Source organism: Centroberyx gerrardi, chromosome 20 (assembly GCF_048128805.1).
Source record: "Centroberyx gerrardi isolate f3 chromosome 20, fCenGer3.hap1.cur.20231027, whole genome shotgun sequence".
NCBI classification, from domain to species: Eukaryota; Metazoa; Chordata; class Actinopteri; order Beryciformes; family Berycidae; genus Centroberyx; species Centroberyx gerrardi.
In genome coordinates this window covers 7,903,262-7,975,350 of record NC_136016.1, presented here as the reverse complement: position 1 = coordinate 7,975,350, position 72,089 = coordinate 7,903,262, and the positions used below count along the sequence as shown (strand labels likewise).

At 41.1% G+C, this 72,089-nt stretch overlaps 1 protein-coding gene across 1 annotated transcript; it reads left to right on the top strand.

Moving 5' to 3' along the window:
* Positions 1–34,132: 34,132 nt before the first annotated feature.
* pax2b (paired box 2b) lies at positions 34,133–59,092 on the top strand. Its single transcript, XM_071907696.2, is given in 14 exon segments — positions 34,133–34,181; positions 34,841–34,843; positions 36,032–36,197; positions 37,095–37,292; positions 40,955–41,034; positions 41,173–41,292; positions 47,737–47,912; positions 50,098–50,212; positions 50,392–50,394; positions 55,291–55,427; positions 55,429–55,546; positions 56,811–56,912; positions 58,581–58,667; positions 58,971–59,092. Coding segments are annotated over 14 exon segments (1,470 nt in total). The 5' UTR covers positions 34,133–34,138.
* Positions 59,093–72,089: the final 12,997 nt, after the last annotated feature.

The window sequence follows — 72,089 nt, the reverse complement described above, 5'->3', positions numbered from 1 at the left end:
ACGTGCGTCTGTTGAGTGTAATTAGCACACCAGCCAACTGCACTCTGGGTGTGCTGCCCTCTGCCACTTCTGTCTCCACTACAATGCCGACCTGATGTGAAGGAATTTTAGACTGAAGACCTAAATAATTCCCTCAGTCTGATCTTTGTACGACGTGCTCTAGTGTGGAGTGAATAAACTGCATCATCAGACATATTTGCTGGTTGGTTAGCCAAATAGAGGCTTGTTTTGTCCACAATTTTCCCTGTCAAGCCTGTCATTGTTTGTGTCATTTCTGTTTCAGGTCACAGAACAAGTAAGGGGGGAAAAATTCAGACATGACAGGTAGGTCCTTTCTGACTTGAGCCAGCCTCAAAATTAGCTAATATTCATATCAAATGGCTATTAGATGAGGGTATCAGTTAGGCTCTCCATTCCTCCAACAGTTAAGGCAATCTTAATCTTTATGTCGATAATGAAGATGTGTGTGATATCAACTAGTCAGGGTAATTAATAGGAATGTCAGTGACATTGTATTAATAGCATCATGCATAGCATCAATTTAGCGTAAATTGCCGTTTTGACAAGCCATTTTAATTAAAACTATCACACAAGCATTAAAGGACCGTGGTCGTCATTTTGGGAGACTATCAAATAATGTTACCATCTGGTATTTTTTGCATGTCTTCTCCCCGCTAATTATAAGTGATACTCAAAAGGTTAGAGGCACTTTGGCAGATGCAGTGATCACCACCACACTGTCCCTGCAATAACCCACAGGTCATTACACTACGCACAGTGCAGGTATGAAACAGTAGCCTGCTGCTGTATTATAACACACGATAAGCCACGACTGACCAGAACTTTGAACGTCCTAACAACGGCATTTAAATTCATCCGTCTTCATATTATCTTTTACCTCACCAAACCTACAAGGTCATGTGATGCATGGGCTCCAACCAGCATGCATTTCAATCTTCAGTGAGCTGTGATCTAGCCATGGAATCAATCTTCCTGACCACTCTCAGAGCCCAGGAGTGAGCTATATGGGCTCAATTCCTGTGGGCTGCTCCAGGGATGAATTGAAATAGCACTCCTGTACAGTAGTCCCGCAGACAAAGTCTTTACAGGAAATGCTGCTTTTCACTCATCCGCATGCTTCGACTCTGCTTCTCCAGAGAGCACAAGAGCTCTCTGCATATCAATGGGTTGCACAATTCTGCAGAGGCCACCTACATCACTGAAGAAGATAACCCTGCTCGTCAATAATGTTTTAGGTGTGCTATTTTAGTAGTCCACAAAGGTGTATTCATGTAATGACTTCCTTCAGTGGGTTATACAAATATGCTGGTCTGTTTAAATTTGACTCTGTATTTTGTACACCTGTCCTGATGAGTGAGGGAGTGACTAAGAGATTGAATCAGTGGCCACGTTACATGCAAATCAAAATTGTGATTATTTTGTGATAATGCAAGTAAGGCAGAACCCATGTAAACACCTAATTCTGAATATATATAACTGTAATGTGATTATGCTCTTATTTGTAGTAAGCATGTAACATATGTGAAGTATTCCAGTTTTATTTGCATTATGGTGATACACACCAGTTAGCATGTTTGCATTTTAGACTGTGGCACAAGGTTGTGCATGTGCACAGCTCATTGCTTTTTTTGCAGAGGCTGAAGGGAAGTGTAGTCTTTACAAGCCTAGACAAAGATAGCGGGCAGCAGGAGTCAACATTTTTGGAGTTTGGAAGAGACAGTTTATGTTATGTGTGTTGCAAGACATGGATATCACGTGGTTTTTAGACAGGCATAAGGTGACATTTTAGTGTGAAAACTTATGGACGGTGGATCTTTCAGAACAACTAAACAAGTTTGTATCCATTGCATACTACAGAGCTAAACAGCAAAACTTCCTTCAAGAAATTAATTTTAATTTTTTAGCAATAAAAACTCAATTCCCACAATTTTCTTTGGATTATCAAAATACAAAAAGTACTTCACTCCTAAACTGTATTATTATGGGGAGATGTCAAATTATGGAATCATATGAACAGCTTACTGAGTGAAAGAGGGATTGAATCTGTGAGTGAGTAAGTGAATGAGTGAGTGAGCAAGCGATAGATCAGTCAAGTGAGTGAGTGAGGGAATGATTGAGCGAATGAATGAGTGCAGTAAGTGATTGCAGCGAGTGAGAGAGTGAACAGGCTGACCTCTTTGCTGACTTGTGTTTGCAGTCACTCTCCCTGGTTACTATGCGTCATGCTTTGTTTCATCTGACGTGCAATTATTTTTTCCATTAAACACACAACATGTATTTCACTTAGTTTTTCTGAATGAAATTTCAATCAGAGGCCATTACACCTCTTCAGACAGGGAAAGTTTAGAAAAATAACAAGATGCAATGGAAAAGAAAATAATGCTCTGTCAACGGAGATGGAAAACACAAAAATAATCATTTGCGAGAAGCAGGTGATGCATATGTTAAAGTGTCAAGAAGCAGAGGAGAAATTAATAGCTTTCTGCCATAAGCATTCTCTGATAAATATGATTACATTTGCATACTTCATTTTACTCTTGATCTGCTGTCTCTGTGATTTCTATGATTCTCATACGCCAGTTCTAAAAGGAAAAGTAATTTCCATTACTGCTCAAACACGGAACAAGTATTTCAGGTCTCATTAGGGATTTCCCGGCTGGTCGTCCATTGACAAAATCAAAAGACAAAATACAGAAAGCATGTCACACAAAACCATGTTGGATAATTGTAGATCAAGAGCAACGGAAATGGTGAAGTCACTTGTTAACGTAGATGCGACATTTAATTACCTAGACTATTTCTGCAATGTAAACACTGCATTGTGAATAATGTGTAAATCAATGATTTGGGAGATGGTTGTGGGGTGGGTGGTGGATGGGTCTTCTAGGGAGTGTTTTGTGCCTCATTAACTTGTCAATAAGGCCATCTGACATTGTCTTCTCTTTGCCCTGATGAGGAAGGCAGTCCATTCCACTGTAATAGCCCTCTGTTTGTCCCATAGCCTGACATGCAGCTAAAGTACCAAGAGTTCCCTTTGACAACATGGGAACATACTTACCTTCACATTTAAGTGGAGTTGGTAAAACTTCAGTGTAATTTTGTTTGCGTTAAACTCTTTTAAACTGTGTAAAATATTGTGCCTGTCATGTTTATGCCTTAGGTCACTGAACATATGGGTTTCCCCGGGTCTGAGTATACACTTTTTATCTGTCCGGAGACATGCTGTGATTGAGTTACCTTTTTTCCAATCTAATAATGCTCCTGAATATGTTGCAGCAGGGAAAGTAAGGTCTACAAGCAGCCCAATAGAAGTTATTGCTTTCATATTGAATGAGACCCATATTAAACACTTTATCTCCGTGAACTCTTATCTTTTATGGCTCAAAATTGTACATAACTTTGAACTCAATGATGTTGAATGGTTTCTAATAAATGTTGAGATGGCTGTGATTGCTTCTGAGGTCTTGTTATCACCTCATGTGCTGTCAATTAATGGCTCTTTAGCTAACAGTTATTAAAGCTATGGGAAATAGCACTTGCTCCTGATAATATATTTCCAAGGAATCATTATTACCCAGTTGTAGAAACTGTATTTCAACATTGTTAACATTTCATGTCTGCGCCACAGATTGGAATCGACACATAGATACATGGTCTTCGTATGGTGATTCTCTGGGCGACGATATTTGCACTTTTCCCCTGCCGTTTTCCAGTTCAGGATTCCAATTAACCTGTGCAAAGCGTGACGCCAATCACAGGACGCTGTATCGACAACGGGCATGAAAAGAATAATGCTGTTAGGATGATGTAGCTTACTGTGGGGGGCTCCTCCCTCACTGGTGACAGAGAAGTTTGCTCCAGTCATTTATCAAGTCCTCTCTGGCCACCGAGGGGCTGGCGAGTCCCAGGGCCGCCTGCTGCTCGGGGGGCCAGCATGCAATATGTGCATTTTAGGCCTCTGGTGGGCTGGCGAAAACTGCTGATGTGCTCACTGCTGCTAAGTTTGATGGATTTGTTGTTGTCATTTGCTTTGGTTCCGTTCCCCGCAACAAAACAAAGGGAATCATTAACTCTTTTGTGCTGCATGGGACTTTTATGGGTTAGGGATAATGCAAAACGAGATGGGGTACAGATGGGGTCAGCTGGAGCGTTCTGTTGCTGGAGCCTTCCAGAATGGGGCGTTGAACATGCATGGATGAGTCTGCATAGAGAGCTGATTACAGAATGATTTAGTGACCACTGATATCCCTTTTCTTTCTCAAGCCCCCATCATCGGCCTCATTTCAGCTGTAAGAGTGCAACTGGCAGTGCTCACCACTTATATTTATAGCCAGTCGCTGTTTAGCACCTCATGCAATGTTCTGGCCAGGCTCAAGACCAAGCCATTACAGTGCATCACCGTTAGAGGCTTGCAGTGTTTACTGATGCAAGCTTGGCAGAAGACTGCTCTACCATTTAGGGCTGCTGCCATGATTTCAGTACACTGTAAACCCAGCTAAGCACAGACAACTTAAAAAGTCAACACTAATTCAACTCAACTAATAGCACTGGCTCGCTGGTTCACTGGTTGACTTAACTTTTGATTTCTTTTACCATGCATAGTACTGTATGTATTCTTATGTTTTGCTTAATCAGTATGAAATTTTGATTATGCAGACATTGTTAGTGAGTACCTGGGAAGACTACTTTGAAGGTGCGCAGATGTCAGATTGCAGTATGCCTCAGCAGGACGCTGTATCAACGACTAGAGCTACCATTGATCCATTTTGAGAAAGGATGATGATAGGATGTAATTGTAAGGAACACAAAAAATAAGCACAAAAGGTGTATTTCCCACAGCTTAATGAAAATTAGTACAATTTCCACTCCAACAGTAGAGTTTACTTAACCATATTAGGAAAGATATCATCCAAGATAATTTAAGAAACGTACTTAAAACTTAAACTTACGTACTTAAAACTGAACATTTTTAATGCATTATATTTAAACCTATTGAAAAAAATAATGGTATTCATCCACTCTAAATCCACATTTTGCACTGAAAGTACAAAGGAGTTTTAGCAGAAGAGGGAGGTACTTGTTTGGTTGAGAGCAGACGGCCGTGCAGTTGCTAAACTTCAAGGTGAAGACCTACTTCCTCAAAGGAGAGATGAAGATCAAGACAAATCCTCTTATTTCTCTCTGACAAGTCATCACAGTCAGAGACAAAATACAAATTGAGATTGTAGCGAAGGGCTACGACAGTCTGCTGTTGACTGCAAGGGTTACAGGGGTGATTGAGTATGTGTTTGACTGCCCGAGGCCGAGGGCTAACAGTACTGTTACACAGACAAGGTCGTCTCAGAGAGAGAGTAGCCTCAGCACATAATCCCAATGTTCCTGACTACTTTGAGCACAGGGCCTCCACAAAATTGATTATGGTGGAAGAACAATACTTGGGGAATAAGATCATCAAGACAGATGGAAGTGTATGGTTTTGGCCAAGAAATGATCTACACTGCAAGAGCATTTCAGTCACTTCTTAGGTTCAAATGGTATGGGTTCACACTTCACATAATCCTGCCTCCCACAAAGGGGAGATTGTCACAGAAATTCAGCTTAATACTTTGACCGGTGTTGAATCATATTGCCTACTGAGGGGTCAGCAGTCATGACAATAATTCGATTCGCTTAATGTCACATGAGCATCCAAGAAAAATGGCCATACTATACAGTAGCAATATTTTATCAATATTGACCAGAGGCTCAAGCCAACCTTGATATGTCCCCCTTACGCTCATCAATAACGCAAAAGAGGAAAGTTATTTCCCATATAAAACTAATCTTTCCGTTTTATTGTATTTTAATGAAACAGAGTTGGTTCTAAGGCAGTAATTCATTCCATTTGTTATGTTTGGACAACTCATTAACATTATCATCTATTATCATTAGACTGAAATTTTAAGCTTCTTCTCCCTCGAGATGCAATGCGTTTCTTCTCTTCAGTTTGCATTAAAACAAATGTGGACCTGCTGATGCATTAGATTAATGTGCTCACTCAATGCCTGCTACAAAGCGCCAGTCCTGCTTGAAAACTAGACCAAGTTTCTCTATTGTGAGCCCCATCCACAAACTAATGTTTTTTGCTCGGAAAGATCCTTAATATCATTTATTATGCCTTATGAAAAGATGATTGATCGTTTACTTTATCTGCTCAAATAGAAGGTAGCAAGTGACTGCCAATACATGTTCATCTTTGCATTTAATTTAATGTCACCATAAAAGACAGCGAACTGTAATGCCATGAATGCAACTAAAGCTCCATGTTGTGACATACAGTAAACTGACCCTGATCTGCAGTTGGCATATTAACAATGACAAAACATTATGTTACATTCCTGGAAAAAAAGAGACCACAGAAGCCTGTGTTCATAGACACCAGACTATAAAATTATTTGCCCAGAAATTAATCTGTGTGTTAATTCGCTCACTAATATAATCATCCAGACATCAAGCCTTGGCAACACTGTTCTTGCCTGAGTTCACATAACATTTACTAAATCTTAATGCTAATGAGTCATTTAGACTTCCAGATCAAATTGGAAGTTCCTAATTCTTGCTGAGTCTGCTGCAATAGATAAAGCAATTTGCTAATTACAAAGTTTGCTTTTTTTTCCTGAATAAATAATGTTGATTAATTAGCAAGTCAAAATAAGTGAAGATGATCTATGTAGTATATATCACTGTCATGGAAACTTGCTGAAACGTTTCATTTACATTGCCTGATTTCTTAATTACACACATCCAAACTTTCCAGATTTGATGGAAAATTAATAATGTGTAAGGTGAGAGGTTTCATGGAAAACCTGCCAACTAAAAATAATCAAGATGTTGTGGTAACAGAAGGGTTTACGAATAGATCTGTTGGCCTCATGCTACTTCATACTTTATTTATAAGAAATGATAGAAAGTGGGGACTACAGTTGAAAGAATTGTTCGAATTAATTATTTCTTCAGATTAATCTAAAGCCTGACATTCTGTAGATATATAAATCATTTTTGAACAAATCTCAGACCATTAAGAGTACCAGTACTGTTTAACATAGGAACCTGTATGTCTCATGTTGTTTATATGTTATGTTATGTTATGTCATGTCATGTTATGTTATGTTATGTTATGTTATGTTATGTTATGTTATGTTATGTTATGTTATCAGATGACTGTAGTCGTTACTCCCCAACCCTACATGTTGACTGACTGTTTTATTACACTTTCATTAGCACGTTGCTGGGAGTTCCCCAATAGAAAATATGCATTCAGCTGGATGGTAACAGTAGAAATGGGATGTATTCCTGATCAAATGAACATTTAAGGCAGCAGATTACAGAGGACAGCTGTGGCAAAAGGCCTACCAAACAGATTAGGAGCAAATGCTCCAGGTAATCACTATTACACCCATGTCAGACATCAATCACCTCAAACTGAGCCTCCAATTACAGCCATTCATATTACAATGCATTCATGGAAATGAATACAATGTAATGGTACATCTTTCATTTTGTTCATTATGAGCATTACGATGATATTAGAATACTCTAAAAAGCCAATTTGGTCAGTCAACCTTTGAGTGTTTTGGGTCTGTTAGCTCTTCAAATGGGGAAGAGGTGGAGCTTGCACTATAGGCAACAGCTATTCACAAAAGACCTGCAGATCTCTGCCTGAAAATTGCTTGTAATTGACATCGCCTCTATTAGAGGAATGTCACAATATATACACATTATATGGCATAAATGAGCCGAGATCACCCTTGATTGTAATGTTTCCATGCTTGCATTCTCTGATGCCACATTAGCTGGGGCTTTATGGACAGACACAAATGGATTCCCAAAAGTAAAAATAAGTTTCTGTTCAACCAGAATTGTCCATCAAAGATTTGGCTCTAACAGAGCCAAATTCATAACAGATCCTATTTTTTCATTTCATGTAGCTACTCCTTTAAAATTCCAAATACAGAAAAGGTGTGAACGATAATGAGAAATGTCGGGTTGCAGAAGAAAGATCCAGCTAATTATGATAATAAAAATGTCAGTCTCCCTAGTGACTAAATCATGGTCACTCCATGATACCTCCTCCAAGACACCTTCTTCCCATTCAACTTGATTACACTGCAATTGATATTTAGGTAATTGATAATGCCTTTGTGAGTAATGTTGTCAATTTGGCACCTAAATCCTATTTTGGTGGCCATCTGGGCTCACTAAATTGCTCCCTTGGGAGCAGAGGTTATAGATAGTAATTATTCAGAAGTCATTTACTTTTAGAGGTGTTTAGTGCTTATCTGCTTTGCAGTTAAAATGGTGACAAGCTGCCCACACACTTTTTCCAAAATAGTAGTTTGGCTTGAGACACATACCACATACTGTCAGCACGCATTTATGCGTTGATTTCTCAGGTACATTTGAATGGGATAAGTATAAGTCATGTTTACCACATTGACCCCTGGACAGTAAAATACATAAGGTAACGGCAGAAAATTTCTAAATTCTAAATAAGAAAGGGAAAAGGGTTAGCATAAAATAATACTAGTGTAGGGGATACGGTCTCCCACATTTCAGTTTCCAGAACCTCATCTATGCACTGTCAATGTTGTTTAAAAACTATACCTACCTAATATTTGGATGTGGATGTGCATGTGGATTTGAATCTGTGCGATTGGTGTGATCTGTGTGATAAATGTTAGACTTACAAAGGCTTATCTGACATGCACTGTCTATGCATTTCACCCATTTTTTGCTGAGGCACTCTGTCAAATTGATTATCCAGTCAACTAATTCCCAGTCTATGTTTAGCTAAAGTATGATAGAATCATTGCGTCCCATGGGTGCAATTCTCATTTGTGTGTCTGTCTGTGTGAGTGAGTATTTATGTGAGAGGGGGTAACTAATCAACAAACTGGGCCAGAAGCTGAGTATTGAGCAACCTGGGACAGTTTTGGGTATGCCTTAGGGCTCATCAGAGCCAAATCTAGGGATGTAGTGTTTGATAGGCAATAGCTATATAAAAGACAATAATCATAGGGAGGTAGTTAGGCTCCTTCATCTAAAGACAATCACAATATAAAGCAGCATATTTTCACCACATGAATGTATGCACTGCTGAATAAAGGAGAATATCCAAACAAAGGTTTGTGATGCAAAAACTGACCAAGTTGATGGTGATGCAAATTGAAACATTTGTTATCATACTTTTTTGTTTTTGCACTTTGTATTATTTTATGTATCAAATGTTGTCCTTTTTTTTGCATCTTAAGCCTCTGGAATTTCCTCTTCTGATATTTTGATTGTTAGACCTGACCTACCTGAGGATGATAATGGACTTGGCTTTGAGAAGCACTGAGGCACTTCCATTATTTCAATATGAGCACCTCATACCCGAACATCTTGCTCTACTGTACCCTGAACCACAGCCTTGGGCTTCCGCTCAGCAGGTTAGCACAGGTCCATAGGAGAGCACGGTTCAATACCAGTCGGTCACACAAGGACACTTACTTTATTTCCTATTGGAGCAGAAATATCTCTATTACATTATCTGGTGTGTCTGGCCAAGCACAGTCCATGGAGAGGAGAGCAGGGGGTGAAAGAGGTCATGTAGAACCAGAAAGAGACACTGGCATGACACTGTGACATGTTAAGATCCCCTCCACTGAGCTGTGCCTTGCACAACAACATGAAACAAGGAAATGAGCCACAAACGTTTTGCTGACCCCCTAGCTACTCAAACGTGTACATACACACACAAACACACACACACACACACATGCACACACACTGAAAGACAAGGATGGAAACAATAATTGCATTACAGTAAAAATGAATTTATGTTCTTACTCTTATCACATAATAAAATCCTATGATAGATTTTGATCGCACCCATGCTTACAAGATGATTTAAATATATTGACAAGAGCTCAGGTATGGCAATACAATCCCATCCCTTCTGCATGGGTAGGATTGCTCAACTAGACAGCAGCACTATGGCTATGTGTTCATCTTGTTTAGTGCAGTGAGCTGACAAGGCTCCACTGAAAGGGAATTATATGTCCTCCGCTGGGTCTTCCCTCTAAATGAGAGCCATTGCCCCTATTAGATAAAGGTTAATAGTCATTTGGTGAAAAAAACACCACATTTTATGTCTGATCTGGAACAAAAATACAGCCAACCAAGGGTTGGATTTGTTGTCCGCAGCATAAGACCCTTCCTGGTTTGGAAAACCCTAAACATTTTAATTTTGACCAAGTGAAAAGATTTTATGTTCATTTGTCTGTACCCTGCAGGCAGGAATCAATGACATTTGAAATAATTGTTGTTACAGGGGTAATCTCTGGAGGGAGAATGGGGCAAAACTGTAGAGAAGATTTGAGTAAATTACTGTGTCAGCTTCTATTTATTTGCGACAGGATTGCCAGAGGCAGCACTTCAAGATAGCCATTAGGAGTCGGGGCAATAAAGACAGAGCGTGTAGCCATTGTCGAAAAGTTAGCGTGTAATGCAGCAAGTTATCATCAAAGTGCTCCCTGTGGAGAGAGGAGGGCGCACACTGAGGAGCATACATGTGAGGAGAACCAATTATAGCTTCTCAAATCCCTCTTTCACAGAGGGAGAGGTCATAAATAGGTTGCTATAGATGTGTACACTTGCAGTAGCTCAGTCCATATGGAGATGCTGTCTGTCTATATCAACATAAGAGGTAACATCCACTCTAAAAGTGAATCCACATGCTGCTCTCCTGATCTTTGAGAGTTCAGTCAAAAGCTATGAACACATAAAAAGTCTCTACAAAAGTTAAAAACAAGAGAGCAAAGAGTCTAATTTACGGTGTCACCAAGCAAAACTTTCTCATGTATTAACAATGAGTAAGAGGCTGACTTGTGGCCACAGTGGCAGTACAGATGGTGATTTGCCTGGGATGTGGGGACATTCTGAGATTAGTCATGACAACTGTAAAATGAAGCTCATTTGGATGTAAAAGCTCAAACAAACATTATTACACAGCGCCAGGATTGCCAATGGAACAGTTCCAGACTGTGTCTCTTGATGACATCACAGATTAGTCTTGCTTCTCTAGATTCAATCAATTCAAATATCATATGGATGACATTTGTGAATTGTCTTTGAGTTGTGAGTCAACACGGATGTTTTCAGAATCTTGGTGTCTTCACTCTAAATGTATCATTATATAACAAATACCTGCTCTGTTTTAGGCGTAGGCGCAGAATATAGCCATGCCTCTTGGGATATCCTGATTAAAATGCTAATTTCATGAACAATGTGAAAGTACACAATTAGCTCCAAATTAAATCACATGAAACTGCTTCAAATAGCATGCAAACATAAGCTGGCTAATCCTTTTATACTGTTTAAAAGAATCCTGACCGCTTTAACTGAATTTCTGAGGATATTAAGAGAAGTAATGGTAAAACAATGAATATGTAAGGAAGTCATAATCCAGAGAAAAGCACCTTTTTAACCCCCAGCCACTCAAATATGGTATGATAACAAGTGGAGGCAGTGACTTTTAAATCCTGGACTTAAAGAGGGGGGGAGAGGATCAAACAATGAACAGGAAGTGGAGATGAAAAGGGAGGCTGCATTAATTAGATGACTGCGATAGGCTACAGCGGCGAAGACAAGGCAGGGAGAAAAGGGATTGAAACTGTTTGTAGGGTCTGCCAAACAAATGGCGCAGGGTCCCTGCGGGAAAGAGATTATTATGGGCTCTGTGTCTGTCAAACATGTGAACACAATACAGAGACGGAGGGAAGGGGGGCCCGAGGCGGTGCTGCTGCCTCTGAGGGCCACGAGGGCCCGCGCTCTCCGCAGCAACACCGGCCCTGCCAAAGAATGTCTGTAATCCGCGGGCCGACTGAGGTGATCCCGTGGCTCTCCCCGGCAATGCAGCAGGCTTCCCCATTGTCAGTAATGCTCAAAGAAGAGAGGGAGGAAGCCAGAGGAGGGAGAGGAGGGGGGGTTGAGGGGGGGCCGGGGAGGTGGTGTCCCTTTCTCAGCCCGGCCTTATGAGAGCTCCCTGCCATTGTCCGAAAATTACAATTGCACTTTTCTGATCTTTTGTGCGCTCCTGTTGACAGTGGTTATTGACTAAGCGGTTGGACATGGAAAGGATATGACCCCCACCCTCCACCCTCGCCACCCCCCCCCCCAGCACCCCCAAGCCCTCCCTCCCCCCCTTTTCTTCTTCTTTGGGGGGCCTCCACGAACAAGAGAGGAAGCAGGCCCAAGGTTTACATGTAGCATTAGACTTAAAAAGGGTTTGAGGAGGCTTATGCGAAAAAGGAAGACAGAGAGGGGCGGAGGCTGCGGCTCTGACAAAGACGGCGGGAGACACAATGACCAAGAGAGAAAGTTGGAAGGAGAAGAAGAAGAAGAAGAAGAAGGAGAAGAGAGGGAAAAAAAAGAAAAGAAAGCACAGACTTTTTCCTCAATGTGAAGATTTTTTCCCCGCTTCTCCCCTCAAACAGATGCTAAGGCAGATGGCGGCGAATTAGCAGAAAATGGGCAAAGAAGAAATGAGACAGTATATTAGAGGTCCGGGGAGGACGGACATAACGAAATAAAGATTAAAGTGCCACTGCAGAGGGGAGGAAATCTCACCCAGGGGTTGTGGGAGGTCTGAGGTGTCATCTTAGAAACATAATGTACAATGGCTTTGGTGATGAGCGATATGCTCTGGGCCTTGCGTAGCGAGGGACAGCGAGACCCACCATACATCAGCAATGCACAGTGTTTCTTATATAGGACTAACCGGGGGAAAAACATCTTATTAATATAATAAAGGGGTGAAAATTTGATCGGGTGAACAATGGAGACACAGACACAGTAAACGGATGCTAATGCAAATTATATGCTGAAGTGACAAAACAATGACTTACACATAGTGACCATGAATACTAAGCCTTGTTAAAAAGGAAAGCCCCAGTTTGGATTAGCCCATTCCATTATTGAAACTGGAAAAAGAACCAAGTGAGTGTTGTCAGCAAATGGATCAGTATACATTGGGAATTGTCTTCAAGTACAATGTATATACTCAAGCACCCTTAAAGTGCAAAAACCATCAATTTATCACTCAGTTAGTTGAGGGACTTTAATTAGATACAAATTACAAGGTAATATATGTATACCGCATGCTCATATAAAGACATACTGGAAGGATTTTCACACTTTAAAAAAAATCCTATTGCTCTATAACCTTTTTAGCCTTATACTAAATTCTATACATCTATAAATAGAAAACATTCCCCAGCTATTTATGCTGAGTGTCCATTAGTTTGAGAGATTGACAGAAATAAAAATAGTGAAAGAAGCGACTAGGTTAAGACTACACAACATTACAACCAGTAATTCTGGCTGCCTATTAGATTTATCTGGTGCAGGCTGGGGGAAAGCATGCACTTTGTCTTCAGACATGAAAACAGCATCTCAAGTGTTACAATTCCAGAGGGGGTAAAGTGGAATTGCTGTTTTTACATTTCTGTATCATTTTTGCCCATAAGGAATATGGATAACAAATGAAATATTCAGCCCCATTGTCTGATTTATTTCTTTTATTATCTGCAAATATCACCCCGGCAATTTAAAGGATAGCTCGCTTCATTCTGGGCCTTTTCGCTGGGGGCCTGACAGCCTATCAACTTTATACCGCATAAACAGGTCAGGATTGTCTGAGCGTTCCAATATGTTATACTTTAAGGTTTTGAGCACACAGAATTTCTAAATAGAAATTGAAAAAAGGAAAAAAAAAAAAAAAAAAGAAGCGTCCTTAAGGGGATGCCATAGAGCCCCTTGCCCAAGAAATGATAAATTTGCACTGTGTCCATTTTTGAAACGGGGGAACAAAATGTTATTAATTTCAAACCAACTGGAGACCTCCGTATCACAATTTCTCAGACTGTAAGTAATATTACTCTCCTGGAGAAGATGATTGACTGACAGGCGCTCTAGCTTGGCTTTTTGTGCGGGCTGAGTGTTTTGGAGCATCCCTACGCTCCAGTTTGTCTTGAAGCAGTCAAACGATATAATAAGCCCCAGTTCTTGTCCTCTGCTGGCGCTTTGACTTCACAGTAACTCCTATTTGTGTTTGGTAATTGACCATAGATATACCACAGAGAGCCCCCTTCCCCCCTCCAGGCTGGGAAATAAGTATGGATGCAGAAATAAAGAAATAGAGGATTTCATTAGAAGACTTGGGCAAACCAAAGCCGTTCCAACCTATCTGATGGAACTGTATTAAATAATGTTGGTTAAATACAAGCTAAAGTCTTCACCGCTGTGTATTCCAGTGTCATTCATGACATTTATGAGAGGTTTTTAATAGTCTGGTTCAATTGGCTGCACAGTGAAAAACAAAATGTGGAATTTGCAAACTAACAAATTCAAAATAATGTGTTTCTCTATGAACATAGTATAAAGATACTAATTGAATGTAATTTTACACAGTTGACTTCTATCCCTGGTGCTAAATATTGCCCAATGTGGTTTGTCAATAATGCATGTGATAATGTGTAATTACCCTTTAACATTGTTATTTTGGAGGTCATAAATTTCTCATTTCTATCCTATTCCATATAAAAGACAATAATACTGTACATACCACTCATTAATCCACAGTGTTTTTCACAGTGATGAAAGAATTATGGTGAATTTCACATAAAGCAAATCTGCAGCGACACAAAAATGTAATACTTTGCCTCTGAAAGCCAAATAAAACCTGTTCCATCGTTGATGACCAATAACTGAGACAAATTTATAAGAAGGTGGCCTGCCTCATAATAACTACAAAGCATTCAGTAAAAAATGTATCATAAACCTGGGTGAGAGGAATAGGCTTGCCCTATGACCTTGGGAGAAATACTGGCCGCCTGCTGCAAGTTGCTTTGCCTTTCTGTTCCTTCCAGGTTCTCTGTCCCTTTTCTTTTTTTTTTCACTCTGCATTTCCAAACACGCAGGCTAAAGATAGTTATTCCACCTTGAACCGATCTACAGCACCTCCCCGGAGAGCGCAGGTCCCCCTTGTGAAACCTCATACAGTATAGCATTTCTCACTTACTAAAAGGGGAATCGAATGGCAGGGGGGAGAATATTCAGCAAGCCTCACTTTAAATCAAGATAAAAGACTGAAATGGAAAATAATAGGTGGAACAAACCCCTGGACGGCCCAGGCCCCTAATGGAAACACATGGCTGAAGGCTGAGGTGTTGTCAGCAGCCAACACTGTGACATTCCTTTTTGATAATCTGGCCTGCCATAAAATTAGAATAGCAAATACCTCCTGACAAAGATGCATGTTCCTCCTCTATTGTGCCATCATAAAAAAAAAAACTCCACTGGTGACTCTGAACGCCACAAACTTCAATTTAAATTTACAGCGCTGCGAAAGGAGAAGTGATATGCACTCAAAAATTTTAATAACCTATTAAGTTACGACTTCAATTTCATTTTATGAATATTTTCCTTGGGGAGCACAGCCATCACCAGCGAAAGATAGAAATTTAAAAAAGATAAATAGTGCCATTAATCTACAACATTTCTCTTCCATTATCCCTGAAAATGAGGAGTTATTTTTGCTCAGATCCTCACGTAATTAGCTCCTTACACTTGATTCACTAGCCAGAAAATGACCATGTTCAGAAAATTAAAAATTTGTCATTAAGTGGAATTTAACATAATATCATTTATCTTTATATATTCCTCAGCTGACAAGCGGCAGCCTTGGATGTTGATCAGGCTTTTGTGTCAAAGGCAGTGTGTGAGGACTGAGCATTAGGAACGTAGCAGCAGTGTTAACGTGTGCTGCTGGGTAACCAGGTGAATATCGGTGGTTTTAGCTCCGAATATTTATCCTACTAATGGTGCTGTCATTTGAAATAGGGACTTGCCATTTGTGTTGAAATGGGAATAGGACTGAAACATCATGTTATTCTGTTGACTTCTTGCACTCTATTATGAAGATAGATGTAAACATACTGTTTACTTTATGTGTCCACTTTGGTTTGAAAAGGAAAACTCGGCAGTAAGTAGCCTACACTCAACAGAGTACACTCAATTTCCTCACTGCCATAATTTACACTCATACATAGTTTCATGTTGAAAAAAATTGAATAACCAAAGTTTAATATTTTTATCTCAAATAGTAAAATGCCAAAATACCAATTATACCAATATTTTTAGGTACAAATCCCAAATATGAGCATTGAATAAAATTGGTAAAGAAATAAGTCTAATCTGTTCTATTGACATGTGTAAGACAGTGACACTACAAACTATATAGGCTCTATTGGTGTTGTAGAAACTTTCATTAACACTCTATAAGTTTACTTTAAGTTTACTCGCTAATAGCAGAAATAGATGATTCCCAAATACCAAAACAAATTCAGTAATAACACATTTTGAATTTTGTAATCAATGATTAAAACGTGGTTTAGACATTGGGAAAGATTTGAATAGGACGTTCAGCTCTGTGCTGCTGGCTGCTGTGTACGGTTTTGTCATTTACTTAGTGCAAGACAAAAAAAAATGTTGGGTATGGTCATCATCACACAGCACAGCAGGCTATCCATTAAGATCTAATTGATCATCAGAAGGAATGGAAGAAAGAAATGGAGTTGATAATGGTGAGAGAAACCATTTTGTCTGACTCCCATTACAGGGTAACAACATTCTTGTTTAGTTATTATTCTCCTGTGACTAAGAAAACAGGAAGTGAAAGGCCACATGCTGCACTTTTCTAATACTGCCTGTGAAACACATTCTGCTATATGACTGCATTAAAAACTTTTCCCATTTATAATAGGCTTATGAAAACCGTGTAGGCCTTTGGGTGCCTGTAAACAGTCCCTGCAAAAATGATTCCCCCGAAAAAAAAAAGACAAAAATGTTTTACAACAAAAGGATTACATGAAAACACCTGACATTATGACAGGAAACAGATTCATAATCATTCACTATTGCAACTCATACAGTCATGTACAACAGCTGAATTGTTTTGCAATGTGCATGATGTCACGGTATTGAACCAAATTAGGGATACATGTAGTACAATAGAGCCTTCACGTCAAGTGGTTAATGCAGGCTCTCGTCACCCATGCCTGCTCCCCTAAAGCAAAAGCACATTACTGCTAGGTTTAAAACTAATAAACTCATTTCATAATAATATGTGCAGCTGGGCTGGTAATAAATCATTATGGGAGTTCTTGTTCCCTTGATACAGTATTGAGGCATTGACCCCAATCAAGCTCTTGCGACAAATATTTGGAATTACAGTGTGGAGTTGATTAATTTCGCCAGATCCTAAGATTCTTTGAGCAGATGCACATACTCCACATCCCTTTGCTTGTAGAAGAGAAAGTGTGCAAAAAGATAGCTAACAGAACACATTGTTGTACAGCTGGAAAGAGCACTATGGTCTTTTCACACTCATGATGACAAACTGCTGGCCTTTACGACGCAAGTTATCTTCTGTTAGATTGACATGATTATGTTTTGGTGGTAGGAATGTGGGGAAACTGTGAGTATCCTTTAAAAAGCAGGATATTAAAGATGACATCTTAAGTATGGGAGCAGGGAGAACGGGTGACACACATTCATAGAGATCAACTTGGGGAAGCGTGAACATGGTAGTCAATCACTTGTAATAGCAAAGGAACAAAAGTGCATCCTGAGGACGCGCCAAACTCCGCCACACACATTTTTCACCACCCCCTCCCTCTAAACAAAACCAAGCAACCTTACATGCAACTCACATCGATTCAGTTCCCTGGGGTTCAAACCAATCTCTCTTGTCTCCAGCCAGTCTTTCTGCCTCAACCTGCAACAGCCATCAAACCCATTAATCCATCCGCCGAAGATGACTATGACTGATTTGGCCGCCAAACAATCAATTTGTATCTCTCTCACTCTCTCTTCTTGTGCGGATGTACAAAATATCATGAAAAAGTGTCAGTGGTAATAGTTCCACCAGAGTGAAATAATAGAGTAATAAGGCAATCAGCGTTTGACCTTGGAGGACAACTAATTCATCTGCCCATCTATCTTAATTATTTCCTCTGAAATGGCTACAAAAGACAAACTGAACAATTCATTCATTCTCCTATGACAATTCCATTTTTTATCTCCTGGTAATGCCTCTATTTTTTTTACATGATGCAGCAATTCCATGCCCAGAATTTTGGATCTCTGTCAACACACACTATAGAAATAGATTGAGAGCAGTTTGGTGAAGCCAGTGGTCAAGTATTTTGAGACCAGGCCCAGTGAAAAATAGCTCCTGCTTAAACTTGTCTGCTTATAAGCAATGATCAGAAGGAACAAAGAGATCACAATGATGGAAGGTGGTTGTGCACTGCGTATAAAAATGTATGATATAATGTATAATGTAATCGAAATGTGTTAATCGCCTTGTCCCTATAGGAAGTACAAGGTGAAACCCTTTTCATTTAACTACACTTTTTGCTTAGTTCTCCCTAGTGTCCTTTAAACACAAGACAACTGTACAAAATATTAGCAACATCTTCCTGATATTGAGTTGCAGCCCTATTTGCACAATCCACACCTAAATCCTTCTCTAACTTGTCTGCTTCTCTTTCTCTAGATCTCCTCCTTTGTGATTGGTATAGATTCAGTAAGGGAAATCAATAAGGGAAAATGGCTTTTTCCTGGATTCACCTCATCATTGTACCTCATGAAAAGATCAAGTGTCCATAATATTTTGTATATTCAGTATAAAATAAAAAATAATACAATAAATAGAAATGATAACCTTAAAAAGTTGAGAGCTGTCAGTCTTGTAAAGGTATTAATTTTGGAGCAAGCCCTTGTTACGATTGATTTTCTATAATTTCTGTCTGTGTTTTGGATGTAAAGATTTCAGTGACCAAGATGCCAAGCTTTTAACTTTATGGGTACAAATAACTGTGGCTCTGTCTTATCCTGCGACACTGAAACACCCTCAAGGCTCAGATTCGTTTGCCTGCCAGTCAGCTACAAAGTGCTGGTGAGCAGCAGTTGGAAGCACTTTTAGCTTGTCAGTCTCAGTTGGTCTCCATCAGTGGGAGTTTTTGAGCCTGACAGACGATTCAACATGTAGATTCAGTGCTGGCTGTCGGTCAGCTAAGGACAGAGCCAGCCAGCCAATGTTCTGACATCTCTAAAAGATGTCATATATCTACCAAAGCCAAATCTTTTCTATGAAACAAATGTAGGGCATCCCCGTGACAGTTCCCCTTTATATGTACCCTCACATTCCCTTATTTACCCACTTTCCTTAAGGTCCATGATTTTCCTCATACAAGTGCATACCTCTGGATAATGAAATTGAATTTGTTTTTTTGTTTGTTTGTTTTTAATGTTGATGCTTTTTACTATCCTTTTTACTGTTGTCAAAAAATGTTATGCTATGCTTTGGACTTGTTGTTGGAGAGAAAATTGTGCCTATATACCTTAATTTATCACACATCAGAATAATTCTAAATTACTAAAATAAGTTATCATCTCTTAATCCATCTTTCTGAGGGTGAAACTTTAATGGAAAAGAGTTGCAAATAAGACTGGCAATCCCCAGTCCAGCTCAACTACAAGAGGTCCAGCGAAAAGTTTTGAGCAGGACTGCACCACCGAACTAGAGTAGGACTTAGAGGGCTACTTTAAATTCTAGTCTTACTAGAATTACTAAATTCCTAGAGACAACCTTATCAAATGACCCACATCAGAGGTGCATGCAAGTGGATGGTAAACCAACCTAAACTCAGTCTACCCACCTTATTATATGTAAAATAGAGTTTCCCCACCTTTTTAGGCTGACACATTTTTTATGTCATTTTAAGTCATAGTGTACATCATTGTAAAGAGTATCAAACCAATGGAAGTCATATCAAAATAGGGTATATTAGGGGGGAAAAAATAGCTTTTCTGACAGTATAACTGATTTTTGTTCATAGTTGTGGTTGTTTGCCATATGATGATTATTGACTGAAGGTCATACTCTACTCACCTTTTTATTTACAACTACATCACTGCATATAATGTAAAGAAAAACATGTACTTTCCAGTCAGAGAATAGTCATAGATTGAATAACAGTGGCCTAATGGCAAAATATCACTCAGGGTTTGCATAATAGACCCAGTTCAAAGCCACTGAGGGAAAATGCATTCAGCATTTGGGATACAGACCGTAATTGCGAGTGTGATATAACCCTATCAAATGCTGGGCTTAGTGCAGACTGGGGACCATGGAGATAAAGCAGATCATGCTGCCAAACATGCTAGAATGCAAAGCAGGCCATCTGATAGCAGAGAGCAGAAGGTAGGAAGGAGGCATGTGTCTGGGAGAGGCAGCGGAGGAGCATTTGTCAGGAGACAGTGACAAAAGGGGGTTGAAGGGGCCTTGCTCAACGCTATTCAGAGACAATTTGTAAGCCCGGCTGTTGAAGCCAGGCCAAAGACTTGTGAACAGCTGGAGCCCCGCCGTGATTGATAAATGCGGGCCTCCAAGAACTTCATTTTGATATGAATGAAGACAAAAGCGCGACAACATTCTGTGAGTGTTTAATATTACCGTCATTAAGTGGCAACAGTGGACAAACGCCCTGTCCTCAGCTGGGGATACACAACGCCAAAAGGGAGGTCAGCACCCCCTGGTAATTAACATTTTTATGACAAAATACCCTTTTTGTAACAGATTTGTAATTAATTCACATTTCAAGCTGAGTGATTAAAAGCACATTTAATCTGGATTTGAAGGCTTGGATTACACTGAGGGGAAATTAATGGAAAACCCCCGTTTAGCCATTTAATGACAGAACAGGCATTTTGCATCATTGTTGGAGATGCTATGTTTTCTTCCCTTTATATAAGCCCACCACTGTAAATCATAGTGTAACACATTGCCTCATTTGTCATTTCTTATGCCAAGCCAAAAATGCTATACATTCTTTGCCTATCTGACTACAGAGAGCATAACATTTCCATAATCTAGAGTGAATTTTGGGATTTTCTCTCTCTGTTGAACAAGGGCTGCATCCTTAAAAAGCGTAGTAATCCTCGGATGGTTCCAGGCCCAGAACCTGAGAGGAAGGACTCTCTTTTATCACAGTGATATGTATGGGCGCTAATCTAATTACACTGCGAGCAGTTTGTCATGCTAATCATGCAATAACCAAATTTCAGCAGATATTGACAGGAGCGCATGAAAGAGTTTCACTGCTTCTCTTTCACAGGCTTTTGCAGATGTTGTGACCCATGTGAGCATGGGTCACTGGGAGCGAGGCTGACCAGTTCAGCCAGGGGTGATATTATCTATTCACTTACTGGGTTCACTGACTTTTAAACCCGCCAGAAACATCTTGATTAACAGCTGCTTTTGTTTCATCGAATTGTTGATCCCGCATTTCACATTCATTCAGGTTTGATTCAAGTTTCTAATTAAAGGAAGCAAAATAAAAATACAAGCTGGTGAATTCAATGTGGTAATCATTTCATTTGTTACTGATTGCGATTTTGGGAAATCAAAATAAGCTGTTTTATCAATACAATGCAGAATTTCCCATCGCCTCCATAGAGTTGAGAGTAAACTAAGCACATTCATCCCTGACCTATTTAATGGCTGGGTAGTGCCAAAGACCTACACAGAAAATTGAAAAGTTTTCCATCATTAAGTGATATATATGGCTGTGACCGGAGTCCATAAAAATTGGGAATTGTTCTATTCTAATTTAAAATTCCATTTCAGACATTCCTCGCAGTGACAAAGGAGAACATCCATCCAGTAATACAGTCGAGAATCTGCTGCCAGGATTCACGATGAATGAGTGAATATTGATGAAGTTGAAAACTCCGCTGGGTCCCTTTTCTACATCACTCCAGTGGAGGATGGGATGGGGGGAAGGGTGGGCTTCCTGGGTTTCCATGGAGAGAGGCACCTTTCTCAATATTCAGAATCCCAGTGTTCTGTATGGAGTCTCAAAAGGAGATCAATCTCACTTTGAAGCACTGGGGGCTTCATTTGTTTGTGAAGGATGTGAGGTGCTGCCTAAATGACTATGCCAATTCTTCAAAACCCACTTGCAGTTGACACACCAGTGCCTCTGCATTCATTGTTTTTTGGGCTCAAGTTCGCAGACCCATGATTGAATTTGGCCCACTTTCCAAAGTCTTGCTCACAATGAAGATCTAGGCACCTGGCAGTCACATTTGTTACTCAGCTGAACCCCAATATTGCGATGATGACAAAACTGAACTATAAAAGACATTGAGCAAAGGGTAAAAGGCAAGCTGACCATATGAAATAAGGTATCTGCAGTGCAGTATCTGCAATACAGTTTGATATTCATCAAAGGTACGCATATTGACAAGTCTTCCTCATATACTGTATATTTTTTTCCATTGGCAGTTCCTCATACAACAATGGAAGTACATTTTCTTTATCCCAACCTTTTGGGAGTGTTGCAATGATGTGTCTGCCCATGGATCCCAACATAAATAAGTACTCTCTCACTTGCCAGTGCTAAAGTAGCAGCGCGTCAAGCCATTCTTCTCCCAGTTTTAGCAGTGCAATGGGCCATGCGGTTCCCTCACAGTGTGTTTAGAAGAGGGCCCTCCATGTCTGCTCAGTTGTGCCTGGTTTACCAACACTATTGATTGCAGGTGATGTTCTGGACAGAGTCCATCTGACCTCTGGAGGGGCTTAAATACATCATTGTCCGAGAGAGACCTCCTGAGACTCCGGTTATACTGTGTGTGCAACCCTGCGCCTCACTCCCAGACACACTGATAAAGTGGCAACAAAAAAAGTCAACAGGACACATGGATAAGCACTTCTTACTCTTTTTCAGCACACTGCAGAATCTAAAAATACTACTTGAGGAGAGATAATTATGTTGATATTCTAGCCTCATTGGTTAATGAATCTTAAGGTTTGTTGTCCTCTTTCAACCTTTCGAAATTGAAGACGCATTATAATTATGAGGAATGATATGGACAAGCGGCTTTATGTTAAGATCCTGGACCTACAGTATGTTACGATTCTTCAAACAGTACAGTTTACAGTTTCCTTGCTCTTGTCATAATCATACTGATCTGCTCTTCTTGTTGCCTTGCTGTGAATTCTAATTGGCGTTATTAATAAGCAATCATGTTAACACTCGCTCTAATCTGTGTGGCAAGCTTTTGTTCCATACACACCTCAGAGCCATTGATGGAAATCCAATGAGACATAGGCTTACCTGCCATGAAAGTACCTCAGTAGCAGTCATCAACACATTGTGGGGAGTGAGGGGGGAAGTACACTTTAAATTAATTAACATCAGACCTCTTGTAGCACTTCATTTCTGTAAACAAACATTCTAATATGCAGTAATTAATTAAATATGCCAAGCTTCCATTCTGTTCCTCCCATTGATCTTTCCCCTCAGTCCACTTTTTTTGTTGTCATTTTTAAGGGTTTATCACTGGCTAGGAAGAGATTCTGGATCTCCTTATTTTCATTTTAAGATCAACTAAAAGAGAATAACAATTATCTGACAAAATGCCAAGAGCTCCTCCTCAGATATTATACATCACTTTGGCAAGATTATGTAAAATACAATATATCTTATAGATATGTGGGAATAAAGGAGCTGTACCTTGGCACATAAGAGGAGGTATCAGCATTCTGCATAAAAGGAGTGGAATTTGGAAATGCATAACAAAATTATTAAAAGCTGGAATTTTCAAAATATTAACTTGGGAGCATCACTTAATTTTTATGGGATAACATTTATTTGTGAGTGTATTCCTCAGAGGCGCTGGGTCTAGAAATGGGGGCCCACTTTCTGTTTTCCTGATTTCCATTTTATATCTGCAACACTCACGCGCCCAGCTCTGCATGAGAGCTGCTCATGGGTGATGATTTTAGAATCGATTTGCCATTCTCACAAACGAAGGGCACAAAAGGCTGAGCAATCAGTCCAAGGCTGGCTGCATTTGGCCCAGAGAGAGGAGAGATACTCGGCAAGTGGAGGGCAAGCATGGCTGATCTGAATCATGAAGAATAATGTTTAGCCTGGCAGATGATTAGGGATGTTAATTTTGGGGGGGGGGGGGGGGGGGGGCAAAGGGGGCTGGCGCTCGGTGATGTCACTTTGGCTATCTGAACAATCTGGCAGGGCCGATCCTGGCGAAATGCTGCTCAATTTGCTGGGGCTCCTGCTCCATTTGCCTGTTAATGAGCACTGTTGTTGGAGGTACCCATGTGTACCATGTCATGAGGCTAGCAGGCAGCACCTTCACCTGACGCTCTGACCACAGAGGAAAATGGCAGCCACCGTGACAGATGTTTTCACGGTCCTGGGGAGAAAGCCATGGGAGACCTGTACAGTCAGAGGGCCCGGCTATATCGCAGGCAACAACTGCTACAACATGTGTCTGCCTCCGCGTACATCCAGCCAGCACAGAAAACAAGGAGTCAGCTCTTTTCTTTGAAACAATATCGAAGTGACAGGAGTGCGTCCCACGGTGTGACTAAATAAAGACAATTCAACAACTAACTACACTGGAAATCTTCATAGGGGTTCGGAAAACTCGTGTTTCAGGTTGTAACTGCAGGGTTTCTGAAAGTTGTTCCCAGAAAGGTTTAAAGATGTAATGAAAGTATTTGTCTGAATGCCGTTGCCTGGTGACAGCTTGGTGTGTTTCGGTGATTTACTGGGAGGAGCTCTCTCCAGAGTGATTCCAGTGTCACAGGATGGATGGCCGGGGTAAACTCATTACGTCACAGCATGACAACAGCACTTAATTACTAATGAAAGGGTGAGCTCTCCGTAGTCCGCTTCTTCTGGGGCCTGAGCATGCAGGACCCCGCCTGGCCACTGTCATGGCAAAAGGTTGTCCACATATTGAAGGCAAACACACTCTCAGCAGACATCGTCACATATTCCAAGAGTGGGGAAACGCCGAGGATTGTGGGAGAGGAGAGGGCTCTGAGTTCACGTGAGAGTTGAAGGTTGCTGTGGTTATTTATTGATGTCGCTGAGTGAAATGTGCCAATAGCTCAGCTATACATTGTAACACCATTACACAGTGCATCATTAAACAGATCCATAAAACAGACAGGCAACCAGACCAAATTTTAATGACAAAAGCACTGATCTGAGATAAGTATAAATATGGTGTAATTCAGCAAGGTTTCATGCCTGGTTAAGCATGTACATCTTTTGGCGGCCCACTAACTGATATTACTTCAGTGCAATATTTCAGAGCACATCAACACCCCAGTGAAATTAACTCTGATGCGTGAACAGACCCAGGTCCGGCGCTCCAAACTGTCTCGTGATTATATCGAGATAGATCGAGCAAGTCGTGCACAAAACTCCCCACAATCTACAGTACAAGCTGTCCTGGCAAATTTAAATAAGCCTTGGAAAAATGGGAGAATCATTCTCTAATGTTTGCGCTGGTGGAAAATAGGTAATGGATGCAATGCCCCGAGAGTGTTTTTGGAGGCAGTTGGTTTTTCCTCTCTCTGATTACCAAATCCGGGGTTGATATACAGATGTAAATATGCTGCTTAGAAGTCCCCCCCCACACACACCCCACCCCCGGCCTCTCCCTCCCCCTCCTCTCCCATCTGGCAGACAATAGTTTAAAATTCTTAATCCATGAGCAACCATTGAACATTAGTGAATTGCAAATTACAGATGTTTTACTGTCTCTCTCTTCTTTTTTTCTGTTTTGATCTGTGCATCCCACTGTCACTCAGTGTCGCGTATGCATCCCTCGCTCCTCTGCATTCATTAGACGCCCTGTGCCATCATGGCACCATATGACACTGTCATCATTTGGTAATTAAACCTTTGCTCGTTTAAATATGAAAAGCTGGCAAGGGTGTGATCATAAACAATGTTGCGCAAACCAGATTTTCCAGACTAAATGAGATTTCAAGCAATATCATGGCAGAGTTCTTTTTTTTTTTCTTTTTTTTTTTTTCTTACTTGGAGCAGAACAACAGTCTCAAAATGAAAAACAAACATTGGAAAAGTTTCCCTTGTGCCAAACACATCTAAGCCTGTCACACATTGCAATTCATGTACGCTGATTTATTTAAAACACGTATGCAGTGAAACAACAGTGCAAACTTTTATTTGGAGTTCACAGCAATTTACAGCATATTGTATTACTGTTGTGTGTAATATAACTGACAACATCAAAGTATGTAATATTTATATGGTCATAGCCGCAGATTACACTTCTCCTCTTTGCAATGATATTTCCAGCAACAGCAGTATAGCCGCAGAAAGAGAGAAGTAAACAATACTTATAACCAATAGATGACAACTTCCAGCTTCCAATACCAATATGGACACAACACCATCAGTATGGCAGAGGGATTTTTAAGTCCCGATCTTAAATGATAAGCACAGCACATAATAACAATGTTGCACTGTCCTATTCCCTAAACACAGTTATGTGCTCGATCATGTCGGGCGACCAGACAATAAAATCTACCCAGTGCCTAAGGACAATTGTCAACATCTCCCAGATTCTCATCTACATCCACACAGGCTTCTCTCACTGAAGATTTAGCCAAATGGGTTTGAGAGGAGGAATGCCCGGACCATTACAGGCCGAACTACTGGCTTTTTATTACCACTAAACAATCTTCCTCTGAGCCGTCCTTTAGCGCACCTCCATGCTCGGAGCCAGTGAAAAGTATGTGGGAGGAGGCCATTCAGTCACATTATGGCTTTCCATAGATCAAGGTCACAATTTTCATGATCATTACACCACTGAAGGTGACAGGAAGCATTTACAGAAGTGATCAGGAGCTTATGTGGAAACTGCTCATCCGTAGATTTCTGGGGAGAGCAATATATGTGTATACACAGTCCCACACACACACACACACAGACTAATCAGCAAATCATACTGTGCAACTGACACTCCACGATGACATTATATAGCATCATCATGACAATGAAGATAACTAGCAAGAAAAAAAAAACAACTTCTCGATTAATACAAAAAACAAAAAATCAACATTTGTGAGTTCAGCTCCTGCCACCAGGAGGTGAACGCTACATTATGCATTCACATGCCATAGGCTAACACATGTCACCGGCCCACCGGACAGAAGCTCTGTTTCCCATATTGCTGACATGTGATTGGAAGCTGTTGGCTGTCTGGTTGGGACAGAGGCAGCTGGCAGGCCACCTCCGAGCCGCCTCGGGCTGATCTCTGCTAGACACACACACACACACACACACACTGATCCACGGAAGGATCCAGACGTGGGATCAGCTTCTCCCACTGCGCTGAAGCGGGGCCTTATGGGAGGACTGACTGGTGTGCACCGCCTTTATCCACTGGAAGAGGGATGTGACTGCTGCTCTGCTTGTTGTTGTTGTAGTAGGAGGTGGTGGCTTTGGAGGTGGAGGTGTGGCTGCTTTAGTTATTCGCTCATATGAAATGATAAAAGACAGAAAAGAGGGAAATAGTGATGCTGCCGCTGTTGTTGTGATATTGACGATAGTGATTATGATGAAGTTTTGTTGTCAAAACAGTTAAATAACAAATGATACTGGACCAAATCTCTCTCTCTTTATTTACATATGCAAAAAAAGACATTTAACATCGCTGACATTCGTTTCAGAAGCCCTTCTGATTTTACTGTAAAGCCTCTCCAGTCTTTGTTAAGTTCCAACCAGAGGGGCACACATTTAACTATTCATGTGGAAAGTTTGATGGGGAAGAGGGGGGATTTAGCCCTTGTTCCCAGTACAATGCAACATAGAGAATAGTTTTGAAATGACAGGATACAGTCCTATTTTTAATCCAGGACTGCAGGGCATATTTAACAATTACTCGCAAATCTGCATATTGTATGAGGTGCAAGAGTGTATTTTAAGTCTGTAGTGACATTGTTTCCTTCCTTAGTGTGTTAATTCATGGGAGATGAAAAGACAACGTGTCTGAAATATTCAAATGCTTTATGGCAGTTGAGAGGGTTTTTTTTTAAGCAAAGTACTTGGAAATTTTTGAAGTAAAATATGAAAAAATATGAAATTTAATCAGTTTTTTTAATCAGAGTTTTCACTCAGAGTTGGATACAGCAGATTTAAAAGTAAATAATAATATTATTATTATTAATAATAATAATAATAATAATAATATAAAAAGTAGTGTAATATTGTTTATAATGTCACTGGATTCTGCTACATATAATGTATTCTTTTATGTTTAAAATGCAAATGAGATGTTAATTTTGCTTAATGATTTGCTGTACCTGAGGCATGGAAAGCTCAGAAACTCAACTGTCTGACTGCTTTTGTGCTCAGGGTATGAAAAGTAATTTAACAAAGTGTTTTCTAATCAAAGTACTGTAACCTGATTTCACTTGCATTTGGATCTCTAATACAGCACACACACCCAGTGTCACCGAATCACTGAAATCACTGTGCGTGTGTGTGTGTGTGTGTGTGTGTGTGTGTGTGTGTGTGTGTGTGTGTGTGTGTGTGTGTGTGTTGGGGGAGGGGGGTGAGGAGTGATGACAGGACAGATCAGGGGCATCAGCAAAACAGCCAACCTGAAAATATTGCAGATATAATAACACCTTGAGTATTGAATTAATACCAAATGTGATGTACAGTTTTAAGGGTGCTGGCTCTACAGTCCAGTCTGATAATATAATACTTGGTTGGGACAGTCAAAGACTCATAGCCATATAGCAAGTCCATCCTGTGTGGGTTTTATCATCTGAAATACGGCCCTAACAGTTGTAAACTTTCGCATTGACTTTTACGCCTATTCTTAATTTTTCATGATTTCCCATCAAAGACAGTAAGGTTAAACTGGCTGTGGTCATGCATATGCAGCACTGAATTGACATATTTAGTTTTAAGTAGTTTCTGTAGTAGTTCCAAAGTAGTGCTATAGCAGTGATGTAGTTTTAAATACAGAGGTGGGTAAAGGATGAAGGATGACATCACAACCACCAATATAAACAAAATTCAATTGTATTGTCAGAGAATAGTGAATTTGTGTTTGTATCCTTAAAAGACCCTATCCTTATAACTTACAGCAGTTTGACACTACTTACTGTGATGTATACTATGAATTTATCATGTAAAGAATTATGTCAGCCTGAAAAGGTGCAAATAAAAAGGTGATTTCAACTGAATTTAGGTGGGTTTACCCATCATTCAAGGTAAAAAGGGACTACAAATAATTTATTAGTAGCCTATATTATTGAGCACCATGCAGGTAGCCGACCACCTCAATGGAGGATTGTACACCACCCAACATGTCACCTGTATCATTTCAAACTTGGATACAGTAGGTTAGTATCCTGTGTAGCTTTTGCAGTAGGAGTAATAGACAATATATTTACTAAATGTGAAATACAATTAACTTCTTTGCTTTTTTTTATGACATACAGCCATGGGTGCTATAACAGGAGATGCAGCCTGTACATGACATTTAGAAAGATAACTTACTATGTCGAATGTAGTCTACTCTTGACGAAAAACAGCTATCCTAGTACATTTCAGAAAGATACTATACAAATATCACTGGAAAACCCTCTCTATATGAATATTACAGGAATATTATAGGGATACCATAGGAGATATAAAATACCTTTAAGTACAATAAGGTCACTATAAAATAACGATTAAATACCGCAGACATTAAGTCCCTATAGGAATATTAAGGAATATTATAGTGATTTTTCGTTAAGGGATGCTCAAGAGGGCCAGCGCGCGCGCGCGCGTGTGTGTGTGTGTGCGTGTGTGTGTGTGTGTGTGTGTTTGTGTGTGTGTGTACGGGGAGGGAGGGTGTGCGCGTGCGAAGGTGCGTGATGTTCACTTTCAGTACAAATCAATAGGCCACATTCTAAGGTTAGAATGAGTTCATCATAGCATTCCTACCTCTATTATTCAGCTGCAATAACATTACTAATTATTATACCGGTGGATTAGTTAAGGAAATAAACCTTTAAATAACAATGGCGGTAAACGATTTAAATTTTAGAAAGAGTAATAGGGCAAAGGATTTTTGGTTGTTCTACCACAGGGGGAAGAAAAAAACATAGATCACATTCTAATTCACCTTTAATTTTGCATTTAAATGGGAAGATCAATGGAAAACAGTTGTAATGATCCAATTAATTATGGGCAAAATTAAAAGCAAGTGCAAAATCAATCTCTCATGGTGTCGAGGATGGAATCAAATTGATGCTCCATCTGTTCACGCCAGCAAGATTTGTAGCCTGGAGTAGCCTCGCTGCTGGAGCACAGGACACAGTGTGAAAATCCAATAATGTCAAATAATATTTTGGTTAGGATATTACAGTGGGCATGTGTTGCTGGAGAGCTGTGGGGAGGCTTGTGCTGTCGAGGAGGACTGGACTTGAACTTGTCAAGACTCACATGAATTCAGATGGGGCTTGATTCTGAAATCTCATATTGCTCTTAATTCATGTTCAAGAATTTCTAAAATGATAATAATAGTCAATGGGTGCGATATGGATATATGTTAACATTGTGAATATTTTAAGAATAAAAAGTGGACGTTTGGAATAGATTTTTGACTTTTTTTTTTGTCTGAGAAATCAAATCCATCTCTAATTTAATCCAATAAATATCTTGAACAGACAATATGGCCTATTAAATACATTTCATGGATAGACCACATATTTTGTGTATTGATAAGGTACTACTTCTATTTTACAAACTGTGATAGAGAAAAAATCGTTTGACTTTATTCAAAACTTCTCAATTTAAATACGAAAATGCCAATAATCCTAAATCACCCGTGATATCGACAAATATTTAAGAAACACTGCTAAATCACTAGAAAAACCTAAAGAAACCCCTCCCTGAAATCCAAAAGGATTAATATTCAACTTACAACCAGTGGTGTCAGCTCCCCTCTGCAGGGAAAGTCAGATCGATTGGTGACGTTGGAATAACGGAGGCAAACGAGAGAAGCAGCAGGGACCAGCAGCGTCTGACAGAGGAGGACAAAAAAAACAAAAAAAAACAAGACATTTCCCTCCTAGAAATAAAAGTTCTTTACCAGCCAGACGGCCCGATCCTCCCCACGCACCGCTGCCTGGAAGCGTGTGAGGTGTTCGGCGTGTGGAGCTGCTGGACCCTCGGTGCTCCTGCCTCTCCTCCTCCTGCCTCCCCATGCCACTTCCACTCTGCACAGGCCATTAGGAAGCGGGGCAAAAGATAAATTGCTCTCTGTCAATATATCACACCTCTCTTAATGGGTGCACGCGGGCTCCAAAAACATTTTCCAAACTCTTGACATCAACGTATTGTCTTAAATACTTCAGTTGTATGTCAAGAGTGATAATGACACAGTAATTACGTATTGCAAAAATCTGTTTTTCTAAAGCATCTTCACATAAATCTGCCTAATTCAACTTTTGACTGCTTTCTGCCTTCAATGATCAGCTGATAAGAAGTATCATTTTTATTGGTATAGGTAAAAGCTGAAAAAAAAAAAAAAAAAAATGGAGCGGTAATTCATTCAGCCGTCGTATTGTTTAATTTTTCTGAATGGCTTTTTAAGGAGGCTCTGACCCTGCATGTGTCGCTGCTGAATAGAGCGGCCCCCTTCCTAAAGGAGAGGGGTTATAAGGCCCAGCGTCTGAACACAGTCAAACACGCTACACACGTGCTATTCGCACACAAGGCAAACAAAATAAACAAGTGAGAGTCGTGTATTCATTTGGATATATGTGTTCCAAAACAATTTCAGCATTTTAGTCCCCCCACCCACCCCACCCCACCCCACCCCCTGCCTTGCAAAAAGCCTTAATGCTTAATTTTTGCAGTGGGAGACCAAATTGTGGAGAGCACAAGGGCATGGGGGAAAGAATTGAGGGGGGGTCTAACAGAAAAAAAAAAAAAAAAAAAAGAATGTAGCTTTAAGGGAAATGTGCAGCCGGGTGTGAAATTACAGCCTATAGTGCTACATATTGTACCAGAAGCTCACTCCAAAAACAGTAACAAAAAGAGAAATCATCCCCTAACCTGACCAGGAGGCAGAGCACTAGATGTGGCCGTCTGCCCCTAAGAGATGCCCCCCCCCTCCCCCAAAACACCCCCCACACCTCCCAAAATGGCCAAATATCAGGCGAGCTTTCTCCGGCTATAATGCAGCCTCCACCGTGCATAAAAAATAATAAAAACAAACAAGAGCCATCCTAAAATAAACCTTTTTATTGTAGTATAATATTAATAATATTATGAATAATAATAATAATACTAATGATAATAATAATAGCCTAATAATAAGGATTTGATTACATATTTTTTTTAGGCCTAATACAGAAATGTCAAAGGACTGCCTGTCTCAGCTTATAAGGCTTGATTTATCGAATTACCTACAGTAGAATCGTGTAGTAAAATAAAAAAAAAAAAACAGGAAATTTTCAGTCATTATTTCAAACATCAGAATTGCAACCAGCTAGGTTACACTTTTTTTAGTTGGGCTACTAAAAGTAATACTTTATTTTTTATTTGTATTTTTGTATTTTTTTTCGGAAAATGTATCCTAAATCATAGATGCACCAACTGACTTGCATGATGCTCCACAATATATTTCACAATGCTGTTAGTTTAGTTTCCCATTCAGACGAATTAGAGCTCTTAGTTTATACTGTTTCTTTGCAATAGCCTACATGGTTCTATCAAGAATTTAACATGAAGAACATCAACACTTATCAGTTTCATCATTAGGCGCTGAAGTGCACCTTAACTTTTACTTTTTTTCAGGCTTCACCCTGTTCCACAGCCCCTTTACATTTATGAAACTATGCAGCGCCATCTACAGAAGCTCTGGGGCATCGCTCCGTGTTGACGCACCTGCTGACCGCAGACCAGTTTCACCTCCAACCTCAACCACCGCTCCCAGTCTGGACCACGAGGAAGCCTGTCATGATCACACTATCAGTATAATATAGAAAAAATAATGTCAGTGCGTCTGCGACCAGTTGCCAAGTCTAACATGTTCTCTATCGAAGCCTACTGTGAGGAAAGTTATAAATAAATGATTTAGAGGCCTACTTGCATTCCACTGCGGGCATAAAGATAAATTACAAAAAAATATAAAAAATGCAAAGTGTCGCTCATGCTAAATCCAGGCTGTGAAGAGACCTAAACACATTTCCTGCATATCCCGAAATAAAGGCTATTAGTCCGTATAACAACAAAAATGAGATCAGAAGAGAACAAATATTTTTTAAATCCCTATTTCTATTATTCAAAACTCCCGGTATAAACCACCATGTAATTAGCCCTTGTTATAATGTCTAGTAAACTCTGATCTTTATAACTCCGAATCCATTCCTTATTTATTTATTTCCCTCCCCCCCTTTTTCGGTGTGTCAGACCCAAGGACCTCCTCATTTGGACCCCCAGTTTTTTTTTCTTTCTTTTTTTTTTTTTTGGCGTTGGCGAATCACAAAGTGTTGGCATCTATTGCCTTTGTCTGACAAGTCATCCATATAAGCAAAAGGGGGGTCTGCGGAGGGGAGGGGAGGGGAGGAGGGGAGGGAGGGTTGCAGCTTTTAGAAACACAGACAGAGAGAGAGGCTTCATTCCCAACCCAAAGATCCAGCCTCACGCATCCTATTGTAGAGCAAAAGGGAAACCCGATGTGTGTCCATGTTCCTCCGCCGTGTTGATGCGTAAATCAAGGCCACCGGGATTGAGGAGATACCCAGCCGTGCAAACTGGACGTGAACGTTTCATTTCTTAAGCGTGGTCTGTTTCGCTGACATGCTCTGAGAATTACCTCTCATCACCCCGGGCTTTGAAAAATACCGATAAACACAGGTCGTATTACTGAAACAATCCCTCGGTCATGTTGCGCACCTGCCAAACCTCCGTTCCCGGACCGGACTGTTAAAGAAAAGAAAAGGCAACTTTTGGGAAGAAGTTGCCATCCGATCGGCTGTTCAAGTGGGGGGGCAAACTGAGTCCCTCCATCGAGTAGAATTACCCTTTTTTCTTCACATTTTTATCCTTGATAGGAAGGCGAAACGGCGACTTCAGTTGATTATCTGTCTTTCCTTTGCTATCCAATGGATATTCACTGCAAAGCAGACCCCTTTTCAGCGATGCACCGTAAGTAGCATAACCTGAGTTTGTGAGATGGTGCAGCTTGCATGTAAGCGGATAATAATGTGAGCTTTTTTGCACAGTTATTACAAAGGCCTATAGCCTATAGCGGATAGCACAGCAATGCTTTCACTCCCAACGTGCATCTTTGCGCATTAAAACAGACAAAGTTACAGGCTACTAAACAGACATATAGGCTAGCAGGGAAAAACATGAAAGAGCAGGGCCGATAATGAAATATTTCCCTCATATTTCACACTTCACGCCTTATGTCTGCATGTTTCAGCTAACCTGCTAGTAATAATGTTCTCAATAATATCATAAATGACTACACTACTCTAATGCACACAGCTGAGATTAGCAGAATTTAAACTTGTGAAAGTAAACAAAGAACATGCGTTGGCAGGTACTCAGTAATTTACAGTAGTCCATCTAGCTCACCACTATTTACCGTGGAGCCTCCGCACAACGGGTAATAAGCAGTCAGGACTCATTAATAACACATTTATAATTCAAATAATTCAAATAACAGCCAGCTTGGTAGTCTGTTTATATCGCAGATCCAACTCGAGGCCAAATTTTGTTTACTTGTAATTTAGTGAATGTATCTGAATAATTGATGGCCTCTTCATTTACTACATAATATGTAATATGAGTAATCAAAGCTCGTTCAATTATTTACAATTACCGTGCAAGGAAAATGAAAGAGCTTGCAACTTAATAGCCAACCTGAGCCGTGGACTTGCTAAGAAAATGTAACCCTTGTGTTTTGACTGAGGGTGTGAGGCTGTAAGAAACTTTTCACTATTAGAGTCTCAGTAAAACTAACAAATGATTAAAAATACATTTCTCCCATGATGTAGGCCGATCTACTCTTAGTTTTGTGTATAAGCTGAATTTATAGGCTATTGTAGCACAAAATGCAGATATAGTCTGAAATTAAAATATAGGCATGCTGCATAATTCACAGTGTTCTACCCCAGAATATTTCCTTTCTTTTTATTTTAATTTTGACATTATTTTAATAATGTTTTTATCAATAAAAACGTTGAGGTTGGAGATAAATCACCTAGTCTTAAACATAAGGGCAGAAAAAAAACAGACCAACAACCTACACAGGCACTCAGACAAATAGGCCCATTCATAGTCCAACAGCTGTCAAAATGCCCTTTTATGCTTTATCATAAAAAAACTAGGAAACATGCATTTGTCAGGCCAAGTCTCCAGTGTTGTGATAAGCCTGGTGTCTGGAATTCACTAATATAATTTGCCACCAAAACTCCCATATCCACTAATTTTCTGGGGGCAAAGTGGAGCAATGAAAGATGATTGGCAAGAAATTATTATTTGGTCAATGGGGTAAATTATGAGACGGAGGTCAACAAACTCAAACAGAAGAAGTAGTCTCTTTGGTTAGTGTAGTGGTAAACAACCCAATTATTTGTTAAAATTAAATTTTAAAAAAATACAAATAAAAAAACTGGAAAATCAGAATTAAGAAACCAGTGTCCTTGTAAAGAAAAACAAGGAAAAAAATGATAATAGGCTACTGTTGATTTGCAACATTTTCTGCATTCTAAAGGGTTCTTCATAGCACCATAATTGCATGTATAAAGCCATTGGTGCCATAGAGAACCTTTCTATAAGGGTTCTTTGCAGCACCAAAAATGGTTCTGCTCTGCCACAGTACGGATTTTATCGCGTGATATTTTCTCTCCATTAGAATGAAAAACCACCAGACTCGCCTAAACTAAAATACACCCACACCTCTCCGTACACATGACGCCCGCATGTTAACAGACTGTATGTAATGTTATGGGTCTGTGTGTGTGGTGGTGCTGTTGTATCCCACGTAGGGCACGGAGGTGTGAACCAGCTCGGCGGGGTGTTTGTGAACGGCAGACCCCTCCCGGACGTGGTGAGACAGCGGATCGTGGAGCTGGCCCACCAGGGCGTCCGGCCCTGCGACATCTCCAGGCAGCTGCGGGTCAGCCACGGCTGCGTCAGCAAGATCCTGGGCAGGTAGGCACCCTCCGAGGAAAAATATAGTGCCTCTGGAAGTGGTCATATATGGGGTAAACAGTGGTGGGAAGAGGTGGGGTGAACTGTGACCTCCAGGCGGTGATCTGGTCATCAACAAAAATCAGTTCTACTTTCAGAGAAGCATTGATTTATGCTTCTTTTTTTTTATCCTTTAAGGACTCTGTCTTCATATAAATTAAATTAGCTTGATAGGAGTTGCTATGATGTTTACTATGAATTTATCTCATATTATACTCGTGTCAGCCTGAAAATGTGTCTAAACGCTATTTAAAAGTAGGCTATAGGCTATGTATTAAAAATGGGCTATGAGTAAAATGGGTTTTGGTGGGTTTATCTTCCATCACATGAATGGAAATCAAAGTTTGCCTCTAAAAGGATTCAGGAGCTATTTATTGAATTACGACTGAGTTGTATATGTCAGACTCCCGCATTCATGCCAGCACAATATTTATGAAATATTTTTTCCTCCAGTATGAATATGTGTGTTGGGATTTTAGCTGCTGTCAGTCAAAAGTGGACATATCACAAGTTATGCCCAATGTGATTTGGACATAAGCATTAAAGTTTGATGTTTTTGGAGAAGAAAATAAAGTTTGACACCGTCTTAATGGATATTTTCCCGTGGAAATAGCTCACTGTTTAAATATGGGAAGACTACTGGACACATGATTTGCTTAGAAATAATAATAATAGGCTAATAATAATAATCCAGTGTATGAGAGTGCCATTTGGACATCAAATAATACAATAAATGTATTTCTGAACGGTGCCCACCGGCAGCATCAGTCTCAAATAGGCTATTGCACTTTATCCATCACTTCACTGAGGATATTATTTTCGATAAACAGGCATGTATTTTATTCATATTTTTTCCAGATACTACGAGACTGGCAGTATAAAACCAGGGGTGATTGGTGGGTCTAAACCAAAAGTGGCCACTCCGAAGGTTGTGGATAAAATAGCAGACTACAAGAGACAAAACCCAACCATGTTCGCCTGGGAGATCAGAGACAGACTGCTGGCAGAGGGCATCTGCGACAACGACACTGTTCCCAGCGTCTCGTCAATTAACAGGTAAGACACAGTTCACTCAAATTCACCCGTGAAACATCTGGAATGCACTAACTCATACAGCAAAATTAAATTGAAAAAGCGCACTAATTGAAATCCATTGCCGTGCAGTCTAAAAGCCGACGTTTGAATATTCAGATTTTTTTTTTTCGGGTGAAATTTGGTTGATTCAACAAACGGCCGCAGCCTCCATGCAGACCCTTTAATGAAGGGGTCGGAGGGAGCAGATTGGAAATCATTTATCACAGCGGGCTTATCTCTGCTAAGTGCAGCACCCACAGCAGAATATTGTTTGACCAACTTTTTGTTGCCCAGGCCGAGGGTGGTCTCAGAGGTGCAATTCAATCTTTCACAGCCAACTCCCTCAACAATCAGCAGTACATCCAGGACTGAGTGAATCTGTCGAGATGAAAACCGATCAATATTCGGTGACCAGATCCCGTGGCGCTATAAAGCAGGCCAATTTTCTTTAGCACATCTAATGTGTGGGGCTGAGCAGCCTATATAGAAGAACATGCTGCTTCTCTGGGAGATTTTTAAAAGACGTGCCTTGTGTGTGTTGGAGAATAGCTTGACTATAGTTGGTAAAGGATTGACCTAAAAACTGTAAAAATAAATAAATAAAATAAAGATAATAATAATGATATGAAAGGGCTGTGGTGCGACCAAAAACGCTTCTTTTCAATCGGCGATGGCGGCTTTAATTCACTGTTTTTTGCGTGTGTGTATGTGTGTGTGAAGTTAGATCGGGAAAAAAATCACCTTCTATTTATCCATGATATTATTCCTGATTTGAATACTTAAATTCGAGGTGATATATTGTTTTAAATAAATGTTAATAATTTAAAATAATGACGATGGTAAATAACAGTGTAATAATCAGTGGCTAGATTATTGTTTTTTAAAAACGCACTAAAATAGCCACGCACAGGCCAATATACTCTACAGTGGAGCTCATGTTTAATGCTCACACACTGATAATTTATCTACATTTAAAATTCCAAGCACTCAGGTTGGGTGCAACACATCCTTCATTTCCTACAGAAATAAGTAAACAGCAGCACTTTGAGAATGGCAGCCATGCAGGAGCAAGGCTAAAGGAGGGAGCAGGACCCCCTCATCACCCCCCCACCCCCCCCCACCCCCCCTCCCCCACCCCAACCCCCCCCTGCCAGAGATCCCCGGTGATGAACTTTGGTTAAGAGGCACTGTTCCATAGAGCCAGCATCAGCATTACATTTTAATGAGCTGATGGGAGAGCATGGACAGCTTCACACAAGACATCTTTTAAATAGAGAAAGGCTGAAGAAAATTCATTTCATGGTTCGTGGTTGCTTAAAAAGCCCCATTTAAGGAGGCTCAGACACATGTATGTGATAAATTCAAAATGTACATTAATATCATTAAAAGACCCCTATAAAGTTTTTCAATTCTAATTAAAGCGCCCTATTTTGGACTGGGGCAGCCTTATGTGTCTTTGTTTATGTAGGAAATTAAATTACAAAATACAAAGAAGTGTAATTCTATTAGCCAAATATGAGAGCTACTTTGAATTCCTATTATTGCATAATGCTGAATATTTTCCTCCGTGAAGCAACCTTTTTAGCAAAAGAAATGTAAGATTTCAATGTGGTACTTTGTCATTCTCACCCCATTGCCACACACACACACACACACACAAACACACAGGCATTCACATGAGCACACAAAATAGAGCATACACAAAACGATGCAGACGACACAAACGTATTCATTTTGATTTAGCTCAAGCTGAATATTTCAATACATGCTTGAATTTCTAAGGCAGTAGTCCACAAAAATCAATGGAAACGTCCTTAGTGCTTAATTCACTAGCGGGGCCTGGCTCTAGATCAGTTGATAGCACCTCAAGTTGTATTTGTTTAAAGAAACATTAGAGTCAGCGAGGTTGTTTCAGTTCACAGCAGCAAAATAATCGGCTGGGTAATGAGCACGGAGAAGTTTTCACTCCAGATGCTTAAATGGGGCTCGTCTCTCACAGGAGGGGTGTTTCCCAGTAAAAGACGAGTCAGAAAAAGGTAAGGACCGGAGCCAAAGCCTTTTCCAGATGGATGGCTCTGACCGGGGCCAGCAGTGGGTTTCTGTGGCAGACAGTCTGACCTCAGGACTGTTGACAAAAGAGGATGCTCTATTTAAACACCTTTCCCCTGCATGCATTATTAAATGCTACAGAGATAGTGTTGTACCGTGTGTCTGGGCCACCACAAGGTATTACCATCAAGTAACGCTACCCCCCGCTACTAGACATACAAAAAAAAGGTCCTCAATGGCGCTCAATACTATTGATTCAGAAGTAAAGCAATTTTAATATTTCTTCAGGGGATTTTCAGCAACAGCCAAGTCATTAATTCATTCTCCCAAATTGCTTATTCAATATCAAGAACATGGATACCAAATAAAGTCTTTGAATTTATGTAGCACACACAAGTCAAGGGGTCGAATAACTGTTGTGGAGAGAGAGTGAAAAAAAAAATTAAAACATCAATATGTGCTCTCTGGAAACCTTGTTGTTAGGTAGCTTTGCCCCCCAGGAGAGCTTTGACAGTGTTAGATATATTCCTCCAAACCCCTCCGGCACCCACAATAATATCAATATCCAGATCATCTGATGTATCTCTGGGTGATATGGTAATTCCGAGGACAAAAACAACAAGAGGAAAGTATTATTGGTTTAAAATCCTAATCCGGGTGGCAGGATCTTTGAAACCAGAGCGGAGCAAGTGCGCATTTTCCATCTAAGGAAATAAAAGAAGCGAGGAAATAATAGCAAAAGAATCAAAGCTGCGATGTGCTCCGAAATAAACCAAACCACAACCGAGGTCTAAGCTCCAGTCCTTACCCGACCTCTCCTGCCCGTGCTCTAAAATAGCCCCTGTGTCATACATGATGAATAGTTTTAAAGTTTACAAATTATTGTGACAGCTCCCTTTCTCCCCAAGTGCCATTCAGATTAAAGGAATCTAATGCTGGCGTAAGCTTGTGCAAGGCAATAAGGAACTATTGCTTTCCTGTCACATATAATTTATAGCTTTCTATTTGCATCTGTTTGCCCGTGTGACTAATCCCCAACTTTTTCTCCCCAAGCCCCGATCAATACAACCTCATCCGCATTGGCACTTGGGGCTGCTGGTTCTACAGAGATGTTTGATCTGGGAAGCAAAGGGCCAGCAGTCGCAGATCGCCCTACGAAACCGCTCCATAGTGGGAGAGAGGGAGGGAGGGAGGGAGGGAGAGAGGGAGGGAGAGAGAGAGAGAGCTGATTAGTGTGGGCCAGGTAGAGTCAGTGAAGCTGATCATTGAGGTGAATTGATGTGATTTCATGCTTTGTTTGCAAGATCACTCAGACCAAAAGTGCAATGAAGACTTTTCTCTATATCTCACCTTAAAAGGTAGAGCCCACCGAACCGCCGGCTAGATCCCTTCTTATGAATGAGTTGTGTTTGATATCTTAATCATACATACTGTTCTGAATGCGCAGCACGACACTGGTAATCTCTCCATCATGGGGAACAAATTGCTGTGACCCAACAACAGTACATTCAAATTGGAGCCGTCTGGAAATCTTCCAGTGGAGGAAGTCGGTCAAACAAAAGCACCGGTAACATCTGCTTTTCCTTGTTCTGCAGGATCATCCGAACAAAAGTCCAGCAGCCTTTCCATCCATCTCCTGACGGGACGTCCCTGTCGACGCCAGGACACACCATAGGTAATACTGCAGCTCTCTGCATCATCATAACTACTACACAGCCTTCTGACATAATTGTATTAGCTTTGGAACATTATATTGGACATGTTAATTTTAAAATAAAAGCTGGATGATTATAATTTTTTTTCTTTTTCCTAGTACCAAGCACAGCCTCTCCGCCTGTAACTAGCGCCTCCAATGACCCCGTTGGGTCCTACTCCATCAATGGGATTCTGGGTATTCCACGATCAAATGGCGAAAAGAGGAAAAGAGATGACGGTAAGAGAAAGAGATTTTTGCAAGGAAAAGCCATATTGTGCATGATTAGACTCTGGCAATGTAGATACCTAAAATCATGAGAAAAAAAAAATACAAACACATGGAATATTTTCACTCAAAATGACTACGCTGTAAAAACACCTCGCTGAACTGGCAACCAGAGCTTTAAAACTCGCTTTTGTTCCCGAAGATGAGCGTTATAAAACACCTAAATCTGAACTCTGCTATACTGGTGTGTCAATCTGGCAAGGAGTCTTTTGATTTGAAGACACGACCTCCGCTGTTGTCTCCTGCAATTAATCTTTATGGAAGTGATTAAGGGGCTTTAGATAATTACATGTCAAGATGATGTAGCCAACCACCCAGGTCAGTCAAGAAAGCACTATACCTCCGCGGAAGGCTTTTCAACAAAAGTGCCTCCACTTCTTCTGCTGAAGTGGTAGGTTAGTGGATATAAGGAGCCTGAGGCGATATAGATTATTGGTTCTGTAAGCAATAGGCTTCCTTAATGTCACTACATAAGGAGCTGACGAGAATAGCTAAACAGATGCGCTCGCAGCCCTGCCATGTTACGAGGCGTGTGCGGTGTGGAGGGACGGCGAGGCTGCTGGAAAGGGGGCAGTTATCTCAAACAGGGTAGGCAATGAGTGCCTTATTTCTGCAGTGCTTTGGAATGAGAGCTAATCAGGGCACGCCAGCAGTTTACATAGCGTTTTCTTTGTTCTGGCATTTGTGAGAAGCGCGGGGTTTGCGGGATATTGAGTGGAATTGATGTTTTATGTGTGTGCAGGGAGGGAGGGATGACTAATGACCTGTCAGAGGTAGATTTCCTGGCAAAGATATAAAAACCAGCATGACGTGGACATGGCAAATGACATAATCAAGTCTCTCCCTGTAAGAGATGCAATCGCGAGGCATAATGCAAACGTCTGGCATTTTCAAGAGTTCATTTTCAGTCATTCTAGGACCTCTCATATTAGCCAGGGTGTAATGTCTAGTCACTGAATGATAGAATGCACACATTTCTATGCAGATTGCTACTGAAGGGCAAAGAGGTATTAAAGGGCATGGAGAGGAGTAAGGTATGTGTGCGTGCGAGAGAGAGAGAGAGGGGGGGAGAGAGAGAGAGAGGGAGAGAGAGAGAGAGAGAGCCTGTTTTGTGGAGGTCTTCTAGGTGACAGCCCCATGTTTCTATGGCTATTCAGTCTCAAATGATTCCCCTGATGTGCTGCCATTTCTGTGATTTAGGTGCTCGGCCAGCATTACGATGAAAGAGAAGAAAGCTGTGTGTGTGCGCACGAGTGTGTGTGTGTGCCTGTGCCTGTGTGTGTGTGTGTGTGTGTGTGTGTGTTTGGGTAGGACTTGTGGCGAGGGTGGGGGTCGCTGTGGTTCTTATATACTCTCTCAACCTCCCCGGCCAGTTGGTACCCACCTGGAACCACAGGGTCAGGGATACTTTATCTTTCCAAAACATAAACCCCAGGCCTTGGCCGCACACACACAGCATCAAAACAGTGCTTCAAAAACAATGTCTCGCCTCGAGCCACAGTTTGTAAGAATAGTATATTACATACAGTGTTACCCTCTAGATAGCGTTGTCCTATTGCTATCTACTCTTAAAGCGCACCTCACCCAACGACGACCTGTATTCGTGTTTGTCAAGATTCTGCGAATGATCCGTCGAATCGCTCTCTAAAACCGACTAGTTTGAATGCAAGCGACGTTCTGCAATTGTGCTAGTTTGGGCAACCATCATGGTTTTTTATAGTCATTTTCGGTTCATGGCAGATCATTATTTTCTTCCCCAACTGAAGTCTGCGTTTCAGGATTGCCTTGTTTGTTATTCAGACTTATTTTGCATCGCTCAGTAGGCAGTAGTCTATAGTCAGTTAATGCCTGGATTAAATTTCCCCACAGCACAGTAGCTTGAGAATGCCTGAGCCCTATTTAACTTGGTAAGCCTCATGATGATTATGGCACAAGCAGTCATTATCAAGGGTTGAAAACATGAGCAAAAATGAGCGAAGGGAAAGGAGGGGAGGGGAGGCGGCGTGCAGCACGGCCCCAGCGAAATGGATTGGCTGTGCAGCCCGGAGTATTTGTTTTAGGCAGCGCCGTGGCTCTCTGCCAGCCGGGCAGACAGCTCCTAAGTTCCAAGTCAGCAGTGCCCTTAAAAAAAGGTCCCCATTACAGGAGGGATGTAGAGATAATGTAGTGTGACACACGTTATGTACACTGGGTCTCGGCAAGAGGAGCTTCAGGGACACAGGTGTCATAAGACCCATTAATCTGCTATTGTCACGTGTTATTGCAAATTAAAAGTAGCATGTTACACTTGGCAGCTATTGTTGCCGATGGAGTGGGGGGGGGGGGGGAGTGAGAGAGAGAGAGGGAGAGAGAGAGAGACCCCTCGAGATGGTGTCTTCGGTGACCATGGCTGTCCGCGCGCTTTACAAAGTGACATATATGAGAATTTGCAATTCTGCAGAGAAAAGCTATTACCTCACAGATTAACATCCAAGTACCCCCCCCCACCACCCCACCCCCCCACCTTCACCCCCCCACCCTCATCCCAACCCCGCCACCCCCACTGTTTCTGACACTATAGGGTTCAGAACAGACAAAGGAAATAGCTTAAGGCGCTTCTCTCCTATCCTACCAGTGAAGGAATTGGGTGACATAACAAATATTTTCAAAGCTAGGGGAAATTATACACAGCAGCAGGTATACATTGCAGTATTGATTTACTATTGCTTTTGTGAATGGTCTTGTTCAAATTCTTGCTATTAGTGAATATTCTACCAAGCTGGAGACTTGACTTCAGCAGATAGCTTGGAGGTTTCTTGAGAACATGCAACGGCCAAAGGAGAGAATGATGATCCACGAAGTGTGTCCGCTCTTTCAAAGTCATATCACACGTCCTTTCAGAGTCACCTACAAATTGCACAATCAGAATTGTAGACGATTCTTAATTTCAGCCATTCGAAAAGCTCTCTGCCTTGTGTCAGGCTTTCTTCTTGATTTATGAGAGAAATACCAAGAGAGAAATTTCATGATAAGATGATCATCATATATTTCAAAAGCCAACAACAATAGCCAGTGGCAGTCAGGATGAATGTGATTCTGTGCTTCAGTAGCTGTTGAATTAATTATTTCTCATCTCTGAGCGTCATGAGGACTGAACAGTGAGTAGAGATGAGTGATGGAGCAGGCCAGCGTCGCACCCCGCTCCGTGTCTCAGCATCTGTTTGGGGGAGAGGGAGAACCAATACAGGAACTCAGTTCACAACATAATGTCAGACAGGCAGCACCTAACTGCACCTCCAAATTAGATTAATAAAGCCTTTAAAAGCCCGGGAACATCACAGCAAATTAATGGCCTTCAGTAAGTGATGTTACCGCCTCTCCATACTGTCCCTCTCTGAATCTCACTAGCAATCACTGTTCTTATCCTTGTTTTGCTGCCTGAGACTGAGCGTGCAGAACACATTACATTCCAATGACAGTATTTCATTTTGTTTACATAATCAAAACATTCAATTAGAAGAATGCATCTGAGTTCTTCCAATTTGATGCAAATGAGTGTTAATTTGATTTCATTTAGGCAAGAATTGAATCAGGCGGGGAATTATAGAGGTGTATTACAGCAAAATACATAACAACGTGTTAAGGGAACAAGAGCATATGTATGCTGACATGTTATTTAAACACGGAGCAGACGAGAGGAATAAGCTCATTCATTTGAGAGGGGCTTTCATGACCTCGAGGTGCCAGCTCACCTCCCTGCGCCTCTAACAAGAACGTGGAAGTTCACTTAACTTTTTTATTCTCGAATGATTCTTTCCCCCTCCATTCAGGTCATACTTTTGGAAACTACTATTCAAGCCTATAGTCATACTCAACCAGCTCTTCATTCATATGCCCGATGTTAATTATTCTGTTTTGTTTGGCAGGCAGTCAGTCAGTCAGTCTCACTCCTAGACCCAGAATTGTGTTGGCTAAGCCTCCTGCTAGGGGTCGTGACCTCCGGGTGCCAGACCCGCAGAGAGGAGTCTGCTTTATAGAGCTGGTTATCTGATCTGATAGAGGCTGCTCCCTCGTTACCGGAGTGTTAATACAGACCGATGTCAAGATGAATACACTCAACTCCGGCGATGATCAATAAACGACCACAGAGCGGGACAACCGCGTAACACACCAACAAAGCCACTGTGGTCAAAGATTATTATCACTGTTGCATAATGGGCAGATTTGGAAATGTCAAAATAATGGAGATCAGATCTCAATAGCAAATGTCAGTCGGCGTGTGTGGATGTGATTTCTTTTACTGGCTATATGATATAAAGTGCTTAGACATTTTAAGGATGCGTAAAATTGATTTATGTACCTTGAGGAAGCATAATTACATGGCTACATAAATGTTCTAAATGTCACCAGGCCCTTCATCAGCAAAATATGGTCCTTGCAGAATTGTCATAGGTGCAATATATGGGAATTACACATGTAATGGGACTGCTAGCAAGGAGGGCAGTTGGGACCGTGTCCTTAATTTGAGCAGGAGGAAGAGTGTGTAGGTTGACCCGGGATGGGTTGTCTTGTGTGTGGGAAGTGTATTCCATAGTGGTGAATGACAAATGTGGGGGTATTGATCATGCTTGCTGCTCAGGCCGGCTGATGGAAAGTAATTAATGAGTCTATTTGCTTTGGTACCAAGGAGAACAATTGAGTTTGATAAAGTGACAACCAGCTGCTATAGGCGAGGGCCCCCATTGTGGCTGTCCAGAAAACTTGCCTGTTCACAGATATGTGGTCATATTATAATGTTCAACTGACAGGAATGTAGCTACGTGTATAGATGAGCCACAGTTCAGAAAAACAAACAAAAAACAAACATTGCAGTAATCTTTTTTGGGCCTGTAGCAATTGTACTAAACCATGCAACTAATCATACTCTGACAAAGTGTAAATAATCATATTAATTTGTACAGTCAAAACATGTCCAAAGTAAATCAGGGTTATCAATAGTTAATAAGCTATTGTTTGCAAACTTTTAGCTAATGTATTGCGGGGCAACATGCACACTCACACGCGCTAGAACACACACACACTCACACTCACGTGCGTGCGCATGGGTACACACTCCCGAGTCTCTTTTATAGCTCCTTTACGTTTAGTTCTTCATGGGAGTCAGGTTCATCCTCTGGCCTCAGCCTGTGAAAAAAGGTCAAGCAGTAGAATAGAATGGCAATAACCCTCCCAAATGGTACTATCACAGAGACATGATTGATCAATTGAATTCCATGGCAGAGAAAAATGTGGGATTAAGTAGAGTATTATACGCACAATGAGTTGAGGCATGATGTTCATTTCAAGTTCATTTCAGCTCCCTCTTGCCACCAGATCAGGCAATCAATAGGGGCCTTGCATATCATATATCACCACTCTCCCAGTGAGGAGAGAACATAATCTGCTGCAAATTTAGAATGACAGATTTGTAAGGGAGCTGAGGCTTTCTGGGATCCGGGGAGGAGACCTACAGACACAGCCACTGCAGCCGGGGAAAAAGGTGGGGGTGTTTGGTAAAGGGGCTGGGGGTAAGGCCGGGGCGGAAGGCAGAGAGGGAGGGGAAAGAGGTAGGAAGGGAGGGGTGGTTCGGGGGGTTTCGGCGGGGTGGTCTGTAAAGGCTTTAAAGCATCGCGCACAAGTGACAAAGGGAAAAGCTAAGGCATCCTTCTCCCAACAGTGGGGTAATCAGGTCAGGAGTCAGGAGAAAATGCCTGTGTTTGGAGAGCCTGTCCCTGGGAGAGATGATTGAACTAGACTGTACAATTTTATTCAGCCTCTTGTCCTCCACCGCTGTTGCCAAATGGAACCGTACTCACAGAGAATGAAAGCAGTATTAAATTGTGAAAGGGAAATTGTGCTTTTAAAACACCGCTCTTGATTTCTGTGAGAGGAGGAGGAGGGAGGGAGGGAGGGAGGGTGGCGATGGTGGTGGTGGTGGGGGGGGGAGAAAAAGGAAAAAAAAAAAAAAGCAAATCCTCCGCCTGGAATAAAAAAGGCACTATAATAGGCTAGCTGCCGCTTTCATTAGTATACATGGTTGCCACAACATGTATATATTTGCAAGTGATGGTAATCCATCAATTACCACGGGGCTTTCACATCATGATGGTGTTAATACTGTGGGGGGGCGCAGGTTCCCGGGCAAAGGAAAAGCTTGTGAGATGCACTGTAGCCAGTGGCTCACCACAGCCATTAAGATGTGTTGAAAAAAAAACTGTTCCTTACTGAATCTGCACTCCATTCCTACATCTATCCTCCTCAGACCCCCACAGTGGTGGTACAGAAAAAAAAGCCATGAGGAGAATATAAAGTACATAGCTTGAAGTAAAGGCCAGCTTCCAGGGTCAGCATCTCGATTGTTGCTCTCTCTTCTTGTAGATGGTTCAGATGGTTCTGGCCCAAACAGTGATTCTCAGGGTAGTGTGGAGAGTTTACGGAAACACCTGAGGGCAGATGCCTTCACTCAGCAGCAGCTGGAAGCTTTGGACCGGGTCTTTGAGCGCCCGTCGTACCCTGACGTCTTCCCCACATCGGAGCACATCAAACCGGAACAGGTTAGTAGCGCCCGCACCCCGCCGCCTCCGCCTTTGTTCACATTCACACCCCCATAATTGTGCATGCGATACTGTGCCAATTTCTGCTGAAAAACTCAAGCATCCCCAAAAACATATCAAGACGAGAAAAGCTAAATAAACAAACGTGTGAGTCAAGCAGTAATTTCGCTGGATTACAAACCAGCATGTATAATGCTGGAGGGATCACCAGGAAAACTCCCACACAGTATTGATTTTGTGATGAAAAACACATTCCTTGTATCCCCTATAATTGAGAATAACAGTAAGGCAACATGAAATTAATCAATACCTAGATTTTTCTTCATTTCTGCTGTGTTATTCAACTGTTTTCTCGCTCTTGTTTCTTTCCTTATTCTGACTGAAGCAGTGTGCAAATCTGCTTTTACTGTAAGATGTTTATGAAATGGATATATGAAATGCAAACATTGCAAAAAGCCTTCACATTTGCCCGCAAAATGAGGATTTTTCTACTCACTACTACTATTCTTTCTGATATTAAACCACACTCGCCACCACCTATCCATCATCATTCCAAAAATTAAGAGGCATTTGGAGAACAGCCACCCCCACGACAAAACGACAGCCAGAAACCTTATATGTACCACCTCTTATTAAAAGCTCTGGGCTTATTACAATGGATAACCTTTATTTACTTTCATTATACTATTAAACAACAAGAGACTATTAATTTCTCCCATGAAACTACAAGTCGGACCCATAAAGCAAAAGCAATCGCCTAATTGAGTTCATTTTAATTTCTCTCCAATCGGGGCGAATTACGCAGGTGATAAATCAGTGGGACAGGCCTCACCTCCAGAAGAGGGCCTAATTTGCAGCTAATTACAAAACTGATTTCTACTGGAAGATCAATACCAAAACGAATTGGAAATGACTTGCAATCACGAAGAGCGTCAGAGGGAGTATTAAAAGGCAGAGGGAAAAGGGTAGGACTAAAAAAAAAAAGGGCCAGTAGGAAGAAAAAAAGGAGGCCAGGAACAGTCCAGAAAAATCAGCTTTAATTTAATGCAATATTAATCAGAGCACTTTCCCTTTCATGGGTCCCTCACTTTTTTTTCCTCTGGAAAATGTGGCCCTATTAGCCAGTGTCTGGGTTCTGTAGCGGGGCATTAAAAACCCATTCTGGAGATGCAAAACTCAATGGCTTCACCCCTCCCACACTTCTGCTAGCCATTTGGTCATCCTTTTCAAATCTATCTTTTCAGTTTCCAGCCTCCTGCCCTTTATCTGCATGATAAAACGTCTGTTCGGCGTCTGAAGCCTTCAAGAATAGAGGAAAACATCCGACATTGTGCCAGCGAACAGTTGTAGCAGACAATTAGAGTTTATCGGTGATAGTGGCAGACAAGAGTGGGGTCACAGGCGTCCCCTGTGGGAGCGCAGCCCACTGAGCCACTCAGACACACACTGCGCTCTGGACAAACATTGTCAACACTGAGACTCCGGAAGTCTCATCTCATTAAAAAAACCTGCTAACATCTGCCACGACTGTCCTTAGCTGTTTACAAAAGAAGTGTAGCGATGGAGGAAAAAAATATCTATTTATAGCTGCGTACTGAACAGTGTTAGCAGAGATTATTTTTTATGTTGAATAAAAAAGTGTTTGTATGGATATAGAGCATGAATAACCATAAGAAGAGGAAGTGTTATCCTCTGTTATTTATAAATGGTAACAAGAAGTGCAAGTTGTACAAGTGATTCTATTCAGCGATGAGAGGCAATGAAATTTAAAGGTGGTTTAGACTCCAAATTAAAAGCAAAAAAAAGGTGAATGGTGCCTCTCAAACAGGGCCACATGGTGTGCCTGTAACAAAGCAGAACTGCTTTCTCCCTTGGCTGATCAGGGGTAGGACTGCAGTCAAGCACAAAGGGCCAGCTGACGCCTTGGCTTTTCACTCATCTCAAAATCCCACTTCCTCTCAGACAATACCAAAATACATTCATGATATGCTTGAACTGCCACCCTGCGGCTTCCACACACACACACACAAACACACACAAAGACGCGCACACATACACACACAATGCTCTCATACAAATGTATACGCACATAGGCCTATGTGGAGCGCTTAATGGAGGAAGAGAAGGGAGGATTTCCATCTAGGTTTTGTTTGGTTGTGTAATGATTCAACTGTCCTTTTCCCAGGCTAATGAGTACTCGCTCCCTGCCCTGAATTCCGGCCTGGACGAAGTCAAGCCCAGTTTATCCTCTAGCGCCAACCCAGACCTGGGCCCCAGCGTGTCGCAAAGCTACCCTGTAGGTAAGATCAAGTGCCATACAGTACGCCATTACGCTCCCGAGCCACAGCTTCAGCTGAGGGGATTACTGTTTGGAACAATGTAAAAAAAAAAGTAAAAAGTAAAGAAAAAAAAAACAAAGAATAAGCATGCTGTGCAATTCACAAGAAATATCTGAAAATAAAAGCAAAAAACAAGAAAGTAAGTGTGAAGACTTTTTTAATACTGTTTGACTCTGAGCTGAAAAGGTGGTACAATGATGTGGTAAAAAGCTGTAATGTTAGCAGCTGTCTTCCATCTCGCTTTTGCTGAGCCAGCAGGGCGATAAGAGAGGGGGGGACCAAGCTGTTCAGTCACTGCTGGACAAGGACCTTTGGTGTCAGCACATCAGAACTATGACTGTGTATCAGAGCAAGGTCTTGCAGAAGCCACCAGGAGTGACTGCTCGTTCTGCTCGTTTCCTCCCCGCTGCTCGTGTTGCTCTTGTGATTTGTTCGCTGGGCGTCTTGTGAGACTAAGCAGTTTGTGTGCGCTTTCCAAAACCACCACGAGTAATATGCCTTGGTAAATACGCTTTGGCGTTTCTGCCACCTAACTCTAATACTATGATCATTTATTTCTCCCTGCTATCTCTCTCCCTCTCCCCTTCCCTCTCTCTCTCTCTCTCTCTCTCGTCTTCTACTCTCCTTGTCACAGTTAATGACTGCCTGGCTAATTGAAATATTGTTTCATTGTTGCCATGTTATTACCAAGAAGAAGGTTAAGTTTACTGAAAGTTTACGATTACTGTCGGGGGCCCGAGATTAATATACAGAGCTTTTATTAAAATTCATATAATTATGCAGCAGCCATCAAAGGCAACGAGTTCTGCGTGGGGGAGGACAGGGTGATTGAAAATTGCAGCAGCCCCCTTCTCAAATGATAGCCAAGCAGTCTTATGAGAAAAGAAAGGGCCCTTTTCTCATTAATATGTGGGAGGTAGATTTCCCCTGTAAGGCAGGCCTCGTGAGAAGAAAGGTGTGTGTTTGTCCTTTGTGCACTGATGGTCCTATGAAAGCAGGCCTGGTTCTACTAGTTGACTGCAGGCAGGTGGCTTTGTTTGCACCTGGGATGTTTTAGATGGTGTACGCCTCTGCAGAGAGAGCCACTGAAGGCTTGCCTTACTGCTTTAATATACTGTATACAGGCACAAAGTGAAACATAAAAGAAAGAAAAAACGTGTATTCATATATATATTAATGTGGCGCGGTGTGTATTTACATTTGAACGACATTACTTGTACTGCTTGCTTTTGTATTAACAATTAAGAGTTTTAATTATATTTCCCCCCCATCCTACCCCATGCCCTTTCTATTGCTACATCTCACTGGAGACAGAGAAATAAAATACAGCAGAGGTCAAACTAATGGAACAAACAGCGCTTTGACTTGCAGTTGGTAATTAGTATTTGGTTAGTGGCTCCTCTGCTTGGTTTTCCCTCAGTGGCTGTGTGGATAATAGGTGATATTCAGGTGTGTGGTCTCTCTAATGGCTGAGTATTACAGTTTACTTGCCAGCGATAAGCCTACCAGAGGAATTTTAAGCCATGCAAAAAGTAGTAAATTATCTAGAGCATTTAGGCTGAGATCCAATTTCAAATTAATTGTGCCTTTACGGGGGAAAGAACTGGAGATTATGTTCATCCTTAAAATGTTTTCTAACACCAATTAAAATGCCTGCAGTTATTGATCTTGTTGATTTTATGTCCTGGAATTTGCATAATCTATTAAAAATGAATGATTCATGAAGTGCTCATTGCCAGAGATCGGGATTCTCAGTGAACTGAAAGGCTTGAGAGATAGAAATCTTTTGTGTCCTCTGCTTATCCTATTAGGGCTCAAAAGTACCTGCAAAGCAGGCTCAAATAAGAAAGGGATTTAAGGGCATTGTGCACATCATCGAAATTCAGAGGCAAGAAGCCACTTCCATTAAAACAGTTTTTTTCTCTCCCTCTCTCCTCCACATTAATGCTGTATTACCTACTAAATAGTCCCTCTTACCCCATAAAAACACCAAAGGGTTCCATGAATATGTGGATAGGACAATTGCATATTGTGAGGTAATTTCTATTGTTGATATGGGAAGTAATTTCTTTGATGAATTCCCTTCGAGAGATGGATTTCATCTCAAGTGCTTCTTATTCTTGTTCATTGAAACTGCTTAAAATTCAAATAGTGTGAGCCTTGGGTGAATTTATGAATAGTAGAAGGAGGAGCTCAGAACTTTTTGTGTATTTTGAAAAATAAATGGAGAGATGGCTTCGATACGGCCAATTGTCCACTATTTCTATAGTGAGTTTCTGTATTTCCTGAAATTACTCAGCCCACCTCTGTTTTCTTGATGGTGCTTCAGACTTCGAGCCATCTTCGAACACTGAGCCAATTCCCTTGAGCATTCAACGGGAGTTTTACACATCTCTGCGGAGTGACTGCATACTGAAGGCTCTTTAAACATATTCCCTGCTGGGCCTGTTAATGGGAGTCTCCAAGGGCTTAAAGTCCCTGTGTCAATGACACTTCTCCTCTTCAAGGGCCTTAAGCAGCTGCTTCTGTAGACTCACTTGGTCTTTATCCCTCCCCAACAGTCATTAGAAACAAAAGTTTGGCCAGCAAAGACCGTCATCCAAACTCTTCAACTTAAGATTCAATTAAGGGAGCGGAGTGAGTGCTCTCAGTGTGAACTACACAGAAAGCACCAAGACCTGCCGTTGTCCAGTGAGCAGCGAGCAACGATCAGACAGTGAACCTGCCGTCAGTGATGTGTGGCCTAATGACAAACCACTTGCCTCTCTTCCCACAGGGGAAACTCAGGCCTAGGCTCTGAAATTAATGCTTATTTCGTCTTCACAAAAGCAAACTAACCTTTGAGCACACATTTGATAATGAATGACTTTCAGCCGGTGTTTGGGGAATTAAAGCAATTTGGCTCTCCAAACATTCTTTACTTAGTTGTAATTAATTAGGGTGCAGAGATTTTTGGCTTGTGATAAATTGCTCCATTCTGCATATAGCCTAGAAAATGGAGGTCAAAGATTTTTGGTTGTTGTTGTAGCAAACATGAAGGTGTCCCTGTCATGCTAAATTTAATACTCTTGCAAGCAAAAGAGTCATTCACAAATGACTTTGTTCCTGTGCCAACTAAAAAGAAGGTCACCCGGATTTTTTGTTCGTGTTTTAAGAAACTGAGTTGATGTAAATGCAAGGACCGTACATCAGGTTTGTTGTCACGCTGTTATGGGTTGAGATAAATCTCATGAAGCTTTGTCTTTCAGCAATGTAATCAAGGGTTGACAGGATGTATTTTTGAGGAGGTAAAATGGTTTCAACTGTATGATGCTCCTGCCACTCCATGCAGTGCAAATCTAGTGTGTCCCTCTGGTACTTTATGCTTGTTTGTTCTCTTTCGGAAGTTGTTTTTACTTTCTTTGTCAAATGCCTGCAAAAGCAGAAGTTTCAAACAATCCAGCTAAATCTTTTCTGAAAAAATCAAATATTTCAAGGCACACTAAAGCTGGCAATACTGTATTCCTAGCTCAATAGCCCCTATTACAAGCCACTTCTCAAATTAAGACAGAAATCAACAGGCTTTTGTAACAGCAAACCAAAAAATCTTTGAATTGATTTGTGCAGAGAGGGAAAGGAGGGCAGAGGAAAATAAATAGCTTGATTTGCTGGCGTTCAATCTAAGGGGACTGTCAGTGGAAGCAGACAATATAAAGAAGCCCATCTTTTAATGAGAATCTGGACACACATCTCTGTTGTAAAACAACAATGGCTAGGAAGCAGCTAATGAGGCTATCATTGCTGTACAGAGAGTTCTCCCAACCGGCGCCTCTCTGAAAGAGGCTTTAAAGGGGACATAAAGCAACAGTCACAGAGCAGTTGGCAATCATTGCCAACTGTATCTTGGAATATACAAAAACATGATTTAACAGGGGCTGTGATTATCACAGTCAGCCAGCAAATACTGTAAAAAAGATTCAAGTTAATGGCAAGTTGATGGTTATTTATATTTATTAGCAATGATTTCTGAATGAGTAATACAATACAACCCTTGAAAAAAATGTACATCAATCAAAAAAATAATCAGTGTATCTGTAGCTTTGATAAATCTATGCCCAGTCCTTCACATAATGTATATTTGCATTTTAACATGATGACTCGTGCTTTTAAGAACTGACTGAAATATATGATGATTTTCACTTTGTGGCCAAACCCCAAAGCCAAAAATTGCAAAAATGAATGACCACAAAAATGTATTTTATTATCTTTCTAGCAACTTTCTAGGTGAGAATTTCTACTTCTGGCATTGCAGCTTAGCCATATTTTGAGGAAAGTAACAACCGGATGTAGCTGTTTAGACTTCAGTAAATGCAGCGATCCATTGTGCTCTTTCATCTGTCAGAAGAAACAAGGAATGATGTAACCCAGTTAATGAAGAGGAAAAGTATTTAGCTCTACTTTTAAGAAACATTTGTCTGCTGCTGCCGCTGTTGCACTCATGGAGAAAAGTCTGGATCAGTGCATGATGGGACACTTCTACGATGCTACCACTGTATGCACGCACACACACACACACACACACACACACACACACACACACACATGCACACGTTCACACACACAATCGCCTCCACCCCTGCTGGACCCCCCACCTACAGTACTCCCACGGCTCCCTTTGACTTATGTGCACTGGCTTGTGGCTAACTAATTCTTATTATAAATGAAAGGTCCGGCATGACCTCACTCTTCCTCTGTAAAGCTCTGAACACCGCAGCCCTTCAGTCTCAGCACTTTAACCAAAAGACACATCCTACCAGTCCTGACACAATGCGCCGTTCAATGCTGACATTTGCAAATAATAGAGAAGCGTTTGTTCGGTACGACGCGAGTCCTAATCGTTTCATTTGTCATACTATTGATGGTGACGAATAGAGATGTTCATCATGTTCTCCATATGTTTTAATAACCTATTTATGTGTGGGCTTGCATGTGTGTGTGTGTGTTTATGTGCTCCTATCTCTCATATTGTGTGTATAAGTATCTTTCCATTGCGACAAAAGCCTTCATCCATCCATCCTCACTCTGCATTAAGCAAGAGCCATATGAGGCTTCCATGGCTCCTTTCACCCCCTCCTCCTCCTCCTCCTCCTCCTCCTCCTCCTCCTCCTCCCTGGCAGGTCTGGGCCTTGCGGACCTCCAGGCCCTGCCACCCTGCCTTTTCATTAGAGGCACCAGTCCTTTCATACCCCCCTGGCCCCCCCGGCCCCCATGGCCCCCCCATCCATAGCCAGTATGCTTGCCAGCCTATGCTAGCAGGTACTTCAATACCCAAAGGGCTCATTCCATCCCCCTTAAGTTTTCTGGGGATATTGTACATGAAGAAATTGGATTTTTTTATGTCGATAGCTAAATTTGCCTGTAGTTTCTGCACTCATTCAGATTCATTTCTCAATATTTGGCAAGATAAATTTATTTTGCACTTATAAACTACAGTGTAACAATAGTGTTAAATCCCCAGTATAATATGGATTGTGTGACGATCATCATAGCTATGTGCAAAAGTATATTACAGTGTAGAATGCCATATATTTATTCCTTCATTTTTGAGTATATAGCATATCTCACTGAGACTATGACATTTCAGTCATGGTCATCCAGGCCATCCTGCTGCTTCCAATCGCTTGCAGTTTGCCAGAAAGCCACCAAAAAGGCTACTTAATAATTTTTGAATGAGCATTCATCTTTAGAGATGGTTAGTTGAAAACTGTATATAACTTCTCTGTATCCCTGGACGTTCTTCGTTTATAATGCCAGTAACAGTGGATAACTGCTCATGCCTCAATAGCACAACAGTGTGTCTTGTGGTGTTATGCTGCATTATAGCCACTAGTTCCTCATTAAAGCTCCAATGGCAGATGATTTTCCCTTTGAGCACAAGTGGCCCTCACCGCTGACAATGTGGCGGGGGCCTCTTCCACCCCGGCCCCGGCCAGATTGGGGCTACGTGCGGCGGTCCAAACGTCCCGTAGGCTAGGGAGGACACCCAACCGTCACTCCCAATTACAGAGCTGAATATGGAGCATCTGCACCCGGGCCGAGTGACGCTCTTCAGAGGGGCCAGTGTGCTCGGTCCTTACAGCCTCACTCTGGCCCAGCTAATGGAAAAGAGAGGAGGCTTATGGAGTTCAGCAAAGGGTGCTATATTTAGACAGGTTTGAATGGTGTAATGAGGAGACATACTTATGGGACTGGAGTTCAGTCGCTTCCCCACAGTAGCCTGTCTTCTTCTTTTCAGTTTAGAGAGGCAGACTGGTACTTTCTGCTGCTGACTAACAGGATTAGATCATTCTGTTGCACTAAAGACAGATAATAGGACCACATTGTTTGAATAGTACCTATTACTGGAAAGATTATGAACTATGGTGGTGATTAGTCATGATGTCCACAGTATATGGCATGGGTCGGTCTGTCAAAAGTGGAGTGATGGCAGTATTGTGCATCTCTAGGAGGTGGTTTTGCATTTTATTTAGACTTTTAACACTAAAAGCACTGAAGATGTGTTTTTGTTTTGTCTCTCCAGGTCGAGATATGGCCAACACAACCTTACCCGGGTACCCCCCTCACGTTCCCCCTACAGGCCAGGGCAGCTACCCAACTTCCACGCTCGCTGGAATGGTTCCTGGTAAGTGAGAGAAGACTCCACCGCTTCATATTATCATTAGGGTCTATTTAACAGATGGCGTCGCCCTCAAAAGGAACAGGTGTAGTAGCCGAGAAGCAGAGCGAAGAGACTATAGCGCCGAATTACACAGGGGAGGCAATGAATATTGACCTGTAGAGTAAGAGGCGCACACATCCTTATATTAGCTCTCTGTGTATGATTGGATTAGACAGGCTGAATAAGTGATCAGAGGCAGGGGAGAGGACAGTGTTGCTCTCACCGGCGTCCCTTCCTTCCCACCTTCCTCCCCGCCTTATTGGCTCATTATCTCCCCGCGTGGCCGTTCTCGCCGGCCGTCGATAAACAGCCCTCCCCGGCCCTCTGCGCTCCGGAGCATATCCCTTTCCCCCTCTACTTAACCTGCAGTTCAGGTTCACAGCAAACAGTTAAGGGTCAAAAGGCAGAGGCATGGGAGCCCGGTAAATATTCAAATCACTATCTCTCCGAGGAGGTCAGGCTAGTGTTTCGCTGCCAGACGCGCAGGCAGGATGCAGGTTTGGTGCCGGGTTCATGCTTCTGGAGCCCCACCACCACCACCACCACCACCATCACTTTCACCACACACACACACCGGCAGCACTTTTACTTTGATGTGATTAACCCACGTGGAAAGGGAAACCGATCAAGTGCACAGCTGTGTTGGCATATCATTAACCAATCACACGACCCGTCATAAGCCTTGGGTATTCCCCTTTTCTCCTACATGTAGTGCTGCCATAGTATTTTTTGTTATTTTTCATTTCGGTTCAGTTATGAAACACCAATGTGTCATATTTCTACAAATAGTTAATACAATACAACCGCTGTCAGTAAAAAAAGGAGCTGTGGTAGCAATCTAGTTTCAATGCAATTTTTGTTTACCGCAATTTTTTTTGTAACTTTTGTGTTTGACTAATAAAATTGTTGGAGGGATCATGTGGGTGGCAAGACGTTAAGTCAAACATGCTTTTATTTTCCATTTGTTCTTATGTGGCACAAAGCAAAAGATGAGGGCCTTAATCCCATGGCTAGTGGTTTTGTGTTATAACCCATTCATCCAACACACAACCACTAAGATTTAGTGACAGGCGCAAAACACTGTTAAAGCAAAACCATTTCTCACCAGCTTCATATAAAATCTAGCCTTTATTGTCTCGTAAAAGAAAGAAACGTGTTGAACCAACAGCAATGCTCACTGACATGGTCCAAAGTTACTTCCCGCGCAATGAAATTCTGGTGCACAAAACACCAGACCTGAGAGTGGAGGGGTTCAGATTGAAGACGGTAAAATTCCTCCAAGAAAGGCTGCAAGATTTATTGCGCCGTATCAAAAATGTATGCATGAAACTGTTTAATACCACTCGGTATTTATTAGACTGGTTTGGAATATACTGGAGGATGAAGAATGGGTAGATATCCGTAAATGGGACAGGGAAAGCCGCCTTCAGTGTCGCTTCCTGTATTGTTCAGTGTTGCATAACTTAAGTGAAATGAAAAAGAAATAAATTACTTGCTTGGCTGGCCTCACATAGATGACTATCATTTTCCCCTCAAATTGCATCCTGTTTGAATGACGAGAAATGACTGCATGTGAAAAGGTAATGGTTTGACGCATTGAAATGCTAATTGATTTGTTGTTTTGTTTTTCAGGGAGCGAGTTTTCGGGGAACCCCTACAGTCATCCACAGTACACAACCTACAACGAAGCTTGGCGATTCAGCAACCCAGCATTACTAAGTGAGTATGAGTGACAGCAGGAGATTTTAAAATTTTAAAATTAGTGTGATTTCAAGAAGAATAGCTGTTAATTGTGAAATAATGTGATAGCATACTAACAATACTAATAATAGTAATACTACTGCTACCACTACCACTACTACTACTACTACTATAATATTAATAGTAAATCTTTGGATTAGCTTTGGCTTTAACCTAATAATTTCATGTTTAATTTGGGAAATGGCAGTAAAATATTGTGTTTGTTGTTGTTTCAAATGGCTCGTTCTTCTGTTAACTTTCAGGTTCCCCTTATTATTATAGTGCCGCATCGAGAGGCTCCGCCCCTCCCACTGCTGCCACTGCCTATGACCGTCACTAGTTACCATGGAAACCAAATCAACCTGCAGGACCATGGCCTCAGCCTCCATATTGCCCCGGTGTGAACGGCATGGTCCACTGGACACTGAGCAACTGCGCATAAAATGTTCCCAACTCACACAATGAAAAACTAATGGTTTCGGGATTCCAGAGGACTTCTCTCCTCGCCGGTTTGGACGTTCAAAGTCAAACTCAGACTCTTCAAATCTACAAGACTCAGTATATTATCAGAGACTCTGAAAGATTCTATACACATTAATACTGTGGTAACTGCAGTGGTGAAAAAAAAAAAGAAAAAAGAAAAAGAAAACAAAGTATCAAAATATCCAGAAATTTATTTTCCCCTTGTAGCAGCGTCACAATTTCGTCCCATCATGGATCAATACTGTACATTCCTTTTCTGGACGGATCTCAGCAAGGAAGCTGTCCCAAGCTTAAAGTGTAGCAGCCTTTTCTTCTTCATTGGTCTCCCACTCCACTCAGACGGCACCGCAGTGAGATCCATGCAGAGGAGATTAGCAGCAACACGGGCTGCGCTCAACTTGTTTTATCCATTTGAACATACAGTCACTAGTAACCAACCAAACATCCAGCATGAATAAATCAATTGCTTTGATGCCATGAGAAGATTAGGACATGTTCTCTGTGATACACAATCAAGATGTAAAAATGAAAATGAAATAAATGAAATGAAATAAAGAAACATCAATTTGAAAATAGAGGGAGCCATGACACTATATTATCACGGCCCTCTATTTGCAAGATTTCAAGAAACTAGTAAATATATTCTTAAAATAATTTTTTTATTTCATTTTTATAATTCGTAATGACGTCTTACTAAACTGCAGACTGCTTGACTAGTGTTTTACTATTTCTTATTTGTCAGGATACAAGAGATCATCAGGCAAAAATCTGTTCTTTTTTTTCTTTTTTTTGTTAATTTTGCACTATTTTGGAGGTTTGCAACACTGGAGCGTTATTATGCAGATTATGATGATGCATATTTGCTTTACAGCATATCATGAACCTAACCATGAATCAGTAATAATTCCTGCTCCGAAAAAGGCACTTACAGCTTCAGATGCTGTCGTTCATTTCTCTCACACATCTGTAATTCAAGGCTTTACAACCTGCTGTTTCACATATAACCTGGGAGTTTCATCATGTCACTGCCTTGACGTGCACTATTCTCATTCTCTCGCATTTTTAAGTTGACTTAAGTCTTTGGCATTCAACCACAGAAAAGGATACAACAGCTGTCCCAATTCAAACCAGTATCACCGTTTGTCTAGTTTGATGACAATAGTGTCCAGTCTCAAGTTCACTCTGATTCTGATGACTCCAAAAACGCAAAGAGTTCAGCAAAAAGCAGGGCAAAGATTTCAGCTAAATGCCTTAAACATGTTTCCCTCCCAGCATCGGCTCCCTCGCATGTTTTAGGCCGAGACTTTGTGTAATTTGTTTGAAACGACATCAAGCTGGAACGATGGTTTCTTCTTCACCTGTCACACCATAACTGTCAAGTGAATGTATTTGCATTTTGCCAAAGACTTAGTTCTTGTTACTGTTTATTTACAGCCCGCCTTTATGCATCATGAGAGCAGTATTATTAGGAAAACACACATTGTTCATGATGAAAGTATATGTATAAATTCTATGCAGTGCAGAGATGGTCATCATATGCATATTCAGCTGTAAACCTAAAGGTAGGTGGACTTTATTTAATGTTATGTTATTTACAAATTGTTCATTTGTAGAAGGAATTTTTGTGTGTGATGTGAAGACACTTCTCTGTAAATACAGTAAAAAAAAAAAAAATGTCATTCTTGTCCATCGGTATTATCACTTTCATTATACTGGTCTCACTTGTACAATAATAAAAGTGTCTGAAATCTTTTACGCAAAGGGGCTGCATTGTGTTTCTGATTGTGGATTATCAGAGTCAATGGGTTTTAAGTTTTAACTCCAAGACTTAAACAACTTCAACAGAGAGACATACCAGAATTAAATGGGTGAGTATTACCATGGCACAGCTAAAGACACAGAGGGAATGAGTCAGTTTGCTCCTATTTGGTCCCAATTATCTGATGAAAAATGTGTATCATAAGCTTGATTTCATTTATCTAACACTATATAATGACAGTAAAGTATACATATAAGGAGTACAAATTGTGTTTGAGATGGCAAATTACTTGGTCTTCGCAGACTGCTGACATCTGAACAAAGACAAAGTTGAAATAAACAACACGCTGTAATGAATTCAGGCATTTAATGACAATGTTTGGAGATAAATGTATTTACTTTCCAGGTATAAAGATCACATGGTACATGGGAGGGCTACAGTGAGAATGCCTCTGAATGTTTTCTCCATGATTTGGATCACTGAGCAGCACATAAAGTGTTTAACCTCTCTACGCTTTGTAAAGCTGAATTAATTTTTCTAGCAGTGTGCCTGAATTCAATTTGTGCTAAGTTGCAGAGAGAGAGATTTATGCATGAAATCCCTCTTAGAGCTTATTTTCACTCTTTTGCCTCTATAATCCCTCCGCTACTGTCGCTCTGTATGACTTCGTTATATCATTATTGATTTACAACAAGTGGACACTGTTCTGTTTAGTGTGGTACAATTTGCAAAGGATTTTGGTGGCGTACATGATAATGTAGGAGGTATGAACATCTTGAATGATGTCAGACATTTTGACTTTATTGGATGAGGAAGAATGGGAATTTATATGATCTTCAATTAGTAATTCAGCCTTTCATTTCAAGGCCGTGTCATAGCCCAAACACCATTCTCAATAGTGTGTTTTAATGCTCATAACATTGACTTTGACTTGACTCCTAACTCTTGCCCAATATGCAACCGCAGCAGTGATATCGCAGCTAATGAAAACGATTATGGGTAATGAATGAAAATAGTTAGGAAGCATACTCAACTTCTATCACCCACTAAAATTTCCACACAATCACCCAAATGACAATCTCTTCCAGAGGAGAAAAGAGCGAGTTCCTCCGAAAGGTTCTGAGCTGAACTGTTGAGTTGTTTGGTGCACTCTGATCCCCCTCAGTCCACGAGGAGACCCTTTCGCTTTGTAATTCAATTTCTCTGCCTGTTGTTTATTTCATAGCTCCCCTGTGAAGCATCAAAAGCTGATGTTCTGTCAGCCCCTAACTGTCGTATATGTTTGTCATTCACAGCCCTTGTTAAAGGAGGGGGAAAAAAAAACTTGACTCCTTCCTTTCCCCAGCTGAGAATTCCCAGTAGTAGAATTATTCTATTTAGATGGAAACTTTTTTGTCACTCTCCTGTCTAAATTGGCATATCTGGCTCTCTCGCAGAAACCAATAAACTGTGAACCTGGATGCATCTGTCAATCAAGCTCATCTTTGCTGCAGCATGCCAGATGACAACATCCACAGGAATATATATATATATATTTATATATATATATATATATATATATATAACAGTGGCAGGATAATCTGATTGGCTCTCATCAGAACGGCATTACAAAAAGCACCTGTCACTGTCTTTGCTCCTCAAACAGTCCGTGGGACTATAAGGAATCAAAATCAATAGGATCTCCTCAATAGCAGAAGGAGAATGTTTCCCTCAGACTGACAAAATCTAAGTGCAACCTTTAGTATCAGAGTTGCACTTCAAAGTTCAACGATGTAGAAGTTCAAACAAAAATCATTTTAATTCAGATGAAAAACTTGCTCAGTAATCAAGTTAATGTTGAGTGCTGAAATGTTGATTTACTGTACAGTCTATACATGAAACGCGCTGTTTGGCAGCTCAGGGCTTTAATTCACTTGTAAAAAAATAAATAAAAAAACAACAATCTAGTTATACTCTACCTTTTTGTTCACTGTCTAACTCTGACATTAATATGATTATTTCTCATTGCATCAGCAGTAATTATCCTAATGTATAGAAAAAGTATACTCAGTCCTCCTTGTTATTGATCCATTTAAATTATGCTACTTCATCCAATAGATTGCTCCTAAGGATGTTGAATTATTATGCCTAAAAAGTTGCACAAGACATTAGGAAAGTATGTATATATAGACCGTCCAATCTGTTGTGTAGAGCTGTTTCATTAGTCTCTAAGAGATGAAACTTGAAAATTAAAGATCCATTGAATTATGTTGGATTACATGCCATTGCATTTGCAAGAAATAATTATAAAGGAAAATATGCACTGGAATAGATTGCCCCCTCTAGACCATAGAACTGTGTTATAGAGAGTATACTATCTCCCATTCCCCTCATGGACAGGGATCCTAATTGTGAAAAGCACTTGAGACAACTAAGTTGTTGTCATATCTATATTATGTAATTTATTGACCTATTTGTTTCCCTTTTTATTATTATTTTTTCCAGAATACTAATATTATTTGGTTTAATGGTATCTCTATTTGTATGTTGTATCCTTTGGATAGCCATTGCACTGCTTTGTCTTACTATAAAATCAATACAAAAGTTTCTATAAAAAGATCAATTGAATAATGTTCATCACGTATAAGAAGAAGATAGTTGCCACTCTTAGTATGGGAGGATGTGTGTTACAGTATATTTCTGTCAGATGCTGCACAGGCCGGTCTGGGCTGCAGCACATGCACTGATCAGGTTCACATGTAATAGATCGAGGTAAGACCACACAAAGATTTTGACAAGAATAGGAAGGCCTACTGTTTCAGGACTTCATGTATTATACAGCGTATCTCATCATGCATAACTTCAAACTGCAGTGGCAGATCTGACTGTTGACCTTTAGAGCCGCTCCGTACTCCTACATGCCGGCTGAACACTGTCTGTGTGGTTGTACAGCGGTTCTATGAATATGCTATAGCAACTGAATTATAATTTGGTTACTGGTGTGTCAAATGTACAATAAATCCTCAGGATGTTATCATTTGCAATGACACGCCAAGACGGGGGCTGAGAAAATATGAAAACGTATTTCACATCTTTATATCTGAATACTGGTTTGACGTTATGAAACAGGAAATAGATCTGCTGCTTTATGTGCTGTATCTAATTGGATATGGCAATATATAATACGATTCTCCAGTATCCATCAATTCCTGTGTTAGACCTGTTTGTATGGCGGTGTCAGTGGGGCAGCCTAGCTTGTTATGATGCCTGAGCAGCAATTATGAGGTAATTTTTGACTCTTGCTGTGTGAGGCCATCCAGAAGATACTTGAGGGGAGGTTCCTAATGAGTGAGCAGTGATTGATTGAACATAATAAGTGCCCTGCTTGACTGAAAGTGTGTGAGAAAAAGAGGGAATGGTGGTGGTGGAGGGGGGGGGGGGGTCTCAACGTGTCAGAATGACAGCATATTTCCAAACGAAGCAAATGACCAGCTATTAGACCTATTATGGTAGGTGAGCACCACACCTCAGCCCTCAGCCAAAACCAGGCCGCTGGCTGGGCCGGCGTATCTGCCAGCATGTAGCCACGGCCAGCCCCAGCCAAACCTCATTTACCCTTCACCAGTAAATAATTACCCTAATGGCTATTGTGTGATACATGATGCAATTAAAGCCTAATGCAATGCGCCTCACTTAGTGAATGTGTCAGGTCCCACATAACAGGAGTGGTGGTCCAGCAGTCTGGGGAGGCAAGCGGGGCCGGCTACCTGACTGGCCAGTAATAGGGATATCCTCCAAAGCAGACAGAAGAGCTCCCTAATCAGCTGGATCTGTCAGCTAGGCTTGTTTGTTTGCAACCCAGGGAACCCTGAAATATTCAGAGAGAGGGGAAAGAGAAGGAAAAAAACAGAATTTGATGCGAGCTACGCCGGCTATTCCTGTTAGGGACCTCGACAGAGAAGGAATAATAGAAGTGGGTAGAGAGGAGAGAGGGCAGAATCATCAACCCCCATCCTTTCCCCCTAACCCCAGCTTCTCCTCCAGCTCCCCTCACCCCCACACTCCCAACACCCCAGTCACTGTCAGGCCAAACACATGATGAATTGCCCTGTCAACAGAATTCATTCAGGGACCAATTAATTCAGCAGAAATGAACTAGAGCCATCAGTCGCTGAAAAACTCGGAGCAAAGAGAGCAAAGTAGCTCTCTTTGGAAGAAAGGGAGAGGGTGTGAGAGAGAGAGCAAGAGGGGAGAGCAAGAGGGGAGAGAGAGAGAGATAGAGAGAGAGAGAGAGATAGTGAGAGAGAGAGAGAGAGAGAGAGAGAAAGGAAGAGAGAGAGAGAAAGGAAGAGAGAGAGAGAAAGGGAGAGGGTGCCAAGGGAGTGCAGTGGAAGTTAGCCTGACAGGAATTGGTCATTTAATGCTTTAGCGCACTGGAGACAGCCCCTGTCATACAGGAAGCCATGACAGGACTCCCCTGGTACTTTATTTATTAATTATCCAGAGCAGCAAGGGGCATTTAACTGTCTCACTCCAGGCCTGTCAACTCGACTTCTTGTCATTTCCCCTCCATAAACAGGTCCTTTAAAGTCGAGTCGAAATCAAAGCAGAAAAAAAATGTAATTCTTCAGAGAACAGACAAATATTTTTGTTCTAATGGTTGTTCACCAAATTTCAATTTTCATACTTCAGTTCCCTGTAAGTTACTGCTGTTCCGAATCGATGGGGAAGCAAAGTGTGCCCCCTGTTTCTTATGTGGTACTGCAGGTGCGCAAAAATATAAACACCTACATGTCATCAATGATACATTATGAGGCATCATATTATGTCAGCCGATCAGCTGTCAACAGCGAAAGTGCCTAACAAGTCAGGTCACTCATGACACAAACGCTCCTTGAAGAATAAACACTCCTATGAGAAAATGTTATATATAAAATATTTTTGCCCATCTTCTGATGAAGAATAATCATCAAAAAGGTCTATTTCAGCAGCACCACCACCTATACAATTCAATCCAGCTTATTCCACCAAATATCCCGCTGACAGATGTCCTTATCAGTTCAAATTTCCAGGTAAGTAGATTTTGAATCAGTGTGCTCAGCAATATAGTTTGCATTGGAATTTACTGCGATAACCTTTCCTTCACAGTTGTGGTTTATCAACTGAAAGCCACTCAAGTCGCCGGCGCTCTATGGGTTTTCACAAGGTTATGTGGCTGAGTAATGACCTTTCATTAAAGGGACATTAGCCCCAAATCATAACAACACAGCAATGCAGTGGGGACTGGCCGATGGGTATAGTGTCAAGTAGAGGTCTGCTGAAGAAAATGAGCCCAAAAGTGAAAAACACTGGTATTTTTCTTTAACATGATGATAAGGTTAAAAGCATGAAATCTACCCACCTATTGAAAAATATATATTTTCCGAGGGGATACAATTTGCTGAGTGTGGCTTTCATTTGTGGGAGAGGTGCCAGAGAGACTGAATGCAGTTGCTGTACAAATAGTCTACTGTGTGAGGACATTTTGGCACAGAGAAGCAAAGAAGGTGGCAGAATATTCAAAATAGGGTATTATATCATTGTATTGCATGACACTTGCATTCTTTCTGATATTACTATATGCTTTAACCTCTGCTAAGAATCATCATTTAAACCTCTAAAATTCCCTTCCACCTCACTGCTATTATTTTTTTCTGTTTTCCTAGTGCTTTTATTTTATGTGATCTTGTTTATGTTTACAGGAATATTGTCACTGCACTGTGGCTCTATTGACCGCCATAATATTGGTTGATTGCAATGATCTAAGAATTATAGCTTATTCTACTGTTGCACTCAATGTAAGTCACTCTAGTTAAGACTGTTAGCTAACTGCCTAAAATGTAAATCATGAATTGAGAGGAATCAACTAATGAAACTACAGAGTGAGAAACATATTGTTACAGAACAGCCCTTCTTTTCTAAATGTAGTGTCCGGGTCAGCCCAAAAGAAAACTAAAGTTACATTAAAAGATGATCAGTGGGTAGCTAGCAAGGTTTTGGCCTAAAGTAACTTTCCTCAAAACTTCCAAGCTAATATGCGGGTTGCTACAGATTGAGAGCAATTGAGTGCAACATGCTGTCTCCATACGGTTGCTGCAGTGCTGTTTTGTCTGCTGGAAACTCAATGAGTCTGTGGTTGACCTATCCAGTCAAAGGTTTGATCTTTCTCTATTGTGTCGTGTTGATCAGGCAGTAAATATTTGATGGACTCTTTTCTTCAGCCCGCTATGCATCCCGGTGTAACAGGAGGATGAAGTGGCAGCTGGGAAGCTGCTAATGCCATCAGGTATTCCTTACAAAGATCAGCAAATGCAACCGAAGGACAATCACCATCCACGCCACCTGACAAATTCACCGTGCCTAACAGCATCACACAGCACTTTCATGGGATAGAAAGTACAAAGAAACTACATGAAGGAATGCTGAATGATTTATCATCCAAAACTCATCTAGTGTTAAATCCTCACAGCAACATGGGAGACATGACCCTAAATAAACACCTTGCAGAGAGCTGATCATCCAAAACACGGCTAGTGTTAAATCCACACACTGGCATGGTAGTCACAAACCAAAACAAGCAGCGCCCAGTCGAGAGCTGATCTTCACTGCAAGTTTGAAACAAAGGCGATGAATCTAGAGGAAGCCAGAAATAAGGAGATGTGCTGCAGTATATAATTAATTAAATGAGACTAATTAGGAACATGAGAGCAGGTGCCAGGCTATGGGCTGACAGCACAGACAGCCAGACAACAGGAAGGAAAAAAAAAAAAAAACTCTGGGTAAGGGGTGTAACGTGACAAGAGGAGGGACAAAGCAACTTTCTGCGTTTTGTCACATGAAACCTCCAAGGAATATATGTGACAGAAACTGTAGACCCAGACGCCATGGGGGTCTTTCCTTTGTTTATGACAGATTTTCATTTTGCCAATTTGAGGTTTATGCAAGCACGAGATTTTCCTCCTAATTTCTGCTTATGAATTCAAAAAAGAATTGTATAACTGAGATACTAGGATATGAATATGTGTAATAGCTCACTGGAGATAGCATAGAGATGTCATGTATTTAGAAATACTATGCATATAAATGGTCATTTCATGGTCGTATCAGTGGCTGCACAGTCTGGTGTAATATGGATTTACAATTGTAATATAGATTCCTGCTCAGGAAAAGTATTGTAGATCCTATACTCAACTCATGGTTATATTTTGTCATTTTTTGGGTGATAATACTAATTCAGGACTACTAGTTGCTGGGCCAGACTGTTAGGAAGTAGCTGCTAATATTACAGAATTGATACTATGGGCATAAACCATTCTGCAATGTATCATTTGGATACATAGGGTCTTTTCTGTGAAAGGCAGGAACTAGAGGAGAGAAGCATAGTGGGGTAAAACCTGTATTTTAGCCACAAAGACAGAAAAAAGCAGCCCTCCTCCTCTCATTCTCTCACACCAGTGTGGTTCCCAACATTACGGAAAGTCCAGCTTGTGCGGCAAGAGAAGCTCAGAAGGGGCATCAGCCTATTTTATCACAATTTGCTCGCTAACCAGTTACAAATGTGGCATGTGATGACAATAATGAGGCTTGATGTCACTTAGCCTTTGGGCCGTGTGTGTGGAATAGTAAAGCAGGACGTCAGGGTGCTGCAGGTCCTCCACTCTGGCACCCGGAGGCCTCCTGCACGCAAGGTGACAGACACCTCAGTTAGAGAGCGAGCCGCCTCTCTAACAGCATTATAAATTACTGTAGATCCTATTTGTGTCAGTGGAGGCAAGTGAGGGGAAAATTCAACATCAGCCTATTTATTCATTTACTTATTCCCTGGCTCGGCGAGGCTGGCTGCTGCCTGAGAGCGGCTCCGCTCTGCAGTGCCACTCTGCCTCAGAACAAATGTCGTGTGTTTAGAGAGACGCATGGGCATTTTAGAGCCGCTGGTGATATCAGAGTAAATCAGGCCAACGCAGGGAAAGCATTACGGTGCATTTCTTGTCAACAGATTTTTTTTGGATGGAGTATATTGATCGACCGGGCTGTGAAACAACCATAAAGTGTGGCTGAACCTGCTAAAATATGTGCAATATAGACAGCATGTTTTGAAGAGGGGCATGAACTTATCCAAACATCCTGACTGTAATGTAACAGAATTCACTCACAGAGTTAGTTAGAGCTTTTTTGAACGGATGCTGTGTACCCAATAAATATGCTCACCTCACTGAATGTTCAAAACAAGAATGTTAACAGTTCTTACTTTGTGTAATCAATAATGAGTGACAGAGAATGGATTGTGAAAAAAGTCATTTCCCAGCTAACAATGCCACAAGTGATTTAAAGGACCAAAGTGACCACAGTTCGATATGTTTTTGTGCGCACCTGTTAATTCACCAAAAAGCTAATGCCGAAAAAGAGATGGAGCTTTCGTTTAATTATCAAGGGATGGCTTGGACTGTGCATCATCATTAGTTTGACTAAATAGCGTCGGTCAGTGACTCAAGTAGTGGTAAATGGCACAATTAACAGGCTGAGCAGGGAGAGGTATATTCAATTTGAAAGCCTTCTTTCTTAATCCATCTCCTGTGATCATGTGAAACGCTGAGCTATGGGCTTTTACATTCAATGACATTAATCAGGTTAATTCCAAGTAAAATGTCAACATTGTAATAAAGAACTAGCACACTCTAGCAAAACTTAAATGTCTATGAACTCAATCGAACTAAATTCAAATGACGCTGCCACACGGGTTTTATCCTCCCCATCTCCGTCTTCATTTGCTCGCGCCTTCTTCTTCTTCTGCACATTCAACACAAGTGATTACACAGATTCCCCTTCAGCTGAGCATATTTGATTAACAGCTAAAAAAAAAAAAAAAGAAAAAAGCGCAGATTAGTTTGGAACCTACGTAGCAACGGCAACAATGAATAGCTTAAGTAGAGACACCAGGGAGGTGTTGACATGCTTCCTTAACATGAATCTGTTGTTCCTTGTTCTCCTTCTCCCAGTGCCCCAGTGCCCCGGTGCTTAATCCCTGAGTGCACTTGCTCCGTAACCCCAGCAGGTGCACTGGGAATTTATAAACACAGCTGGTGCGTCTCAGCGTTCAAACTGGCAGATCTACCCTCACCTCGCACCTCACCCCACCAGAAGCCCCAGTTTACCCAGAATACCATGCATAGCTGAGGTTTATGGTATTGCTTTAATCAAGGCTGCAGTTGAGATAGGGTTCGAGCAATATGGGTGTTTGAAGGCCGCTACCGACACTGATATTTTTTTAGACTGAGGTCACCGATAGGCAATATTTTTGTGTTGATATTCAATATCTTTTTTTTTTTGGGGGGGGGGGGGGCATATAGATGTCAACAATCCCCCAGATCTGCGTTCTTGTCAGGGTGGAAAAGCCTCTGAAGCAGCATTTAGACCATCATGTGACACTAAAACTCTCTATTGAAACTAATGACTGCCAATTCTTTTGGGGTTAGCAGCTCTTTAAGGCAGGGTGACCCACCGCACCTATTCAGTGGTAGGGGAAAATCCGGGATGCATTACTGCCTTTAAATGAAGAGTAAATTTACAACTGAACAATTAGATGAATAAATAAAATATGCATAGAAAATATGTATTATGTAGCTTATGTAGCTGTGGTCAGGGAGGAACCTCCATTATATTGGAAGTGGACAACACTGACTGACCAATATCTAATATTTAAACAAAGCATGATATATCAGCAAGACCACCTTAGTCGAGTCCAAGTCAATTCCAAGACCCAGTCGAGACCATAACAGATGGAGTCTTATTCAAGACCAAGAAAAAAAACAGGCACTAAGCAGCGTACATGTCTTTCTAAATGTAAAAATACTGCTGAAGAAGTTTCTTACAGACCAACAGAAATGTAGATCTATCTGCAGCAGCTCTGTACTGTGCCTGTCAACATCCAACTAATTAATACAGTGGATTTTGAGTGATCACTGCATAGAAATTTGAGGATCATCACATACTACAGACAGGTGCAGTGCCTTAAATTGTTTGTAGTGCTGGGGAGAAAATAAACAGAGGTAAATCAGGTGGAGAAAAACATATCTTTGAAAATGTATACATAAGCGGGAAAAAGTCAAGTCAAAATCCAATAGTGGCTGAGACCAAGACAAGTCCGAGATGTCAGAAAAGTGATTTTGAGACACTTATAATGTTACAAATCTGCAGATTGAGAAGTACAGTTTGTGTCCATGTAATGCGTAATACTGCACACTGCATCTGCTCCCTTGTGTTATGTGTGAACAGGTATGTGATCATAAATATCCAAGTGGCTCTTGTCTGTTCTACAAACTTGATGACAGTGCATAGCGGTTGTCTCATTCACTCTGATTTAATGTTCTACTTGGCTCTGCATTTTAACTCGTTAGAGTGTCGTAGTCTATAACTGCCCATGAACGTTAGTCCTGATTGCCTAGGAAATTCACCGCTCCCGGCCTTTAATGAGAGTGGACAGAGGTTAGAACAGCTCAATAGAAGAGATAACCAGTCTTTGATCCAAACAGCCATGCAGAACATACTGGCAATACCATCAGAAAATGTACTGTCAGGAATTTTGGATTTAAATTACACCTGATTAACCTGAGGGAGGCCGGAAGGAGGAAGACTTTGGTGGACTTGGACAGGCCGTAAAGAAACCTGCCATCTTTCCTTCGGACATTAACCCTTTGCACAAGAAAGGAAGAATTCATGTATAGATCAATTGCCCCATCTAAAAAGAAAATCAGTCAAGAACTTCACGTCACATGGCGATGAGGGATTTTATTTTCACGCACCTGTCATTCACTTCCATCTAGAGCGGTGGAGAAGTGAGAGAACAGGCCTTGCTGATCAAGATCAGTGAACAATCTCACGTCTGCAGATGTCTACCGGTTTATTATCATAAAACATCGACACACCAGCCTGTTGCCATGAAACATGCATCACAGAGAGGTTCCATTTTAAATTCAAATGGACCACTTTGCAATAGACCTGTATAAAAACTGCCTGCATAAAGCTGCATTAGTCAGTATAATAATTAAAAAGAGGAACGTGATTGTACTATCTTCAGTATAGGATGAAAAATTCCCCAAAGTATTTCCCAATAGACCGATATGCAAAACATATCTATAGAAAAG